Source organism: Sturnira hondurensis, unplaced genomic scaffold, assembly GCF_014824575.4.
Source record: "Sturnira hondurensis isolate 20B ecotype Veracruz unplaced genomic scaffold, ASM1482457v3 Scaffold0024822, whole genome shotgun sequence".
Classification (NCBI taxonomy): Eukaryota; Metazoa; Chordata; class Mammalia; order Chiroptera; family Phyllostomidae; genus Sturnira; species Sturnira hondurensis.
The window spans coordinates 625923-696699 of NW_028097453.1; the positions used below are offsets into that span (position 1 = coordinate 625923).

At 52.9% G+C, this 70777-nt stretch overlaps 1 protein-coding gene across 1 annotated transcript; it reads right to left on the reverse strand.

The window, feature by feature from the left end:
• Window positions 1-16861: 16861 nt before the first annotated feature.
• On the reverse strand, window positions 16862-24029 carry KCNA2 (potassium voltage-gated channel subfamily A member 2). Its single transcript, XM_037038901.1, has 3 exons — window positions 23948-24029; window positions 22117-22376; window positions 16862-21692 (listed from the first exon to the last, which is right to left on the reverse strand). The coding sequence occupies exon 3, from the start codon at window positions 21533-21535 to the stop codon at window positions 20033-20035; it is 1503 nt and encodes a 500-aa protein (XP_036894796.1). The 5' UTR covers window positions 21536-21692; window positions 22117-22376; window positions 23948-24029; the 3' UTR covers window positions 16862-20032.
• Window positions 24030-70777: the final 46748 nt, after the last annotated feature.

Below are 70777 nucleotides of genomic sequence, written 5' to 3' on the forward strand. Positions count from 1 at the left end.
TTAAATTCATGAATCGGCTTCTTTGCCTGGAACAAGTCAGCTTAAAATACATGCAAATGGCACTAAGTATAGCTATTCTCTTGCTGAAGAGGCAGCCTGGCATAGTTACATACTTCGAAATTGGCTGCTGCATGCTCAGGGGGACGGGGTGGGGGGGCAGCGCAGGCTTAGAGGTTGCTCAGCAGCAGCTACCTCTTAATATTAGCAAGTGGGGTCCCGGACCTTTCCCAGCCAGAGTCCTGAGGCCTGTTGTTAGCAGGGAAGGGCAGGGAGCCGCTCAATACTGCAGCCAGGATAGGCCAGGGTCCAGCTGGGCTCTTGTTCTCTGTTACCTTATTTCATCCTCACAGCAGCCCTTGAAAAGTTATTGTCATCGTGCCCACTGAACCAGGGAGCAAACCAAGGGCTGTAGCTTGCCCAGGGTCGCACAGAGAGGAAACGCTGGGGTTAGAACCCCGGTCTGGCTGCCTCCAGAATCCCTGCCCTCTCTCCCGCACTGGGCCAGCAGGGCCTCCCCTGCAGTCCACCCCCCACCCCCGGCAGCAGGATCACGGCACCAGAGCTAAGCCTTCTTCATTTATTCCCTCTGTCAGTAAGTGACCAGAGCACCTACTGTGTGCCAAGCTGCTCTCCAGGGATCCTGAGCAGAGACAGAATTCTAAACGAGACAGACATGATCTCAGTCTTCCAGGAGCTTACACGCTCATGGGAGAGCCAGGAGCTGAACAGGGGGATGAGGAAACAAAACGAATTGTAGAGTGTGGTCATACCCAGAGGAAAACAGAGAGCAGACACGGAGAACACCCGGGGGCCCTGAGACAGTGTCGCCCAAACCGAGAGCAGACTGGGCCAGTGACACCGGCCGACCAGTGGGTTCCTGTCCCCGAGCTTCTTACCTGTGTTACCAAGACCAAGCCACGCCCTCTTTCTGAGCGTCAGGCTCCTCCCTGGTGAAAGAGTAAGGATGCTCCCGGGACGAGGTGGCTCTGAGGACCATAAACTGCCTATAATGCATATAGCCCAGTGCCTACTGCATGAAACTCACCCTCTGTTATCGCTCCTGTCACTGTACTTTGTGATCTGTGTTTCCCTCGGCAGTGAGGCTGCACAGGCGACCCCTGTGGCGGACCCCAAGGACCACCGAGCTTAGGGCAAAAGCAGGTACCAGGCCAAGAACTGGGGTTCTGGACCGAGTCCCAGCTCTTCCACCTGCTGCTGGGAGACCGTGGCAGGTCAGGGAACACCAGGGGTCTCGATGGGTTAGTTTCCCACCCGCCTCCCAGGACAGCTGTGACCACCAGGTGTAAAAATGCTCTGAGTCGCTCTGTGTCTGTCCCGTTCTCTGTCCAACCAGCTGCAAGATCTCAGCAAGTTTCTTTGCCTCTGGGCTCAGTTTCCTTTTCTGCCAAAGATGACTAACAAGAGCCACCTTGCCGTCACCATCAGGCACAGGTGAGGGTTAGGAGGTGAGAGCTGCCAGCGGGGTGTAAAGGGGAGGTCACCACGCTCGGGCCAGCTGTCCCTGCCTCCTGCCAGCTGGCAGAGGGCTAGCACAGCTTGCTTCCTGAGCACCTGCGGGGACACCAGGGCCCAGAGAGAAGATGCGCTGGCCGTGGGCTAACCCTGGAGCGGCTGTCCTGTGGGGATGTGTACCGAGTCTCATGAGGGAGCTCTGCATAGACGTGCTCAATGGAGCGTGTGACTGGGTGACGTCAGTATCTGCACTGTCCACCCAGAGGGAAACCAGACACTGGTTTGTACCTGTCTCTGGACAAACCAGAGGTCTCAGGGCTCTGCTCTGTGCCCGTGAACCCTCACCCCAGCCTTTCCCAGAGAAGATGATGCAGTTTCAGAGAGGTTAAGCAGCTTGCCCAGGATTGCACAGCTTGTAAGTGAATTTGAACCTCGGTCTGTCGGACTCCCGAAGGCGGGTCCTGTTTCCTTGATCTTGGAGGGGCCATCTGCTTCCCTGTCTCTAGATCGGGGTAGGTGCTTCCGGAGCCCTACCCTGCGGCTCGGTCAGCCTCCCAGGAGTCAAGTCCGTTATTGATGGTCCATCTCCTTCTCCTTTGATGGTCCATCTCCTTGGCCCGTTTAAGCGCCAGCAGGCTGTCCCCCAAATCCTCTGACCTGGGTCGACTCTGAACCAGCCTGTTCTCAGACTCCAGGTGGCCAGTGGCAGGGCCGGCCAGGCCCAATGGGTGGGACCCCGGGCGGAGGGAGTAGGGCTAACTCTCTGACCAGCCCAGGAGCTGTACCCCGGAGACACTCCTGCTGTCCGATCAGTCTCACTGAAATCGGGGCCAGGCCTGGAGGAGCGTCTGGGCTCTGGCTGTGCCTGGGTTCTGGTCCTTGGCTCCCACAGCTGGACAGGGTTTGCTTCTGAGAAGGCAGAAGGTTTATGGCTGGGTGGGGTGGGACAGGGCGGCACCTCATGACAGGGGCTACCTTAATTCTGTGGATGGCTAAGAAACGTCCCCTCAGGTGTGCTCAGGTGCCTACATCTAGGACTGTGGGGAGGCAACAAGGTGAGGCTCCTTAGATGAACCCCTTGGGGGAGGGAGGTCGATTCTGTTTTTATCCTCACCGAAGACACGCTCACTGGCCTTAGAGAGGGAGGAAGAGACATAGAGAGAGGAGAGAAACTCAATGTGAGAGAGATACAACTGATTGGTTGCCTTTTGTACGCACCCCATCTGGAGACTGAACCTGCAATACAGGCCTGTGACCCTTCAATGTACAGGACGATACTCCAAGCAACTGAGCCAGACCAGCCAGGACAGTAAGTGGCCTCCTGATCAGCTGGTACAAATGGCTCTATGGCGAGAAACGGCAGCCTCGTCCTGCCAGATGTTCAGGCAAAAACCGTGGGGTCACCCCAGCCGTCTTTATTTTTTCTCCCATCGCACATCAGTCCACCAGCAAATCCTTTGACCTCCACCTGCGGACACAGATTCCAACTACATCCAACCGACTTCTCTGCTGCCACCACCATCCATGCCGCCGTGCCTTCTCACCTGCAGTGGCCTTCTGGCCGGTCCCCTGTTGCCATCCTTACTCACTACAATCTACTCTAAACAGCAGCTGGTATGGTCCCGGGAAAAAAAGTCCCATCAATTTTATCTTCTGCTGTAAAGCCCCCCATGGCTTCCCACCTTACCCAGGGTAGAATCAGGAGTCCTGTCCCTCGCCTACGAGGTCCTGCACGGTTTGCATGCTCCCTCCCTCTTCCGAATTCCCATCCTGAGGCCTCCCTGCCTACCCATTCTGCTCCGGCAGGACTGGCCTCAGAGGAGCACGCTCCCCTGCCACGAGCCCTCTACCTCTGCTGTTCCTCCAGTCTGGGATGCTTGTCCCGCCTCAGTCTGCATGGCCTCCTCCCTGGCTTCCCTAAAGCCTCTGCTTAGATGCCGCTCCATCTGAGAGACCCTCCCTGCCTGTCCTACATGAAAGAGTCCCCCAGCTTCATCTCTTTAACCTCCTTGAGCACAGGGGCCCTGCTTGCTCTGCTTACTCCTGTCTATTCCCAGACTAGCCAGGAGGGGGTCCGGTTCTTTGCACACAACCAAGGGAGCTGCTGCAACGTGATAGGGGCTTAATTCGTGCCACCTGACGTCCCGTGCCTCTCCCTCGCCGGAGGCTGTGGCTCTCGACATCTGCTCAAGAACAGCATGGTGCCCTGGGTTTGGCTGGCAGTTGGCAGACTGAATTCCAGTTACCAGCGTGCTGTGTAGCCTTAAGCAAGTCAATGTCCCTCTCTGGGCTTCAATCTTCTTACCTATAAATGAAGCAACTGGTCTAATTGGTCCTGGAGACCATTTCCAGATCGGACAATCCAGGATTCTATTGCCCTCCACCTCCCCACCCCCTTTCACTGTGGAGGGGCAGTTGTGCTGACAACAGACCTGAGTTCTTTTTCTTTTGTTTGTTTCCTTCTCGAATCCTTACGGTTCTCACAATGCCTTGGTTTCCTCCTCGACAGCGGACTGGGATATTAATGGCTGCCTGGTCGGCTGCCACGGAGATGTACTATGAGGCTCAATGGATGACATATCGCTTCGGCGTCTGGGTCATGATTGAGAGGGAGGGTTAGCAGCGTGGGCTGTGGAGCCAGATGGCCTGGGTTCAAATCCTGGCACTGCAAGTTATGGAAGCCCATGCCTCAGTTCCCTTGTGTGTAAAACGGGGATAGTTAGCATCTACCAGAGGGTAGTCGTAAGGACTAAATTAACTAATCTAGGTAAGGTGCTCAGAACAGGGCCCGGCACAGGGTAGCTACCGTACAAGCATCTTTAAAGATTATTTTTCCTTCCTGGAACCACGCATCCATCCCGCAATCACTGAGCAAGAGCTTATTCACGAGCTCAGGGTTATTATTACTTATTACTGGCTCAGGGTTCACATCCTCCCTACTCCTGGCTTAACTTCCCGCCACCTTGCTCTCCCGAGGGAGGGGCCGTCTCATCAGGTGGGGTTTTGACATCTCCTTTAGCTCTGATCCCCAGAGTGGACACAGGGCCAGGCCCGCACAGCTGGCCCGCACAGCTGGCCTGCAAATGTTCACTGAGTGAAAGCATAAGCGGTGTGGGGCCCCAGCACTGGGCAGCGCTTCTTAGAGACTGGTCACCTGTCAGGCTCCCCGAGGGGTGTTGTGTGTAAGGTTCCTCTTCCCACAACTCCGCGAGGTGGGAGGTAGCTCCCACTTGTATGGACGAGGACGCTGGGGTCCAGCGAACTCAACCATCCAGACGGAAGACCAGAGCTGGGATTCGGAGCAGAGCTGAAGGTGCTGTTTACTGAGCACTTACTGTGTGCCGAGCACGTGCCAGGCATTTCCCTCTCACGGCTGCCTGTGAAAGGCACTTATCCTGACACCTGTCCCTGCTTTATAAATGAGGAGACTGGGGCAGGCCGCCTAAGGGAGGAGGAGGAGGACCGGATAGCGGGCACCCCCTCCCCAGGTCCCTGGACTCTGAAAAGGCACTTGGAGGACAGGAAGGCTGGGGGAGGGGTGCAGAAGCCCCAGGTCCCCTCCCTTTCTCTCTCCGAGGAGTTGAGGCCCAAGGGACCCGCTTTTTCAGGAACTTTTAATAGAGAGATTGCTCATCCACACCCTGCAGCCTGTGAATCCCATTGACAAAAATACCCTGGGAGGACGATCCAATTCCGCTGCTCCTCATAATCTCTAGACGTCCTGACTCTTCCCTAGGGTGCTCCCCCCCGCTATTTTCCTGGAGGCCCCCAGAGACCACAGCTGGGGGTCAGGGTTGGAAATCTTGGCGATTTTCACTGCAGTGTCTCTGTGAGACTCTGGTTGGAGGTGGCCGCCAGGCCGCTGAGGTGTGTGGCAAGGGCACTAGACTCGGCTCTGATGGCTTCCGGCCATCTCGGCTCTGAGTCCTGTGTTTGCCCTGTCAGGAGCTGTGAGGACCGGGTCATTGCTGTGCCTCTGAGCTTCGGTTTCCTCATCTGAACACTGAGAGGTGCTCTGACTAAAGGGCTGCGAGGATTAACTGAGGGGAGACAGGCACGCGGCCCCGCACAGTCCCTGCAGGTGGCGGTGTTCCTTCCGTCCTGGGAACGTTTGACTCGTCTACCCAGCCAATCCCTTTCCTGAAAATCCACTTTGCACGAGGAATCCTTCTCTCCTTTGGCTTTGATAGTTTTCCAGGGGCAAGGCCTGCGGTCAGGCTAAGAATGATGAGAGCAGGTTCCGGGACTTTGTGAGGACTTCTCCAGCAATGTGTGTGCCATATGTGTACACATGTGTCTACCTGTCCCCACGTGGTCCTGTCCCAACCTCGCCCTTTGAAGGGAGAGGAGGAGAATCCATCCAGCAGCCACAGCCACCACCTGAGGCAGCTCGGGTGGGCAGGGCAGCGGGGCCGGGTAGAGAAGGGATGGGGCGCCGGCGAGACAGTGTTGCCGGGAGGTCCGGCCCCAGCTACAGCAAGGACGCTGGGCCCACCTCGGCCTGATGGGTGGGCCTGGTGCCTGATGCCTTGGACACTGAGATGACTGAGGGCTGATGTGGGGAGGGAGACGGTTCTTCCTGTGGTTGGTGCTTTCCCACCAGTCCACAAGGCTCTGATGCCGTTTCCCAGGGCTCAGTATGACTGGGCTAAGAGAGAAGATGGGGCTATTCCAGCCTTGCTCACCCAGGCCAGGAGGAAGTGGACTGCTTCGATTGTATCAAAGCTCCCTCGGGCAGACGAGCTTTTCTTGCTTGTCTTCTCACAAGACATATCTATGTGCCCTCAGCTGCATGGGGGGAGGAGGTGGTGGTGGAGGAAGGACCAACACCTACCGATCGGCACACTTGGTGAGGTGTGGGCTATGGCCACACAAGGGCTCTGCCAGGCTTGAGCTGTGTGACCTTGGGCTAGTTACTTGGCCTGTCTGAGTCTTGGTTTCCTCATTTGTAAAATATAGATAACAACGCCCACCTCACAGTGCTGTTGTGGTAACTGAATGACATCATGGGTGTCAGCACTTAACAGAGTGTCCCATGCAAAGTCAGCCTTTGCCACATACTAGGTAATATGTATATTTTACATATATTACATATAAAATATAAATATAATATATAACACATATTATATATATTTTAACATATTATAGGATATATACAATATAACATGTGAAAAACAGGGTCCAGGATAAACGATGTCCCTTTGTTGTTATAAAATCTTTGACTACAAAGTCATAAGCATGTCATTCTGTGACATAACAATATCATACTCAGGACATTTTAGTGACATGTTCAAATTAAAACTATAAATCGTTACGCCCATGTTATTACCCTACCAACCACACTCAAGCAGACCTTACTTCTGCCAGGCCCTATAATTCAGTATATTAAATATATGAAAACATAAAATATATAAGTATATAAATTTAAAAAAATCTTCACGACAACCCTGTGAGGCAGGCATTTTAATCTCAAGACAGAAAACAGAAGCTGAGAAACGCTGCCTTCCTTGTTAGGGCCACGAGGGTAACACGGTTGACTGTGCGGTACATCCAGGAACGACTCAAGGCCCAGCATCTTCTAAGGCACCGAGACCTCCCCGGCCTTGAAATTTGGGGGCCTGTAGGAACCCGTTAGAGCTCCAGTCACTTGGGATATGGGAAGGGCTTGGCCCTGGGCAGGTGTGGGTTGGGCAGGCTTGGGAGGGTACCTTCCCTGGCACCTATGGGATGCATGCTGGGGATAGGGTCCTAGATGTCACTTCGACATCTGACTCAGGTGACTCGGAGCATCTGCACCTAAAGGCCACTCTGACCTCAGAAAATGGAGATCAGAGATCTCTCACTGGGCCAGAGAGAGATACAGGGGTCATGGGGTCCCAAGGACTTGGCCATCGCTTTGCGGTCCCAGTGACCTGGACCTCTTGGCCGCCATTGTGACTTCCAATGTAGATGCTCATTCATTCTGCGGGTGTTCATGGCGCTGGGCACTGTGCTGGGGGCTGGGACGGCAGAGGTGGACTCTTTTAAATGCCTGGCTTAGTCTGGGAGAGACGGGGGCCCCACCAGCCACCAAAACAGACGGGTGTGGTTTTACTCGTACAGCTGTGGGTGGTCCTCCAAGCGATCAGTGGAAACTGTGCCAATTTCCCCTTGGAACCGGGAGGAGGCAGGTTTTCCTTGATTCAGGGACCCACGTGGCTGGGTGCTTTTCCTCCTAACCTCAGTACGACCATGAAGCGTGGCACCCTGGCTAGTGTTCGGGTTGCCATAGGTAAGGGCCGCAGAGCCATGACCTTCCCTTGACCAGCCCATGATCTGTGGGTGTGCTGCCTACTGCCCTGAGTGAGGGGCGGGGTTGAGGGGGTGGTCTCTGGGGAACAAAGCAGGAGAGGATCATCAGAGCTGACAGCCATCTCCAGAAATGCCCCAGTCCTGGGGTCAAGGAGATGTCAACTCCCTCATTTGCATAACATTTAAATAGCGCCAATTTCACAGCGGAGTCTGTGGTCCTTTCCCTACTGCAGGGTTAGCCACCCCCCGGGGAAACCTCAGGCCTGGACCCTGAGGCCAGGCCCAGCACAGCGGACGGTTAATGGGAAGATATGTCCTGGGAGCAGGGGCCAGTCTAGCTGTCGGCCACCATTTGCTGCAGGCGGGTTTTTGTCTTTCCCTGGAAGACCCACGGGGGCAGAATATCCTAAGCAGCAAGCACCGGAATATTTTGGGAGTAAGTACTTTTTTTTAAAACAGATGACAGTGACTCCAGGACAATCCCTTTTCCTTCCTGGACACCGGGGAGAAGGTGACAGGGTCTCAGTTTGACTGGCAGTTTTGATTGCTGGGGATGGGGACGGGGAAACTCTTCACGGAGAGGCAGCCATCCCACCCAACGATGTGTGTGATTTCAGGAGTCTCGGGACCCTCCGAGGTTCAGTCTTGTCCCTCAGATCAGGAACCCCTGGACCAGAACAGGCTGAAAATCCTCCAACTGTTAAATTTTTAGAGAGTGGGGAAGGAAGGGGGAAAGAGAAGGGGAGAAACAAGGATGTGAGAGGGAAACCGATTGGTTGCCTCCTCTGTGGGCTCCGACTAAGGACTGAACCTGCAGCCCAGGCATGGGCCCTGGCAGGGAAGTGAATGGGCGACCTTTCGCTTTGCAGGACGACACCCAACCCACTGAGCCGCACCAGTTGAGCATAAAATCCTCCAACTTTTACTTCTCAGATTCCTGAGTTTCCTGGTCCACTTGCATCTCTCGGGCGTGAGAAGCCAGGAGAGAGGATGCCAGCACCATTTTGATCGGGCTCCTACTATGCGCCAGGTGTTCATTTAATCTCCATAAGACAAGGTAGGTATTGTGCTTCCTTTTGTGGGGACGAGACACCGGAGGCCCAGGGTCACAGAGCTGGTGAGTGACAGAGCAGAGGTTCCTTAGGGTCAGATTTGTTCCTCAGCTGTTCCAATCCGGCCTCGCCCTACCTGCTCTCCCCACAGGTCCCAAAATGGGTGGGCTCACCCCCTCGCACCCACCCCATCAGGCCCCTGTCCTCATTGGGAGAAGCTGGCCGGGCGAAGCCCAGCATCCCAGCCTTTGTAGTGGAGAACACATGGGGCGGGAGCCCCAGACCCGGCGGTGGGGGGGCTCCAGTGGGCTTGGGTGGCATGGGTGGTCTGCACTTGAACTGAATCCCCCACTGCCCCAAAGTGAAGAACAGTATGGGGACCTTGATGCTGTGGCTCCCACACATCCCAGCCTCTTTCATTGTTCCCCTGGATGTATTTACATAGAAAAATCCACTCTGTCAGGGCCAGGCCTACCCTCCGCAGCACCCAGCCCTCAGCTCCTTGGAGGCAGGGGCTGTGTGTCCAGCAGGGGCAACATGCAGGATGGACCTGGCCTTGGGGGCCGGGCTCAGTTTCCCATTTGGGGAGACCCTACTCCAGTAATCAGCTCGTGTGGCTCTGACGACGTCAGAGCTCTTTGGGCGCTGCCTGGTCCCTCTGCATGTGACCTGCCTCACCCGGTGGGCTCCCCAGGGGCTGAGTGTGGCAGCCTGTGGAGGGGCGTACCTGCAGATCAAGAACGGGGGATGTGGAGGTGGAATGCGCTTGCGGGTGGCTGGGGACAAGGGCTTGTCACAGCCCACACCATGGCCACTTTGGAACCATCGGCTGGCCGGGGGATCCAGCTTCGAACTAGATTAGCCCTCGGAGGGAACCGGATGGAAGTGCCTCAGTGGTGTGAGTGTGTGCATGTCTCTGTGTGTACGTGTGTGCGTGGGAACCTCCCCCAAGGAGGTGCTGCTGCGTCGCTGAGTGGCCAGAGACCCAGGCGCCTCCCCCAGGAGGGCGAAGGGAGACAGGCTGCTCTCTGAAAGCTGAGGCTGGTTGACCCCGACTCCTGGGCACCGGTGGGCACAGGCGGAAGTGGGGGTGGCTGACAACATGGAGGCAAAGGCGGTGCAGTTGGAATTAATGACTCCTGGGGGTCTACCTGCCTTTGGGTAGTCTGGGTCTCCCTCCACACACATCCCCCAGCTCCACAGAAAACCAGGAAGCCCCCTATGGCGTGGGCAGGGGTCTCCAACCCACCTGCCCACCCTCCTGCCCACAGCTCTGCTTTGGGTGCACAGTGCCCAGGAAGGCCTGCGAGGCACCTGGGCGAGCTGCCTCCCACCCCAGGGCCGGGCCCTTGCAGCGGCAGACCCCGGAGTGACGGTGGGGAAGTCCCACGTGTGTGACTGTCGGGACAGCAGCTGAATCAGGAGAGAAAGAAGGTGAAAACACCCTGCGTCTGTCAAAAATTTTATTTTATTTTTGTTTCACACAGAATGATGTTAAAATAAATCCTCAGTAATATATATTTATACACTTATTTACTCATGTGGATATTTACAAAAGACTGCAGTGCTCTGTGAAGTCTATGTACACCCGTGATCCGGTGGACAGGCAATGCGCACTGAGGCACGTATGTACACATACATGTGTAACCTATGTACAAGTATCAGACCCAACTGACACAGGAGCTGTGGAAGTCCCGGGCGGGGCAGTGTCGCTGGGGCTGAAAGCTTCCGGAACACGTCAGCGAGAATGATAATAGCTATACATCCTGTGCAATGCAGTTACAGCTGGTGTCTACATTGTCGTGAAGCAAATGGTTAAATGACTCCCCACACCCCGAGTCTTCCCCGCAGGCCCTGCTCCGCCTCGGGCTCCCATTGGTCCCCAGCCTCTTATCACCATGGAGACCCCGGTTCCCTTTCGGCATCATCCTTTACGAAGCTTTACCATCAGCTTTGGCATTCCTTCTCCTATTGATCCCAGGGAGGTTTATTTATCCGCCTCTCCTCTTTGGCTTTTCAGCAATTATTAGAGACAGGGTGCGGGAGAGCAGCTACGCAGCCGTGCTTGAGCGAGCGGAAAGGAAGCTGGCGCGAACCCGAATTAGATTCTGGGCTGCGTGAGCCTACGCGAGCGGCCATTTCCACCTTTCCCATCTACGTGTGTGCGATACATAAGCCCGCACAGGCAGCCTGTATAAGCACGAAGGCGCAAGGGACTAGACAAGGACACAGCCCCCTGCACTCCCGAGCCTTACCTCTGGGCCCCTGGAGAAAGGAGAGAGCCCTTCTGACTGCTGGCAGTGTTAATCCTCACTGCTCCAAGAGTGCCCTTGGAGCGGGGAGGGGTGCAGGGACGCAGAACCCTAGGTCAAGGCCAATTTGGCTGGGGCGTTGTGTGCTCAGCAGGCTGGAGCGCGATCACGGGGCTCTCCAGCTTCCTGGGGCCCTTCAAATGCAGGGCTCATCCAAGCACCGCAGCCGAAGGAAACTGGGTCGCCGGATCCCACGTGAAGGCGGAACTGGGACAAGCACAGAGCATGTTCAGACCCTCTGCAGCCGCCGCGCCAAGCCAGCCTGGCCGCTTCCTGACTTTTTCCCTCACTGCTCAAGGCTGAGGCTGCCTGCTGACCCCCCAGCCCTGGAAGGTCCCTGCCCTAGGCTTGCACTTCGCAGGCTTGAAAGGCAATCGTGTCAGCAGCTGACATGGCAATTGTTTGGCGGCCAAGCAAGCTCCTGAATGTTCTCTTCCTCCTGGCTCCTCCTCTGGCTTCTCCTAGCTGCCCAGAGTGTGGCTGCGCTCAGACAAACGAGGCAGCTGGTGTCCAGGGAATCGTTTTCAAGAAGCAGGGCTTGGAGGCCTCTCACGAGGACCGAGAAGAAAGACAGGACTGAGTCCTCTGGGCAGCGGCTGCAGCATGCTCCATTACCTCGATGTTGCTGCAGCTGGCCACACAGTTATGTAATCACACCTGCCCTGGTGCATCCGTCAGTGCAAGGATGCAAACTCATCTGGAACATATCTGCCTGTTTTAGTGCGGCAGAGGAGCACGGAAAGTTACGTCTGTTTCCAGGCCCAGATTCACGCCACGGAAGAAGCGACCACGCAGACAGGTGACCTCAACAGCCCCCGTTTACCAGCAGGTCACACACAGTCTGGGTTATGGACTTCTCTGTCTGATCATGGCCAGCTTGGCCAGCTTGGTGGGCTGCTGGGGGTGTTGGGAGTTGGCAGGGCCCCCTGCACCACCTCCATTGCCCCAGGTACCAGTGAGGGATCCCCCTGCCCCCGTCTAGGGGGCATGCACACAGCGACATGAGGTGGAAGTGTCTCCCCGGGGTCTGAGATGCTGCCAGGCAAGGTGGAGAATGAGAACATGCTTCAGCTCGGACCCAGCTGTTTCTCCAAAGAGGCAACTAAGTCATAGCTGTTCTACCGCCCACGTCCACCACCTAGACTTGGTCAAAATCGACAACAGGGTGGGTGGGTGTGTTCCATTAATTGCTACACATCTCACCTTCCATGGGGCAGGCACATCTGTTAGAATGAGGTTACTTTCAGATTTCACGCAAGTCAAGCCTCGGTCACGCCACCAAATGGCAAAGACAAAGCTATGACAGATCAGTCCATTGCCAGGTCTTCCAGCCCCCCCTACTCCCCTGAGCTACAAAGTTTGCCCTCACTTTTCTGGGCCTCAGCAATGAGGTCACAGCCAAGCAGGGCGCCCGGCACAAAGGGCGAGCCCTGGCCCTTAGCTTGGCCTCCCTGTATCCCTGAGTCAGGCGGCCACTTGGGAGGGAAGGGAAAGATCACGGAGCCACATCTTTTGTTACAAAAGAACCGTCTTCTGAAGAGGTCTCTGCGCGGAAGGAAAAGCTGACCTGGAGAACTGGGAAGGATGCAAAAGGAAGGTCATTTGCAAAATTCAAATAAATTCGGTTTATTTCTTGGATTGACAAATGTATTCCACATGAGCGAGGCGAAGGGGATCAGTTACTGTGTAGTCTAATTTTTAAATAATGGTATACATATATACATATACTATACATATATACACAGATATATGTATATAAGGAGAACCTCTGATAACTCAGGACCCGTGAGCCAACACCTCAGTTAATGAGGACTCTGTTTTCTGACCATACTTTCAGCAGAAAGAGGCCAAGGATGGCGAGGGCATCTGCTGAGCCCCCGTGTGCCCAGGTGGCCTGCTTCCAGCGGCGGGTGGCTGCCAGCTCGCAGGCGGCCTGTTCCTTTGGTCTTGTCCACTCACACTTCTGGACAGTGAGCCCCGAGATTCACAGGGTTGACCCTGAGCAACGCCAGGTCATCTGTCGTCTTTGAACACTTGTTACTAAGGCAGGAGAGTTTCTACTAACCTACTTGGGAAATGTCTTTTTTTTTTAAATTTTCAGTAACAAAGGGTTGACCAAAACACATCCCCCACTCCCATGCAAACAACCAGAGCTGTAAAGGGAGCAGGACGGACCCTTCCCTGAGGATTTCGCCATCTGTCAAACTGGGGTTTCGCTGGACACGGGTGGAGAGAGCGAGGCAGACTGAGAAGGGCTGGAGCGGGCTGCGGGGGTCGCTGCCGTTCTCTGGTTGTCCTGTCAGGATGGGTCTCTTCACAGGTTTTCTTCGGGAAAGCGGCCTCTTCTGAAGCCCCTCGTGGTGTGTGCAAATATTTGTGCAGCTGCACATTGTTGCCGTGGGCGGGGGGTCTCCGTGTCACGAACGTGACATCCCGACCCCCCGAATTTCTATCCCTAACCACCTCCACCCACAGTAACCCGTTTCCCTCCATAGCTCTCATGGAGTCCCTTTGGGTAATCAAGGTGGCTGATCTTGAAGGTCAGCCAGAGGGTGATTTCCCAAACCTGCTGGGGCTGCCGATCCCAGGTGCAAACCTCCAGGCCACATTCCCCCAGCATCCATTTCTGGGGGGGGAGGGGAGGAAAGGGAAGAAATGGATCAAGTAATGGCTTTTACTGCGAGAACGACCTTCTGTAATGGCTCAGGATGCTGTATTCTTATTATTCTTCTCTACCGTGAGTGCTTTCCTGCAGGCTTTCATCACAACTTCCAGACTGACTGAAAGTCCAGGAGATGGGCTGACGGGAGGTCACTTGGACCCAAGGCTCCAGTGCCTAGAGGTTGTGAGAACGACGAGGGAGGGAGGGCAGAAAGGGGAGGAGGCCCTGAGAGACAGAGGACAGAGGCGGACGCACTTAGAGATGGGGAGAGGCGCACGCAGAAAGGGGACCCTGGACGAAGAGAGCCTTCTCCCGGACCTCCCCTCTCCTTTGTGCACACACTGAGCGCCCCCCCCCCCAACAGGTTCACATTCCAGAAGGAGGGTCAGGGCCTCAGGACAAGAGGCATGTGAACTCGGGGCAACTAGAGGGAACTGCGGAGACAATGAACTAACAGCTGGAAGCCAAGGGCATTGCCTCCTAATCCAAGTACTATCACTTTTCAGTCCTGAGAACAAGATTTTTGAAAGAGCTATTGCTAAAGAAAACAGTCACTATTGATTTTATTGCACTTTTCCTCTTTAAAAATATTCAAACACAAACTATGAGAGACGGAGCTGAGCTTTGGTGGGAAGGGAAGCAAAAAAAGAAGAGAAATGTGAATGCGATTCCTCTGAGGGAGAGACCCATCCCTGCCGGGAGGGGATCGCCACCTCCATCGGCCAGTCCCCACTTGCTGCTGTGATGGGGGACAGGGCTGTCTCCACAAGGGCCAAGTCTGAGGGTGTACCTGGTGGTCCCAGCAGCCACCGAGACACCTCCCTGCAATCCGTGCCCTGCTCGTTGGCTCAGATGGCTTATGATCTTTATAAGGTTAGGGTTCTGGGGTTAAACCTAGCAGTGGCCACTCTGCCAAGGCCAGGGGAGCCCTCCATTGTGCTGCCAAGGAGCGCATTACAGCCCACGTGGACCTGCCCCCTTAGAGCAGGCGGGGACCCCAGAGGGAGGCTCATGGCAATGGCCCCCAGGGGAGCCAGAACAGGAGTGGGGCTCCCCGTCTCCACTCCTGGGTTAATAATTCAAAGCACTGTGTTCTTCCTGCCCAACGTGGGGGGTACAGTGTCACCTCCTGTGGCATTTGCTCAGTGTCCTATAGTTTCCTTCGCAGAAAGTCAGCTCCCACCTCTCTTCTCTATTACCGTGGGCAGCGCTGAACCCCCTAGCCTGAGACTTCTCCACATGGCGTGGCCCCGGTATTTATGGCGGACCATGAGGAGGTCAGTTGGCTAAAGACCTCACTATGGTGGTGTGACAGGACAGGACAAGCAAGTCCTTCGGCGCTCCCCATACAGGGCCTCCGGGCTGGGGACTCCAGCCAGCTCTGCTGTCATGGAACGCCTTTCCACATCAGCTGATGGCGTCTGGAGACATCTCCCCTGGTGCCCCCTTTAAAAGGCTAAATTCCTGGTGATACTCCTACTCCATCATCCTCAGAAACTCAGGTGAGAGGGGCAGGGGGAGGCAGCAGAGAAGAGGGAAGAGAGAGCGTCAAACACCACGGAAGCACCAAGGCTTAACTCTGTCCTTCATTAAATTTTGGCTCCTGAAGAGCCTACTCTGAAAGCGGACCAGCTCAGTCACCCTCTCTTCCTGACGACCTGCCCACCTTTCCTGAACCTCCTTCTCTTCAGCCTCCTGAGAATTCCAACCTTCTTGAAAGGTTGACCCTGTGGAAGCACTGCTGAAGCTAAAGGGAAGATGGCTGTCTTGGCCTGTGGAAGTACTTGAAAGGCCAGGATGGTGCACTAAACGAGCAAATCTGGACCCACACCCCTGGCCCCCGCTGCTTTCCTCCGTGGAGACCCGGAGCTGCGACTGCGGAGAGAAGGCTGGGACACGCCTACAGGAGTCCAGACCGTGATGCCTGATCTGACAGCTGACTTCAAACCCCAACTTCCATATGAGGGGAAGCCTTTGCCAAAACGCACCCAGAGCCCAGCCAGTCCTCCTGGTGGGAGGGCCCGGCTCCTTGGGCACCCAAAACAGTGAGTCATCTTCCAAAGCATTTAAACCAGGCCTTAGACGATAGGATCAAAATCAGACCCTTTCAAACACTGGCATTTGCTTGCGTAGCATTAGGTTCATGTCTTGAACCACATTTTACTTAAGCTGGGCTGGTGTGCATTTCCTCAAGGTGCGACGACTGGATGGGAGGCAGGGCACCCGGATGGAGCCCAGTGAGGGGGAGGGGCATGCATGGGATGGAACACTCCCCAGAGGGAACTCGGGAGTTGACCCCAGGGGGCTCATGCCCATGAACAACTGAGACACCACAAGCAAGGGAAGGGGGCTCATTTTAAGAGATAAATCTGTATATGTGGTGAGACTTTCTAACTGGGTCCCTCAAAGCCACGGAGCTGAAGGGGCAATAAGGTCTGTGGACTGAGAACATGTTGGGGCATCTCCACTGCGGTTCTGGGCCCAGGACTCTGCAGTTTCTTGAACTATCGCTGCTTTTAACAGAATGGAATTGAGAGATCCCAGGGGCTGGGAGCTGGGGAGCCGGAGCTACTGGGCCCTCCGTGGGGACTGGCTTTGAAGGCAAGTGGATGGCGAGGAGGTGTGTGAATAGGCCACTAGCTGTCCCAGGTCCTTCCACGCACTGAAGCCAGGTTTCTGGTGGGAGGAAGGTGAATAAGTAGAGATCCCATGAGATTCCCAGTTTTAATCAGAGATCTTCTTGATAATGGGTGGCCTTTCTGCTTTAAATCTTGGGGAATGATTTAAGTGATTTAAATTTGTGAAAACCAGGGGTGCATGGGAGAGAAGAGACTAGAAAAAGAAATTTCTTGAAGGATACTGGGTATAGAAGCAGGCTAGGGAAAGATGATTAAATCTGATCTTCTGCCCTGGCTGGTGTGGCTCAGTGGATTGAGAGCCAGCCTGCAAACCAAAGGGTCACTGGTTCGATTCCCAGTCAGGACACATACCCAGGTTGCAGGCCAGGTCCCCAGTACAGGGCATGGGAGAGGCAACCACACATTGATGTTTCTCTCCCTCTCTTCCCCTCTCTCTAAAAATGAATAAAATCTTGAAAAAATAAATCTGATCTTCTGTTTGTGCCTATTCATTTATAGGTCTGGGGGCAGAGCCGTGGATCTGAGTGTGTGTACACATCCCGTGTGTATTGTGGTATTGTGTGTCCTCGGTTGTGCATGCTGCATCTTGTGTGCCTCGTATGAGTAAATGTGATGTGTGTTTAAACTGAGTTTGTGTGTATTTTGCATGCAGAAGCAAGAGCAAGTTGCCCTTTCTGTATTCTGGAGGCAGACTCATTGCATTCCTGTAGTTTGTATTTGCTGCGTCTGGGTTGCAGGTCATGCCTTTGACTTGGTGTGTGTAGGCCTTTGTCTATGTTCTGTATTAGTGAGTCCACTCTGTGTCCGCGCCGGGTACCCATAACTTGGACATGGGTGTGACCACGTATGTTCTGGGTATGCCCTTTTCATTAATTTGGTCTCTCTGTATTGTGCATATGTGTTGCGTGCTTTGTCTCTGCGTATGTGGCAATGGTGTAGCTCTTTGTGGGGGGTGTGCATGCAGGTGTGCCTGTGAGTGTGAACACTTTAGAGTGGTGAGCCAAGGACGTGGGGATAGAGTCTCTACCCTTGACCTAGGCCTTAGGTAGGAGTTGGGTCCCTCCCGCCCCATGTCTTGGCAATTCAGCACCGCCTCCCATGAGGAGAGGAAGAGAAGCACAGAGGCTTTGCACTGGGCCTGGGACACCCTGCAGACACCTGGGGATGTGGGTGACCAGGAACTAATGAGCACCCTGGGCCTAGCACCCTGAACTGGTGCCCCACTCCCAAGGTAACTGTAGGTGCTAAACAGCAGACAGTGAGGCTGGGGCCAGGGCCACGGCTGGGCAACCCGACCACACAGCTCCCTGTGTCTGGGGAACTTCAGCTGTTATACTGAAAGGCAAAGAAGCCTGGGCTGAGCGGTGGACCTCCGCACCTCATTCTTTCTGGGGCCAGCCTGCACGCAGCCTGCGGGCCGTGCGGGGCTCAGCCACTCCCAACCTGGGGACGGTCTCTCCACCCATCCTCTGGTTTACCCAAAGCGGCGCTGGTTGCCAATTTAGTAGGGAGCGAGTCTGGGCCTGTCCATTAAAATGACGCCTGCGGCTCATCCAGGGACTCTGCCCCACTGGTCCTGGGCTTTGGAAGTTCCCCAGTAGGGGAGGACCCCTTCAAGTCCAGACCTGTGGGATCGGGTGCCCGGAAGCCCTCCTCGTTGGTGTCCTTGGTTTCAAGGCAGGTGATCCACTCTAGCCCTCTGGGGGAAGGTTCATGACAGTGACTGATGCGGAGCCAGTGACAATGAAAACCGAGTGGGGTGGGGACAGAAGAGGAGGGAGATGGTTGTTACCACGAGGGACTGGAGGGGAGGCCTGGGGCGGGGCTGGCCCAGGCCAGCAGGAGCCGCGAGGGCCGGGGGGGGGGCCCCCCGGTGCGCTCCGTAAGACAAGCCTCAGCCACAGGGACCGAAGCTGCAGCACATGGAGGGCAGAAGACAATTCTAACGTCTAAGAGTCCGTGGAGACTGGAGCGTCTGAGGCGACAGCAGCAAGCCCAGGCCCGGGGGGTCACCGATGAGATCGATGAACCCGGGAGGCCTCTTAGACAACCAGCCCACTAAGCAGTGGATCTGCTCCGGAACCCGAACTCCAGTGAGTGAAGATACATGTGAGTGTGTGTGCATATAAATGTACACACACGTATGTATACATGTACATATGCATACACACACGGTAGTGCACATAGTCCGGCACATGCATCAATTGCCCTGTGTCAAAAATATTGCATCAGCTTATACAAGGTTTGAATGCAATTGTTTCTAGAGCTTGCTGGGTAGAGGAGCTTGGGAAGGAGACACTTGATGTATATTTATATATAGATATATATAGGTATAGATAGATATATACATCGGATCCGCAGATCCGCCTTCCTCGGGACCAGACGCCCTGGTCGGCTGCACAGTCACGCCTGCGGCTCAGTTAACTCCTAAGGGGCAGTGAGGTGTTTAGGCACTGCCTTCCCCGCCCACTCTCCTGGCTTTGCAGAGGTCTGTGCCCCCCTCTGGAAGGACAGGTATGGGGAGGGCCAGAAGGCCAGAAGTTTTGGGTCCCCCTTCCCAATAGCCTCTTTTTTCTCCTGACTGAGGGCTTTTATCTTCTGATGGGGAAAAACCCTAGTCTGACGCCATCCCAAGGCTTTAATACTCCACATGTGAATACTGTATAGGCTACTAAGAAAATGGGTTATCTCCTGTGTTTTAAATATTGAGAGTCATGCAGCAAACACCCATGCAGCTGGATTGCATCACTGGAAAATGTCACTGCAGTGTCAGTGTGCCTGGCCCACAGCGCTGGGCAAGCCGACGTCTGCAAACAAACCCCCGTGTCACGCGGAGACGGGAGGTGCTTCTGTGACCCTGAAGCCTGCAACAGTGGTGAGATCTGAAGTGGAGAGGTCCCTGGGTTGGTCAGCTTCTCCCCACAGGCCTCCGGGAGCAAATGTGAAACTTGACGACTCATAGTCGGTCACACTAATTGTCCCTCCCCCCGGGCTTCCCTCTCACCGACACTGCAGAGAAACAAAAAAAAAATCAAATGCAGCATTTTCCGTTATGAAACACGAGCCTCTGGGGCATATACTCAGCAGCTGCAGTTTGCAGACCCCAGCCTGTGACGGAGACAGGAATTCCGACACACGGGACCATGCGCTCTTTTCAACGCAGCATGGGGATGACCTCTCCAGTAATTACCAGAGCTTTAAAGCTAAGCTACGGTGGTTCTCCTCTGTGCAGGTGGGCTCGGATGGGTGGGGGCGGGGGCGGGGGTGCACCTGCTGGGCACTGTGCTGCGTGCATCGAATCAGGAAGGGTGGATCTCACGTGGCAGGTGACGTATGTGCTATGAGGTGGCCTCAAATCCTGGCTCCGTTGGTGACTCCCCATCTTTGGAAACCCCTCAACTGGTGATGAAGGTTCATGTGAGAGCCATGGATAGCTACTCTGTGTTCTAAACCCCCCAAATCAAAAGTTCAAAAGTCACTCGCAGGACTACGGCTCTCCATGCAGAACCAGAGACACGGTGGGACGGACTGACTACGACGCAGGCTCGTACGCGGTGTCTGCATTTAGTTCCACTGAGCTGCGAGCGTGTGCCTAGGCTGCGATCAGACATCGGTTAGCATTTTGGTGATGTTCACATAGTTTGTGTTGGCCAGAGTGCAGTTGGCCGTTTTCAAGGTTTCCTCTCTAAAGTCCTCGTTACTGTTGTTGACCCCCTCCTGGATCTCCATGTAGTCGGACTTACTAATGGTAGAGGCACTTCTACTTTTCTTTAGGTCAGGGGAGGACGGGATCTTTGGACAGCTGGTCACTTGCAAGTACTGGGCCTGCTCCTCTCCCTCGGTCTCCCGGTGGTAGAAGTAGTTGAAATTGGACACTATGACGGGGACTGGTAAGGCAATGGTTAACACACCTGCAATGGCACACAGGGAACCCACTATCTTTCCCCCAATGGTCGTCGGGACCATGTCTCCATAGCCTACAGTTGTCATGGAGACGACTGCCCACCAGAAGGCATCTGGGATGCTGGGGAACTGGGAGTCTCGTTCATCGGCCTCAGCGAAATAGACAGCACTAGAGAAAAGAATGACCCCGATGAAGAGGAAGAAGATCAGGAGGCCCAGCTCTCTCATGCTGGCTTTGAGGGTCTGCCCTAGGATCTGGAGCCCTTTCGAGTGGCGGGACAGCTTGAAAATCCTAAAGACTCTTACCAGCCGGATGACACGGAGGATGGCCAGCGACATGGCCTGCTGGCCCTGCTGGGCATCCTCTGGCTTCTCGGCCAGCTCCGTCCCCAGGGTGATGAAGTAGGGGATGATGGCCACGATGTCGATGATGTTCATGATGTTGGTGAAGAAGCCGGCTTTGCTGGGACAGGCGAAGAACCGCACCAGGAACTCGAAGGAGAACCAGATGATGCAGAGGGTCTCCACGATGAAGAAGGGGTCGGTGAAGGAGGTTGACTGCTGGTACCCGAGGGTGCTGTTGGAGTAGGTGTGGAAGGCCACCCCGCCGCCGCCGGGCACGTCTTCATTCTCGTCCCGGAATATGGGTAGCGTCTCCAGGCAGAAGCTGACGATGGAGATCAAGATCACCATGACCGACACGATAGCTATAATCCGGGCGGGTCCTGAGCTCTCCGGGTATTCGAAGAGAAGCCACACCTGTCTCTGAAACTCATTCTCCGGCAGGGGCCGCTCCTCCTCCTTGATGTAGCCTTCATCCTCCCGAAACATCTCCATCGCCTCCTCCCCCAGCTCGTAAAACCGAATTTCTTCTGAGAATATGTCTAGGGGCACATTCACGGGCCGCCTCAGCCGGCCCCCCGACTGGTAGTAGTAAAGGATGGCATCGAAGCTAGGGCGGTTCCGGTCGAAGAAGTACTCGTTTCGTAGGGGGTCGAAGTACCGCATCCGCTTCTTCGGGTCCCCTAAGAGGGTCTCCGGGAACTGCGCTAAGGTCTTCAGCTGGGTCTCAAACCGCAGCCCCGAGATGTTGATCACCACCCTCTCGCAGCACTCGTGGTCGGCCTCTGGGTCGTAGGTGTCCTGCGGGTGCCCAGGGAGGGCAGCAGCCTCGTCCGCTGGGTCTCCGGTGGCCACTGTCATAGTTGGGGCTGAGAGAAGCGCCTCACGCTACGCCTTCCAGCTGCCTGGTGGCAGGGAGCTCAAGGTGCGGCTGATGGTCCCAGGACACACTGGAGCATGGGCCTGGCTCCTGCCGGAGAGCCCCGAGGGCTCCCTGAGGGCCAGCGGCACAGCTTGGCTGAAAGACAGAGGCAGTTAAAGACATGAGACCACTCGGCACTGGCAGCCCGGCTGGGGTTGCCGGTGAGTGCCCTCACCCCTGTCTCTCAGACAAGAGTTCAGAAGCATGACTGCCACCACTGACAAGCACAATTGAATTTCACCTCGCACCCTGGCTGGGGCTCACAGGGGAGGAGCAGGTGGAAGTCTCCTCAAGAATGCTTTGGGATGCCCTGCCCTGGGGGAAGGGGGCAGTACCGGCCCCTCTGCACCCACCACATGCAGACACCCAGTCCAATTCTGGAGGCTGGAAGAGAGCCATCCAGCGGGCGCTGAAGTGATGCCTTTCAGATCCCTGCAGCCTGGGAAGTGTTCGCAGTGGCAGGGCTTGGACCTGGGTCCATAACTACACGTGGCTGCTATTAAATAACAGACCAATTTACCTGGCAAGGCAGGGGTCTCTGGAGCTCTCTCCCGTGCAGAGCTGATTAGATGGTGAGGGAATCCTAGCTACACAAACAGGCAGCCTGACTCCCCATCACGTCTCCACGCTCGAGCTAGAAATAATGGTGAGTCATTCTGGGCAGGAGGGCAGGCTCCAGGTCCTGGAGGTGAGCTCAGGGTCTGGGTGGGCTGCAGGGGCGGTGGGGTGCCTGGTCAGGGGCACGTGGGATTCCAGGAGAGCTGCGCTTGGGTCTGGAACCTTTGGAAGGAAGGAGGCGAGATGCAAGTGTCAGCAAAAGCCGGAGTCCTCCTGGCTGTCCTCAGGAGGTGCAACACTGCTTGGAAAAACAGCAGCCAGGCGGAACCGGAGCTCTCGGGCAGCCGCTGCCAAGCGCTAGGAGGGCTCTGGCAGCCTCCCTTCCATGTGCCTTCCATTCCCGCTGGAGTCACACCTGAGGCTACCCCTCAGCCTTCCAGCCCTGTCTGGGCAGCCTTCCATCAGCTGGAAGCCTTTTCTCCCAGGAACAAGCCTCCCGGCTTGGCTGGGCCTGCCTCTCCAGGGGCCTCCCTGGGCTGAGCCAGATCCCCTGTTGGTCCTCGGCAGCCAGCAAGAGGGACTCTGGCCAAAGCCCTCCCAGCCCTAGGTCAGGACACAGCGTCTGGAAGAGGCAGAGCCTCCTCCACTGCAGCCTACTACAAGCTCTGACCTCCGCAAGGTGCTGGAGGGAGGACAGTCCCCACAGACGCCCAACACACTCCTTCAGAGCTCATCCAGGGAGACTCCTCACACAGAAAGGTCGCCTCTGCAAAGCTGGCTGGCTGGGGCCCAGGGCTGAATCGCCCTCGGGTATTCCTAGGCTGCAGGCCTCCCTCCGTGGGAGCTCGGTATGTGAAAGGGCAGGCGCTGGACCACGGATTTCTCCCCAACAGAAAAATCCCTCCCATCTCCTGGGCAGGGCGGGCAGAACGGATGCTCAGCCAGCCTGGTTGTCAGGCTTGGCAGCAAGAGGAGAGCCTGGAGGAGGCTGGCTGCCGAGCTGGCCCTGCCGGTCCGGGGGCGGGCAGGGGTCTAGGCCCTCTCCCCATCGCCCGGGGCTGCAGCTGGGATTCTGCCGCGCGCGCTCCTCACCCCGCTGCGCGCTGGCGGCCCAGACCCACCGGCTGCCCGTGGCATCCAGAGCCACCTTAACCCCCTCCTGCCCGGTCCGTGTGTGTGTGTGTGTGTGTGTGTGTGTGTGTATGGGGGGGTCTTGTTGCTGGACGAGCGCACCCCGGCTCTTTCGCCCTCAGAGCTCCAGCCGAGGGACCACCGAACCTCCATCACCATCGCAAACAAGGAAGCCTGAACTCTGGGGGCGCGGAGCAGGCGGCCGCCCCAGATCTGAGCCTCCCCGGAGCGCGGGGTCTCCGCGGCAGCCCGCCGCCCCGGGGAAGCGGAAAAGCCCTGCTTGGCCGCAAAGCCGTGTTGGTTCCGAGTCGGAGAGGAGCCTGCAGCCCACCGTCCCAAGCGATTCGGGTCCCACCACCCGGCGCTATTTACCAGACGCAGCCGTGCGGTGGCTGCACTTCCCATCCTCCGCCAGCGCCGAGCTGCACCCTCCGCCCCGCGCCGCGCGCAGCCCGGAGGGTCCCCGAGCCGGTTCCGTGCCGTCTCCTCCCGCAGGGCGCCAGCCCCCTGGTCCTCCCCGGCCCAGCCGTGGCTCACCAGCCCAGGACTCAGCCCCAGCCCACTGCGCTGCAGGTTGCGCCCGGCGCCCCGCAGCGCCTCCGGACGCCGCAGCCCAGGCAGCGGAGCGGCACGCGCAGCCCAACGCCCTGACACCGATTTACCCTTCGGGACGGGCACCCGGCGCCTCCATGTTCCTGGGCGACCGCGAGCGCCGGCGGAACCGCGGTGGCGGCTGCAGGCGGGTGCGGGCGGCCAGCCGGGAGCCGGCTCTGCAGTCCGGCGGGCGGCGCGTACGGAGCGCCCGGCCGCCGCCCGCAGCCGCACCGCGCCGCACCGCGCCACGCAGCGCCGCACCTGGCCGGCTGCGAACTCCGCTTAAAGGGGCCGGCGGGGCCCGGGGCCGGCGAAGCGCGCGCCTACCGCCTCCCCCTGCGCGGTCCCGCCGGCTGAGTCCCGGGGTCGACCCCTACCCCCCCAGGAAAATACCCCCTTCTTTGGCAGTGGCCGGCTTACTAACCGGAACCTCGTGGAGAACTCCGCTGGGGCCGGGGAGCCGGGGGAGAAGTTGAGGAGCGGTCAGGAGGGGCTCCTGCCAACACAATGAGGCAGACAGGGGGGAAACAATGGAAAGCCGCCACCCCCCGGCCCGTGGAGGGAACCAGTCCCCGGGACAGGTGTCATGCTCACGACGATGCTGCCAGGCCGAAGACCCTCTCGTAGCCCCCTCCTCCAGCTCTGCCTCTCCAGTTCCCTCTTACCCAGCCATAGCTTTGGCTTCCCTAGGAACGCAGCAGGTGCGGCCGCAGCGTGGCAGAAACTTGCTGCTGCGTGGGCCCCCGCCGGGAGGAGCCGCAGGGACCCGCAGGATTGCAGAGCCGGTCCTCCAGACCCCTCCCCCCAGGCACGGGGCAGGGAAGGCTGGGGGACCTGCATGGGCCCTGGAGAGGGGTCGGCTACTCACCCACTCACAGACCAGATCCCTCAGAGACCGTACAAAGCCAGCTGGAGCTCGGCTCCGAATTGGCCAGGGCAGGTCCTGTGCCCTGGACCAGAGAGGATGCCTTTAGCTCCTGGAAGAGTATGTGCGGAAAGCGCAGCCTGCCCTCTGCTCAGATCCGGGACCTGAGGAGGTGCAGGGTGCTTGCTCTTGGGAGCTTCCCCACAGCCACAGGCCCCTGCGAGTCCTGTTCTCTAGGTCCCTGAGACAAACAGTGGTCCCCTGAGCCCAGACTGCAATGCAGAGGCCTGGGAAGGCGTCTGCTGGGCCCCCCTTGCTCAGACAAGCTCCTCTCCAGGCCTGTAGCTTGTGATGGAAGCTCGGAGAGGCCAGAAGGTCCAGCTCTGTGGGATGCTGCCGGTTCATCTGGGTAGTCCACTAGAGCTGTGGGGGGCAGGGGGGACGGTCTGGGAGGGCAGTGACCTCAGTGAGCTCTGGGATGACAGATGATTTACAAGGCAGAGTTTCCAGCTCCTTGGAGCGGGGCTGTCACTGTCCCAGCCAGAGTGTGGCCTGGGTAGTTCAGAACCAGGAAGGCTGAGACCCAAATCCCTGCCCACTCACTAGGCGGGTTAAGGCCCATCTCTGGACCTTGGTGTTCTCATCTGCCACACCCAGGTACCTCTGGGGCTGCTGTAAGGGTGACATTATCTGTGGGACGACTGTGGCACCCAGCCTGCACAGACGATGGCCCTTCCACTCTGCCTCACTACGACACTGCCCACCTAAGGCTTGCCTCCAGCTCAGCTTTCAGCTGTTTCTCCTTGTGCCCAGTCACTGGGGTTTGTTGTCCCATCCTCTCTGCTCATGAGCTTGCCCCACCCCTCACTTTCCCTGAAGTCTCCGTCTTTCCCACCTGTCACCAACCTGTCCCCAGAACCTGCCTGACACTCCCAGAAGCCTCCCCACAACAGCCCCCACCCCCGACCTGTGCCGTTTCTTTCTTGGCTCATTTGGTCCTCACGTTGATGAAAGCCCAATGGCCTTATGCATTTGACCACGTCTGTCTATTTCTTTACCTTCCTCCATCAAAACAAAAGCTGTGGACAAAACAAAACAACACAACAACTCTAGAGGGAGGATTACCAATCAAGCTAATTGGTGACCTGTGCTTGTCACCCATTGGATGCTGCTAAGCACCCCCAGCCCTATGGGACGCTGACTCCTCGTTGCTCTAGTGGTTTCTACACCATTTCAGGGAGAGGAGACCGAGGCAGAGAGAGGTGAGGCAAGATGCCCAAGTCACCAAGTGGTGGCTCCAGGACTCGACTGGAGACTTTGAGGCTCTAGGACTCACACCTTCAGCCCCCACACTTCACTGCTCACAGAGAATGAGCTGCCCTTGGAGTTCGTGTCCCTCCTTGGGATATTGCTCTGAGCCCCGTTCCATCCAGTGGCCTCAGGGGCATGTCATCCTGCCTCCCCCTTTAATGCCTAAGTTTGAACGACAACAAAGAAGGAATTAACCAAAGGAGGAAATGTAAAAAACGAGCCATAACAACAGTTGTTTAGGAGTGTAGGGTGCAGGGGCGTCCTGAAAATCCCCTCAATTGGGCACTGCTGTGTGAGAAAAATGCACCCAAGTCCCAGCTCTGACACCTGCTCGCCGTGTGAACTTGAGCACGTTCTCGGAACTCTCTGGGCCTCGGTTTCCTCATTTGTTGAGCAGGACAGCAAAGCCGCTCCCCAGGGTGGCAGGGCAGCTCGTGTGACCTGGGTGCCAATCACTGTCGGCTTACTTCCAGGCGTCCTTTCTTGTCTCTGGCTCCAAAAGAACAGCTGGAGTGACCCTTGATCCCTTCCTGGGATGGTCACACCCCAACCCCTCCCTTCCCCTTCAGTCTGTCCCCTGCTTGGGGACCGTGCCCTGGCTTCAGCAGAGGGAAGGACTGGTGACAGCTGCAGTGTGTGAGCTGCTGCCGCCCATGGAAGCTGTTGGTTCCTGTGCTTCTGTCCCTCGTGAGGCGGGGGGACAACAGTGTGCCCACGCCCACCCCACCAGCCACCACAGTGGCCCATCGCATCTGCGAGCACAGAGGCTCCATGAGCTTCCTTCTCAGGCGACACCCCCAGAGGACCAGTGGGCTTCCTTGCTTGACCGCCACGTCTGCTGAGGCTCCTCCCCCGGCCCCCGCCTGCCAGCTGGGCTGGGGCGCACAGCCATCTCTGGCCCATGGGGAGCCGCGCTGGGAAGTGTGGGATTCAAGCCCAGGCACTGGACAGACAGCTTCCCATAAGTCCTTTGATTTAATCCTTGCAACACCCTCTGGGAAGGACGCCATTGTCTCCACGTGAAGGTTGATACTGAAGCTCAAAGAAGACAAGTCGCTGTCCAGGGTGATTTAGTGGTGTGGCCAGGACAGAATAAGTCCGTCTGACTCCACAAATCTCCTGCCCTCTTGCGCCCGCTGCCCCGGGGCTCAGGTCCCGGTCTCGGGAACTTGGATCCAGTCCGGAGAACACACAGATGCTTGGGGGCACTCGTCCACACGGCCGGTGGCTGGGGTTGTCCCGCTCGACAGGAGGTCTGTTTTGGAAGGGGGTTGGTGCTGGTGGTGATGAACTGTTCACACCTCGGGAAGCGAGGCAATAGGGCAAAATCTAGGAGCCGAGGGCTCCGCTCTGTGCACTTTCCTGGAGCAGGTTTCTCGATGCTTCTCCCATCCCCAGGGCCAGGGCCCAGCGTCCCTCACTCCAGTGGCACAGGGCTTATGAGGAAGAGCGTCTGACCGGCATTGCAGCCTGGGTTTGAGTCTCAGCAAGCAGAGCTCTGTGACCCAAAGTCGCTTGCTTGACCTTCCCGTGCTGTGGTTTCCTTGTGAAATAGGAAGGAGAGCATTCTCCACCCCTCCACCCCCTTGCTTCATAGGGGCTTTGCTTTGAAGAGAGGAAGGATGGAAGGAAGTAGAGAAGGAAGGAAGCAAGCAAGCAAACATTTACCGTTAGTGTGCATCAAATTCTCATTTGTGAGGACCAGAGAGGAGGAGACATGCGAACACGCCGGGCAACGTGGAGGCTGGCTGGTGTAGAATAGCATGCCATTCTTCTGATGGTCCTTCCTGCGGTCTTGGGGGCGCCCTGTCAGTGTGCACCATGCCTGGTCCCCGAGGACTTTGCCAGGAAGTGAAATGAGCTGCCACTCCAGCTTCCTAGTTGCCTAAGGGCTTCCTCCTCCAAGAAGCCTTCTGAGATTAGCTCCAGCTGCCTCTAAGGAACTCCTGTGTGGAGGCCTGGGCCTCTGGGCCTTGCCCGGCATGCTAATCCCGCTCTACCCCAAGCCTTGGCCCAATGACATAGTGGGTAGAAGACGGCTAAGGGTGGATGTTCCCTCGCATCTGGGGGCTGCTGCTCTGTGTCAGGCACTGTGCTGGTTGCCTCACCGTCAGACTCCTGCTGTTAATACCCAAGGGCAGAAAACAGCACGGTTCAAGTTCAACCAGCCAGTCTAGGGCCCCGTCCCAGGCCTGCCCTGCTGTAGCTCTGTGACTCAGTCCGTGCCTGTGAATTGTTACCGCATAAAGCACTCAGAACAGAGCCCACCCCAAAGTGAGTGTTAGCTGTGGACACGTCGTCAGCGCTGCGCTGCCACCAAGAGGGACTCTCAGCTGGTGGAAGAGGGAGAGGTTTGTGATGGGTGTGATAACAGACACCCTTTGTGTTCTGGGCCACCTCCCTGGACCAGCTGAGATGTCAGCTGCCTGAGGAGGTCTGTCCCTGTGCATGCTGGCGGTGTCCTCTCTCAGCTGCTGTGTCCCTCTGCTTTTCTGACTCAGGACTCTTTCCGAGGCCACCCTGTGGCTTGCTCAGGTTGCCCAGGGTGGCCTGGATGTCTGGGGAGGAAACTCCGAATGGCCCCAGCTCCCCTCTGTAAGAGGGACAGTTCCTGTCCTATGCTGGCACCTCTGCTGGCGCCCACCCGCACGGAGCCCCGATGGCTCACGTGGTGACCAGCTCAATCCCGGGAGCCAGCTGGCCTGGGTCAGCTCACAGCCAGAGCAGAGGCTGCTGGGCCCGGCTCCCCCGCCCTGCCCGCGGCTGGCTCCCTGGGTGCTCTGTCTTCAGCCCAGGCTTGTCTCCAGAGCAGCAGACCCATCAGCCCCACTTCCAGGGCCTGCTTCTCCCTCACAGTCCCTCTGCTGGGAGAAACGCCGCTTTTCACCCTATTGCCCAAATCAGAAATGGACCCAGTGTCCTCGTCAGCTTCTCACCCCGACACCCCCACATCCTGTCACTCACTTGGCCTTGGCATCAGCTCACTTCTCTTGGATTCCCTGTTCCTCCCCTGCCACCTTGCTGTAAAGCCACCAGGAGGCGTGGTCTGGACCGCTGCGACTGTTCGGTTCCCCGCAGTCAGACCAGCCCCCTCCCACCCCCACCCCGTCTCTTCTCCTCACAGCAGTCCTCCTAAAGTGCAAGTCCCACCACCTCACTTACCTCTGAACTCCTCACTGGCTCCGGGCTGCTATGATACATCCAACTTGTCCTAAAAGGCAAGCAAAGCCCTTTATGATCAGATGCTTCCCCCGCTGCGCACCCCCCCGTCCCATCCTATGGCTTCAAACTAAGCTGCCTTGAAGGCTCACTGGTTTAAACAGGTGGGTTAGGTTAAGACCCGAACTCAGATAGGCCTGGGGTTGAGTCCTGGCTCTTTATGTGACCTCGGGCGGCTGCTTTGTCTGGGCCCGGTTGTTACTATAGCCACATGTCCTTCCCTGTCCCCTTTACTGCCTCTGGCCCACAGAGAAGGGAACAGAGCAGAGGAGAAGCGAACTGATATTATGGAAAAGACTGGCAGTCTGGCAGTTCCAGGCCCAGTTCTGCTACTATCTGGCTGACCTTGGGGTGGATGACCTTGGGTAAGACCCTTCTCCTCTTTGGGCCTCAGCTTCCACATCTGTGAAATGGGGAAGCTGGACCACATAATACATCTGACCCGTTCTTGTTCTACAACTATTTCTTTGATTTCCCCCTGGCTGGGGAATGAGACCATTAGTATCATAAAGATTCCTGTTACAACTATTTTACTGAGGGGACACTGAGGCTCAGGGAGGTCATGTGACCTGCTCAAGGTCGTGTTGCTCTAGGAAGTGGCGAGCCTCTTTCAGGCCCAGGCTGGCAGGGCCCCCAGGGCGTCTCGCTTTGTAAAAAGAGAGGCAGGAGCTTCACAGATGCCCCATCCCTGTGGAGACGGGTCCTGCTAAAATTCAGCTCATCACTGGGCTGACACCCAGCGCATCTCAATGATGTTCTCGGAGTCCAAGAAGGGCCATTTCAAAGGGAGCTCAGTGTGGGGCCTTCTGTTCTGGGGCCTCTGGAGAGAAAATGGAATCAAACTGCAGGGAGGGGCGTCAGTTGGATGTGGGGGAACGTGGCAGACTCCATGGGACATTCGATGGACTAAGGGAACAGAAGGTGATCGTTAAGAGCGGCCTGACTTACCCATGGGCTTCCCCGAATGCTAAGGAAGTAGAACCAGAGAATTGGATAGGAAAGCATCAGGTAACAAATACGTGCTTGCTGGCCCGAATGAGCCCTGGTCTGGGCAGGCAGCAGGACCTTGTCCAGGGACCTCAGGTCTGGGGTTCTGGATGACTCAGCGTCTCTGGCTGGCTTTGAAGAAGGGGAGGCTACATGGGGATGGAGGAGACAGAGCCATTGTGGCACTCCCCGTTGTTGCAGAGCTGAGACATACCTGGAAAAGTGAAAACTATCTGGAAAAGGATGAGGCCTAGGGGCAGAGAGGAAGGCCAGGAGGGGAAACGGGGAGTGAACCTGTGGTCTCCCTGCCCCTCCACACTCTGAGCCCAGTGGGTGAGCGAGTCACCTGAAATTCCAGGGTCATCCAACACTGCCACCCAGTGGCCATGTGGGGAAGGTACAGGGAGGAGCCCAGGGAAGCAGAGAAAACTCAAGCTTCTTCCTGCCTTGAGAGTAGGGTGCCTGGCACCAGACGGGTCTCTGGGCTGGGCGTGCTCTGTAAGGGTCCTGCCTGACCTCAAAACTCCCTCTCTTCTCTGAACTTTGGCCAGGGATTCCCTAACCATTAGATCCCCAACATCCCCTGGGTGTGGACCTGAAAGGGCAGGCAATCTCTGCCCCTCCCCAGGCATTCCTTCCTGGGATGTGAGGGGCAGAGGCTGCAGCTGCCAGCTGGCCCTCCTGCCAAGTTCATCTGATCATGGTCAAGGTCATGGTTGCCCTAAGGTCAGCACAGTGGGGTCTGGGGGCAGCAGTGGAAGGAGCTGGCAGTCACAATGGACTGTAAAACACTCCCTATCCAAGGCCCATGAGCTTCGGGAAATAATAGTAGTTTCTCTTGTAAAGAAGGTGAAGTCCCCGAGTGGGTCCCCGAGGGTGCCGTGGTGCCGTGGTGCCCGAGGCAAACACAGGTGGACCTGGAGACAGGGGCTCCTTGCAATTCTTCTCTCCAGTCCATGCGATAAGGACGACACCTAACAAAGGTGGGCACTGTTTTCATTCCTGTTCTACAAATACGGAAACTGAAGCTTCTGGAGGTGGTGTAACTTGCCAGGGGCCACCACATAGCCAGCAGCCGGGTGCCAGAGGCAGGAGCAGAGCCGTGGGCCGCCCGCCTCGCCGGCCCCGCTCTCCACCAGGCACGAGCCAAGTACTGTGGGGGACAGCAGAGCTCGGAAGACACCAACTGCCCAGAAAATACTGGTTGGATCTGTAGACCCTTCCCTAGAGCTGGGGAGGGAAGCAGAGTTGTCAGCAATGAACTCGCACCCGAGGCAGATGAACTGGCTTACACTGGGGACGAAAATACCAAAGTGTCTAAGAAAAGGTAAGCCTTTGTAAAAGGTGGGGCAGTGGACAGGTGTCTTCAAGGGGAAGGTCCAAAGGTCCCGGCAGGGGTGTTGTGTTGGGAACCTCTCTGCCTGGGTTCAGGAATTGTAACTACCCCCCATGGCTAAGGATGAGTGAGTGACCTCCGGAATGCAAGCCACAGGAGACAAAGCTTGTCTCTGGTAGCAAATGCTGCCTCAGCTTCCTCCCTTGCCCCCAGAGCATGGTCAATGTCCATGAGGGTAAGACCCCTCACAGTGAGGGGCAACCTAAGCTAGACTCAATCGCTTGGGAGGCCATCATGGAAGGACTCCGGGGGCTGCGACAAAGAGGGAGCAATGGACACTTGCCCCCTGGCTATTCTGACATAGTTGGAGCCCCCATATCCTCTGGGAGAAGCATTTCCTGGCTCTAATCCACTTAAGCCTGAATACCTGATGGGGAGGGGTGCAGCTCCTTGCCTTGCTGGAGGGTGTCCTGGGCAAAAATCTGGCATCACAAAGACTTCCTGATAAACCTGTGAAACCTGCTTTGCTAAGAGTGCTTTCATTCATATGATAAAGGTCCCAGCAGGAAATGAGTATGTCTCCCAAAGTTTCTGCAACCCCTTTACCTGACAGACACGGACTCAGACTAAGCCCTCAGATTTCTTTGAAATGTTATTTACTGTTTGATCTTTACCGCCTGTATCCCTGTGTATTCCAACCCAATAAAAGCCCCTGGAGGAAGGGACTCCTGGCCTTTTTCCCCTGAGAAACTGGCCACCTCTGCTCCCTAAGCAGATCATGTCTTAGTAGTGTTCACTTTCATCCGTGGCAGATGGGGGGACTTGAGGGCAGAGTCACCCCCCCCCAGTGTTGAGGCACAGGGTGGGCTTTCTGCCGGAGATCTGCACCCCTCCAGCTGCTTCATTCATTCACTCGCTGTGGCAGAGAGCCTCCAGGGACAGCTTGTTTCGAGCAGCAGCCCCAGCCCTCTGCGCCTCATCATGCTCTTTCTCACCTGAGTATTTGTCTCTGCCGGTCCGTTTGCCAGGTCTGAGGACTAGCTCTCCCCTGTACCCCCAGCACCTGGGACGCTGTGGGTGCTCAGCAGATACTCGTAACATAAAAGCCCAAGTGGGCGAGTAAAATCCAGGACGAGAGGATGATAGGGGCGGACACAGAAGCCGTGTCACTTGTCCCGGAACACCATGTCATACAGTAAGACTGGGCGAGCAGCAGGGAAGGACACAGTGAGCCAGGGAGGATCAAGGGGGAAGAACACGAAGACTTTGAGTGTCGGGCTGAGGAGTTTGCTTTACTGTGTCCTGTGGCCAAGGGGGAGCCACCGGGGTGTTCCGGAGCACAGTGGCAGGGTCCCAGCTAGGCTCGAGAGAGATCGGTCAGAAATGGGATGTAATTTGTAGGGAACCTGCTGATGATGACACAGTGTCAGGGGGCAGAGCAGGAAACCGGTGAGGAGGAGGCTGCTTCCTCTGCTGAGAGGGGACAGGGAGGGAGGGGAGGAGCAGCTGAGAGGGGAGGAAACAGGGAGCCACTGCAGGGGGTACGGTGGGATTCAGGGTCAGTGCGATGGGAGTGGAGGTGCAGTGTGGGGGAGCCTTTGACCAAGCAAGGGACTCAGAGGGGTGTGTGTGCCTGTGGGCATCTGTGTTGTGTTGTGTTGTGTGGTGTGAGCTCCAGTTTGTGTTGGGGGTTGGAGCTCACGGCAGGGACTGGGGGACAGTTCTGCAGACATGGAGGTTCATGGGCCCGCTTTGACTGGCCTGCCCAGGGGCAACCAGGGCGATAGCAAACCGGCCTGAGGCTCAGGAGAGAGGCAAGGGGTTGGGGAGGAGAGTGGACAGTTGTCATCGTGGAGAGGCATTTGAAGAGAGGCACAGAGGGAGTGAAAAGAGAAGAGGACAGACAGACGTCCTTGGAGCACCCACATTTTGGGGCAAACAAAGGGGGGGATGGGGGGTGCTAGTGGAGTCATGCTCAGAGGGGCAGGACGAGGACCCAAGAGCTGTTACCCAGACAGCCACCTCCGGGACAGGGCCTCGTGACATACTCACCCCATCTGGGTCCCGTGGGACCTGGCAGGCTCCCCTACCACTGGGTCTCCATTCAGGGCCAATGTTGGTACTGTGTCCGGGTCAGGGCCTCTACTTAAGGCAGGAAGACATAATTTTTTAGCTAAGGACAACACTTCAAGAAACTGGCAAAGTCTCGTTAGAGGTTTATCCAAAGCAGCCTTGTCCTTCCCATCCACCCATTTGGAAGCGTGGACCAGGTACCCAGACGGGGCCCGAGGGAGGGCAGCCGGGGCAGATTTGAGCAGGGCTTTCACGGTGGGAAGAGCTGAGCTGGCAGAGGGCCTGGCCGGGCACGGTGTTGGCAAGGGGACGTCATGGCTGCCTCCCTCTCGGGCGGGGCTCACTGAGCTGCAGGAGAGTTGGATCTTCAGGTGTCAGGTGATGGGTGCTGGGGTGCACAGGAGCCCGCCTCACTCTGCCAGGTGGCTGTCGGGGTGGAGGCACAGGGGGCACCCAGGAAGTAGCCCAGAAAGGCAGGGGCACCCCACTCCCTGCTGGGGGCACAGGACCCTGAATCCCCACAGCAGGAAGGGCCCAGCCGCAGGGAGAGCAGCCTGTGTGACAAATGATTGTTCCCGGCTTTTAACTCTGCTCCGGAGAGTCCGAGGAGCCTGGGTCCCCGCCCCCGCTCTGCCTTGTCCTTCTGTGGAGGTCTGGGCCTGGAAGGTCACCGAGTCCTCGCTCTTCTGTCAGGGTCATTGCTCTGGGGGGCTTTCACTGCGGAGGGCAGCTGGGGGTGGCGCGGCCCTACAATGATGGAGACCTGGGAGGGTTATGGAAAAACACAAGGAAGCGTGAGCTGAATAAGAGAAGCTGGCGCAGATGCACTTCACGTCGCTGCCCAGACTTCTAATAGGGCGGCCTGAACTTGGCAAACGGAATTCTCCTCCCCCTCCCCCATGCTCCACACCTGACACTACTCCCGCCCCATCTTTAAGAAGCCCAACTGCTGAGGCCCAGCCCCCCGAGACAGCCTTTGTCATGGACTCCTATTGTACTCTGCCCGGGATGTCTAGTCGCCTCCAAGAAGCCACCCAGGCCCTGGACACGCTCATCTCTCCCCTTGGCTCCTACCCGAGCCCCACGCAGAAGCCGGAGGGATTCGTTAGCAGCATGAATACAACGGTTGTTCATCGCCCTTAGAACGGACTCCGTCCTTCCGTGGCCTAGAAGGCGCTGTACCATCTGTGCCCTGGGTACCGTTTTGACCTCATTTCCAACCCCCCTCCCTCTTTCCCTCGCCAGGCCAGCTGTCTCCTTGCCGGTCGGCCCTCAAACCCAGGACGCACATCCCTGTGGCAGGGCCTGCGTGTCATTCACTGTCCCCATGCCCTGGAAGAAAGACCCTTTCCCTGAACGTTCTCATAGCTCCCTCCCTCCCTGTGTACACAGGAATCTCTAGGACATGGCTGGCATATATCAGGGGGGTACAGTGGATGAATGAATGATAACACCGTACCGACTGTGTTCCCGGCACAACGGACAGCCTTAATAACCAGCAAGGAACGACAGTCTAAGCTCTCCGGTCTTGGCTGTGAGATGTGCCCCTGTTTCAGAGGGCAGTCCCACTGGGCCGCCACAGAGCAGCCCTGCAGAAAGGGCCAGACGCAGGCGCTGCCCGTGGCCACCAGGGGGCGCCAGACGCACCGGCATCTGCACCGCCATCCGCACCGACTTGGAAGCCTGGAGCCCTCCTCCCCGTGCGGGAGAGAGGGGAACCGGTTACCCGCAGCCCAGGGTTTCCCAACCAGCACCTGGCTCCCAGTGCGCCCGCTAGTCCCGGTCCTGGGGGCTCTTAAAAAACAGCGGGTGAAAATTTGAGCTAAAAGTGGTTTCTCCTTCCTACTGGTTAAGCTCCAAACCCCAGCGCCCCCAGTCACTTGAGGTCAGGTCTCTAACAACGATCCCTTACCCCATTCTCCAAACACCCGAACCCAGAAGCGGGGCGTTCGTGAGGTTCAGGAACACAAGCCTCTCTAAGCACCGCTCCTCCTGGGACGGCATTCTCAGCCTCGCAGGGCTGGTGCTTGGGGAGGCCCGGCCACATGTGCACTTCTGACTAGCAATGTCGCCGTGAGCAGTGCTCGTGCGAGCTCCCCGCGCTGACACCCGTGTAGTGGAGACAGAACGGGGGTTGGGGAGGAGGAAGAGATGAGGCACTAACTTGGCGAGGGTGTCCTGCCAGGAGGCTCCCACCAGCCTCCTCAGCCCCCGACCACGTTGGACATCTCCAGCACCAGGCTCGCCCCCTGTCCAGACGCACCCTTGTTTCTCCTGCAGACCCTCCCTCTTCTCCTTCGGGGGAGCCCTGTGTGGCCTTCAGTCCTGGACAGCGCCTTGGAGGTCACCCTGCCTTGACCTGGGAGCGTCCAGTGTGCCCATGACCCCACCGCCATTGCAGGTCCTCAGGTTGGGGTCTAGCCCCCTGGGATGATCCTCGGCAGGTCTTCCTGGTGAAGAGCAAGCTCCATCTCCCAGGCATGGCTGTCCGCGGTCTTGCGGTGATTCCTGCTGTCCCCTCGCAGGGGCTGAGACTGCCCGAGGCTCAACTCCGGCAGCGCAGAGCAGGGCAGGGAGTGAGGGGGCACTGCCGGCCTAGCCCACCACGTGGGAGGTGAGGATGTGAGTGGGGGTGGGGATGAGTTCAAGGGTCAGGTCCTGGCAGCATCTGGCGTCAGTCTCCCGAACACTCGCGTTTCCACACAGCTCCTGCTCTGCGGGGCATTCCCACCGAAAGCTCCTTTTAAACCGCGCTCCCCAGCCTCCCTGACTCTATGGGGAGCGCGTCTACCCACTGTTACTGTGGACATTTGTGGCGGCCAGAGCTACGCTGTGGGGCGGAGGACCGCCTCACTCAAGCATGAGAATCCAGCCCCGGGTAGTCACTTGACATTCTGCTGGGCTTGGGAAGTCTTGTTGCAAGTAAAGGTGTGACTTTTCCTCAGCTCTGACATCCTAAAATAACTAGAGCCAGTCAGGGTCACCCCCCCGGGGGGCACTCCGTGTCTGGACCTTCCTGGATTCGGAGGGGGGGAAGCCTCATTCTTTAAGATGCCATTCTTTGCTGGGTGAATGAGTGTCTGTTAGCTAAATTTTTACAAGTTTCCATAAAAAATGCACAATAAATGTTTATTGATTAAGTCTGAAGAAAGAGAGTAGGGAAGGAAGAAAAATAAACTACATTAAAACAAAAGACCTCTAAAGGCTAATTTAACTGTAGAACGTGGTAGTGTCGGGCTTGGGTTGGGGAGGAAGTGAGAGAGGCCAAAACTCCTGCGAAGCGAACAGGAAGTGAAATTCCCGTGAAAGGAAGAGAAAAGAGGGTATTGAAAGTATTTAGTGGGTCATTCTTGGGCAATATTGAGCTTCCCTCTTCTTGAGTTCAGCAGGATGTGTTGATTGAAATGAGATTTTTTTTTTTAAAGCTACTGCTAGTTCCCAAATGCCTGAACCAGTGAAAGCTTGTTTGGAGGGGGTGGTGGGCGAAAGGGCTTTCACCTGGCCGCAGGCTGACGGTGCCCTGAGCGGGGAGGTGGCATGAAGCCAGGAGTATGAGTGGGCATGCGTCACGCAAGGGCCATCCCCAACTCCGTCCTCCACACTCCATGTCCCGATTGGGAGCCGGCATCTCGATGTTGATCCATGGACTTAAAATAAAAAGAGGAAGAAATGGGAGAAATGTAGCAAACTAGGCAGGGTGTGAAAGTTCTTTTCTTACGTGTTCGCTCTCTGAAATCCCACCCGTCTTCCCAGGTTTGCGGAAAATCCTTGTGGGTGTCGGGGGCCCCCCCAGCCTTTCTCTGTGTGTCTACGGCACTGCATCCCCTTGGGGGTGGATTCACCCCAAGCTGTTTCGAATGGGCAGGATGAGAGAGGAGGGAGACTCCACTCAGCCTGGCCAGGGGGCCCCTGGAGAGCAGGGGTCCATCTTACCGGTCTCTGTACTGCCTCGGGGAACCTCATCCAGTGCCTGGCACGTGGCACCGGGCATGTAACAGGGGCCCCGAACATTTTGGTCGGTCGAGGTCTCTCTGTAGAGGACTGGACGAGAGGAGATGACTTGAAAGGGCGCAGGAGGCCAGACCAGATGCTCCGCTGCAGTCGCATCTCACCACCCATGACACGGGTCTGTCACGTATGTTTAGACCTGTCTCCCCCCACCACATCCGCCAGAGCCCAGACGGACGGGCTTGTGCTCCAAGGCAGCGGGACTGCCCGTGGAGAGAGGGGACACCGCTTCATGCTGCTGTCGACGGACGCAGAGCCCAGCACAGCCGATTCCTCTGGGAGCCCGGCTTTGCCCTTCAAACCAGGAGCAGGTCCCTGGCTGCAGGGCCTCCACGTTCTCCTCCAGCTCGGGCTGGGCTCCGGTCCTCTCCCAGGCCGGCGCCATGGGCATCTCCAAGAGTGGCTCCCCAACGCAGCTGCTCATTCGAGTCTCTTGGGGCAGCTTTTAAAGTTCCTGGTAACCAGATCACATTTCAGGTCAATTAAATCAGAATGTCTGGGGTGAGAGCTGTCAGTGATTTTTAAAAGATCCCTACGTGTTCCCCGGGGGACAGCCAAGTTTGGGGACCACTTGTTTGGGAACCGCATGATTGGTATTGACATTGAAAAGTCTCAACAAACCAGAAAATCAAGTCAACAAGGACACCGATGCCTCTGGCCCAAGCCCAGTGGAGGTGACACTGTAGAATGATCACCAAGGAGCAAAGGGCCTGGTGTGCTGGCCCAGTGGCCAAGGTGTTGCACACGTTTGCAGCTGCCCCCACGCAGGGGGCTCAGGGCGGTGCCTCCCCCCTGAGCACGATCGCTCTGCCTTTCCTCTGTGTTTTTTTTTTTTTTTCAGAATTGGGTTATTTATTGTCATGCTTTTCTCCTCACTAGACTGTGACCAACTTAGGAGCAGTTGGTCACTGCTCCTAATCTCTCTCCTCTGCCGTATCTCCATAAACACTCCAAGTGTCTGAAATGCGATGGATGTGTGACGCACGTTTGTGACATAAATGTGTCCGTTAGTTCATTCATGCATTCATTCAACAAATGAGGATAATGGCCGACAGAAAGGTGCGACATCGGCAGAGGAGAGAAGTTAATCAGGAAGAGAGAAGACAGAGTCGATCCCTGGAGGAGACAGAATCAAAAGTGGGGGCGTGAAAGCCGAGAGATAAGGGGAGAGCAATCATTTTGCTACGGTGGAGGCGGGCGGTGCTCAGGCTAAAAGAGGCGAATGTCTGTCTGCATGCGAAGGACTCAACAGTTAGTTAACACCTGTGGGCCCCCTGCACTTTCCCCACCCCGGGGTCTCCATGACAGTTAAAGCCCTGGGATTACTCTGGTGTTGTCTGCATAATGACTCTTTCCTCTCCAGGTGACCAGTCTCGGAAGGCAGACCCTCCCTGTGACATTCTCTTCCGGTCCCCAGTGCTCGGCACAGTGCCACACAATTGGGAAGAATAAATGCTAAGTGACTCAGTGGATTGCTCACATCCTCAGCTTCCCTTTTTATTGAAAAAGTCATAACGCATTCATCTTAGGGTTGCTATGAGGAAAATTCAGATAATACATGTAAAACCCGGTGCATGTTAATTCATTATTATTATTAAGAAGGCAACAGATACCAAGTGCCTGCCCTAAGCTAAGTGGTGGACAAAGAACGTGCAAAAAAATTGTACCTCGTAGAAACAGTAAGGATTTGTGGACCCCAGTGGCACCTCCAGGCCTTCACCCAACAAAGGGCTTCAGCAAACCCACCCACAATGCGCTCCCTGGCCACGCCCCCAGCAGCAAGTCCTGGAACTACTGAAATTGGTCTTCTATTCCTTCACCGCCAGATGGCAGCACAAAGCCTGCAGATTCCTGGGCCAACGACTGGCCAGGGATACCTCAGTCGGGGTGCAGGGTCGTGATCTGAAAGTGGGGAGAAAGGGGGCCCCACCTCTACCCCTCTGGGATTGATGCGCTGTTTGCAAGTTACAATCGGTGCTCTGCGATCGACCCCTTCTTTCCATCGCCAGCCCCCAGGCTGGAAGGACACCGCAGCCTCCTTGTTCAGAATCCTTCCCAGAGCCCCCTTCCTTCATCTCCATTCCCCACAGGACCCACATTGCTGCTTCTGAAAGCCCAGAATTCCGTGTCTGGCCCAGAGATGCCTCCCCAAGGAAGCTCAGCTCCTCTGGCCTGGCCGGCGATGCAGCTCCTGTTCCCGCTCTCTTCGCTCACATCATCCCTTGTCCGTTTAATGCCCACATGTCCAGGCTCATGCCTACTGGCCCTCCGCCTCTCTCACCTGCTGGAAAACCCGGCTGAAAGCTCACCTCTAGGGAGCCTTCTGGGCAGACACGGGCGGGGGGTGGGGGTGGAGCAGAAACTGTCCTCGGTGCCCCATTGACATTTCCTTTCTTGGTAAGCCGTCCCTGGCGTTCAGGTTTGTGCTGACCTGGTTGCATGATGCTTTATCAGCGATCTTTAGATGTTTCCTGTCATCTGCGAAGGCAAGGCAAGGACAGGTCTTTCTCTTAAAAGAGAAACAAGTCTTTTTTCACTCCTCTGGCTCATGGCCCTACCTCCACCAGGGCCTTAACAGTCACCCATGGCTGGAGCGAGGAAGAAGGAGATCTGTGAGGGAAGAATGGGACTGAGGGGGAGAGAGGCTGAATGTGAAATAATTTGTGTCCTTCCTGTCCCCGAGGCTCCTTGGTGACCAGGATAGGAAGGAGGACACTATAAAAGCCAAACTTCCCAGAGACGTTGGATTTTTATTGTTCTCGGAAATCCAGTGCCTTCTTGGGCTCACTGAGAAGACTCAGTCTCTCCATCCATCCATCCAGCCATCCATTCATTCATAACAATGTGTTGAGCGCTGTCTGGCCTGTAGGTACTGGGAACGCACAGGTGAGGCTCAGAGCTTATTCTCGGAGCCCCTGAAGCCGAGGAGGGACACAGGTTAGAGCTCAGACAATTGCTGCAGAGCAGGAGGAGGACCAGGAGAGAGGAGAGCTGTGGGAGCAAAGCCAGGGGTGGTGGGGGGGTCGATGCTGGGGTGGCCGTGGAGGCCTCCAGAAACGGTGGCTAGAGGTGGAGCACTGAGGGCCAGCAGGAATCAGTTAGCCACGAAGAGTGGGTAGCTGGGGCCAGACGTCCTAGCCTGCCCAGAAGGCTCTGCTAAGGCTATTTGGACTTTGTTCTGGAGGTCGGGAGCCTGAAGGGGTTTTAAGTGAAAGGGTGGTAGGACTGGGTGCCGCTGCTGCGGAAGATCACCCTGGTGTGGGGGCATGGACCTCAGGGAGCAGTGCGGGCGGTGGCCAGGCCAGGTGGACAGTTGTAGGAAGGTCCGGGCAGTGGTGGTATGGGTGTGAACTGGCAGGAGATGCTGTCTAGGCACCTTGTGGTCTTTGCAGGGCGTCCAAGGTACCCGAGTGCGGACCCAGTCAGGTTTGGATGGGCCTGGCCTGCCTTCCCAAGGAGATCGGGGTCTCCCCTGATGAGATGACCCTGGTAGAAGAGAGGAGAGGGAAGCAGGGACCTTTACAGACCTGGAGGAGAAGGAGGAGCTACAAAGGGTGTGGCCAGAGATACAGAAGAAAAACTGGGGCAGAGAGAAGCTTTGGACACAGGCGGCTGGGAGGTCTCAGGAAAGTGCAGAGGTCAGGCGGGGTGACACCAAACCTCGCATCTAAGTCGGCAACCAGGAGGGTGCAGCTGCCGAGAGCACATGTAGGGCGGAGGCCGAGCCTGTGGTGGGAACGGGGAGGTATGAAAGGACTCGAAGACACCCTTTGAGGAAATTTGACCTTACAGGAAATAATAAAAGTGGGTGGGGGTAGAGCGGAGTGTTAGATTAAAGAAGTGTCCTGTAGGCAGTCTTTTTTGTTTGTTTTTAGAGGGAGAAATTTATGGGGGGAAGTAGGTGTAGCATGAGTAGCTGAGGATGCGGAAAAAATAAGGAGACAGATCCCTAGAGGGGGGCACACCGGGGAGACCCAGAGCATGGGTGGACCTCGGAGGCCTGTCTGACGAGAGAGAGAAAGAGAGAGAGAGAGAGAGAGAGAGAAAGAGCCAAGCTGGGACTGACCTGGGCTGGGAGCGCCGGGCTGGATGCGGCCGGGGACTTGGGCCTGGAATGGAAGGGCGTTCACGGAGGGAGGCTCAGTGGGCACTGTCCAGGGCCTGGTGGGAAGGAAGGACGGAACCCTTCCAANATTAAAGAAGTGTCATGTAGGCAATCGTTTTTGTTTGTTTTTAGAGGGAGAAATTTATGGGGGGAAGTAGGTGTAGCATGAGTAGCTGAGGATGCGGGAAAAATAAGGAGACAGATCCCTAGAGGGGGGCACACCGGGGAGACCCAGAGCATGGGTGGACCTGGGAGGCCTGTCTGACGAGAGAGAGAAAGAGAGAGAGAGAGAGAGAGAGAGAAAGAGCCAAGCTGGGACTGACCTGGGCTGGGAGCGCCGGGCTGGATGCGGCCGGGGACTTGGGCCTGGAATGGAAGGGCGTTCACGGAGGGAGGCTCAGTGGGCACTGTCCAGGGCCTGGTGGGAAGGAAGGACGGAACCCTTCCAACCCTCGTGAATGTGATTGTCCCCATCAGGACCCTGGAGTCCGGGTAAAGCAGTGAGGAGCCAGGACGGTCTCGACCCGGACCGTGTGCAACCCTGCTGGGGAGGGAGAGGGACAGCTGGAAAACTCCGGGTCTGGGAGCAGAAAAGCCAGCAAGAAAGTACTGCAAGCAGCGTTCCAGGGCTCTGAGCTCCCTGTTGGCAGGAGCGAAGACAGGAGGAGGCTGAGAGGTTGGGAGGAAGGAGAGGGATCCAGGCTGGAGGACGACCTAAGTTGCCAGAGACAAGGCAGAGCAGGATTCAGGGAGTGGGAGATTGCAGGCTGGGGTGAAAGTGGGGTGTGTGAGCTTCAGAGGCATTCCCAAAGGACAGCAGGAAGCAGCAGACCTCAGCAACATCCGGACGTGGCCTGGGCTGGGGTGCCCAAGTGGAGTCAGGGTGTGGGATCCTGGAAGGGCTAAGGTCAGGGCGCTGAAGGGTGGTGCGCAGGAGCCTGGACGTTGGGGTGATGCCTGGACTTGAGGGGAAGCCTGGGAGCCAGGTGCCAAGGCTGCTTCTGACGCCTGGCCATGGGGAGACTGGGGTGTGGGCAGATGGCGAACGAAGGAAGGGAAGCTGGTCCTGCAGCCGGGGCCCAGGAGCCAGGTGGGAGCAGGGAAAGGGTAGTGGCTCTGGGGAGGAGGGGCTGGGGACGCTAATCTGCTGCCATTTGGAAGGGCTGCAGACTAAGTCCTGGGGGGGCAAGGGGAGGCTTCCTCAAGGTCAGGAGTGTGGGCAGCACCAGGCACACAGTGAGGGCCCAGGTGTGGCAGGGACCCCTTCAGGAGAGAGCAGAGCGTAGGGTGTGGAGACAGGGCGTCCTGAGCAGCGTGAGGAGAGGACGAGGAGCAGACCCGGTCGCAGGTGGGAGGCTCCGGGGGCCGCCCCCTCCCAGGACCTTGGTGCCCTCCGTTAGCCTCTGCTCCTCTTTGATCTCCACGCCCACAGTCCAAACAAGGCGTGTCTCTGTGGCTGCCCACAGGAGAGACTCAGGGGCCCTGCTGGCCTGACTCCCACGCAGCCCTCCAGAGACCCTCACCCCACCCCCGCCTGGTGGGCAGGCCCTTTTGTCTGGGTCCCGGTTCCCTGCTCACCCTCAGGAGGCCCAGTCATTTTCTAGATACTGATGTTTCGACAGGAGGGGCCCCTGGATCTGTGCTCGATCCCGGGAGGCTGAGACGGGGTGGCTTGCTGGGGCCAGCCAGAAAGCGCCTGGGACAGAATTGGAGTCAGCCTGTGTGTGGTCCCTTATTTGTCCCGCCCGCACGGAGCTGCCCATTCGTGAGCACGTTCTGGCTCACCGAACGCTTGGTTTACAAGCCCTTTCATTCTGCTGAACTTGTGATGCATAGTCATTATGTAACCTTGGCAATGCATGTCCTGTTCTATGGGCCTCCCGTTCCCCTGTGGCAGTGAATCAGGGGAAGAGGCCCAGTGGCCCCCTGAGGGATGGGGGAGGGGGTCTGAGTGGGGAGGGTTCCACCTGAGCAGCTATCCTCGGACCCAGCTGACTGCCGAGGTTCCGCAGGGGCTTCGTCTGGAAAGAGGGTTCTGCTGTCTGAACACTGGTCTCATGGGCCCTGGCCCTTGCACGGGCCTGCGGCTGGGGGGTGCCCAAGGGGTGTCCTTGGTGGCCAGTGCTTGTCGTTTGAATGCTCAGCACTCAGAGGGCTCATGGGCAGCCCCTTGCGCCACATGCCGTGATAAGCTGGTGGTCACGATACTCCCACTGGGTGGTTATGCTGGGCCGAGGGCTGGGCGCGTCACAGTCACCTTGATGACAAATGACATCCTGAGCCTAGCATGCGGGACAGACAGGTCCGGTTGCCAAGGGACAGGATCAGACCTGGCCTTCATCCGCCGGCACCAGCTGGGACCCCTTGTTGCAGGGATGGCAGCTGGGAGGGATCACTGGCCACCAGGAAACCTTCTCAGCTGAGACCTTCCTGAGAGTCTGTGCCAGAGAAGCCACATCTGACATCTGTCAGGGGAAAACCCAGCTGCTTGGCTCAGTCCCACCCCAGCGGCTGGTGGGGCCGGGGAGGCAGGGGACCGGAGGCAGAGCGAGAGGCGAAGATGGGCTGCTTTGCCTTTTTTCAGTTTCCACTGCAGTGTGTCACATTTGCGTTTCCCCGTTTCACAGGGAAGTTCGGTGGTGGGACTGAAACCAGAAGAGGCCCCATTTGGTGGCAGATGGCAGAGCCCACGGCGGACAAGTGCGGGGGTTTCTGCTGAGCCATCTGCCTCGTTCCTCTGACCCTCTCGGGTCTCACCTTGGATACATCACCCCTGGCCTCCGACCTGAGGGTGGCTGTCGCCAGACTTTCAGTTGGCACGTGGTACGAAGTGGCCAGTGGCTATCAGGGAACAGGGTGAATCTTAGGGAGGTGTGATGAATGATGGAGAAATGCCCCGAACACTGGGAGACAGGCCAGGGAAGGGGGGGAGGATTGCTTCACAGTGAGACGGAGGGGCTCCTGGTGCCATGGGCTGTTGGCTCTGAAGGGACACTCGGCCAGGGGTGCCATGGGTGTCAGGGGGCTGGCCCTGGGGCAGGCCTGCGGGGACTGGGATGAGGAAGCTAGCCGCTGGGGATGTCACTCCCCTCAACCGTGACCTTCACTGTGGAGACAGCGAAAGCCCTGCTGGGGGAGGGGCTGGGATCTCTCCACTTAACCTGGGGCTGGGATCTCTCCACTTAACCTGAAGCCAATCCTCCGCTGCGAGGGAAGCCCAGGGATGCGCATTCCATTCTGCACTTATCTCAGTGTGTGTGTGTGTGTAGGGGTGTGGGGGTGGGGCGGGGATCCTACTTGGCCTGCTTCCCTCTGCCCGGCAGCGGGTGGCCTTTGAGAGTCCCGTGAGCAGCAGGCAGGGGTGAGCCTGGCGTCCTCGCGGGGCAGCATGCAGAGACCTCACCGCCCAAACTGAGGGGCAACACTTCTGGGGGTCTGGACGTTTAGTTTAGGGAACGGGGCAGGAGGAGAGTGTGCTTCAATCCCTGCTTCTCCAGATGTGGCACGGAGGCCAAAAGACGGAAACAGGAAGAAAAAGTGCGATTCTCCAGCGACGGACCCATCTGGTCGTTCGAGGGCAGGGAAGCTCTCAGTGGTTGACACCCCGAGCTCCAGAGTCCGGTTACCATGGGCACCGGCAGGAGTTTGCTCCTAGATGCAGTTCTGAGCCCTGCTAAACGGTGGCCTGCACTGTGATTGAAGGAGATTTCACCGGTAACCCCTGCAAATGGTGAGATCGTGCTTATGAATCTGTATCTATGAGCTCTCTTGAAAAATCTGGAGGCCTGACCNGACGGACCCATCTGGTCGTTCGAGGGCAGGGAAGCTCTCAGTGGTTGATACCCCGCACTCCAGAGTCCGGTTACCATGGGCACCGGCAGGAGTTTGCTCCTAGACGCAGTTCTGAGCCCTGCTAAACGGTGGCCTGCACTGTGATTGAAGGAGATTTCACCGGTAACCCCTGCAAATGGTGAGATCGTGCTTATGAATCTGTATCTATGAGCTCTCTTGAAAAATCTGGAGGCCTGACCACTCAGGTTCCCACCATTCCGCAGAACAATAAGTGGGACCCAAGTGACAGCCGCCTCCTCAGAATGAGGCCATTGCACCCCAGTTCCTCACACGTGCCACCACCCTCCCCCTGTGCCGGGTCACCAACGCCCAGGCACCCCGTCCCTCTAGCTGTAGTTTGTAACCCATTTCTAGGTAAGAGCTCAGGGTGTGAATCCTGGTTTTGCCGCCTTCGAGCTACTGTGACCTCAGACAAGGGAGTCTGCCCCCGTGAGCCGCAGCCTCTTTGCCCGGTGATAGGAATCAGAATAACTTGTGCCCAGTAGAGTGAGAGGACGCATGGGAGGGGGCAGCCCAGGGGTCGGCCCAGATGTGGGGGGGCTGTGCAGCAGGCAGCGCACCCTCTCCCAAAGCTGTGGCTCCGTGGACAACACCTGGGCCACAGAGGCTGCAGGTCCCGGCAGAAAGCAGGGCATACAGAGGGGCAGTGGCCAGCAAGAGCCTCCGAAATAAATGGACTTGCCCCAGTTCTTCCCCGCCCTTCCCAATGACCAAGCCAGAGTGTTGGTTTAGGGCTGCTCTTGGCACTCATTAAAATCGGATTTAATTTGGAAGGCAATTGGAGGCGGAGGGAAGAATGAGTCACCCGGAGTGACTTGCACCCCCTGGGAGGCTGCAGCATGCTCAGAGTGAGGAGGGGTTCCAGCGCGCGCCGCCCGGGGTGGGACCATCCCCCCACTTCCGTTTCTGCTGCAGGGTCACGTTGTGCTCAGGGGCAGCATTTCCTCCCGTGGCAACTGGCTTAGGCTCTTCATTCAGCTCTGTGAGCCAAGCAGCCCCCGGGGCAGCCAAACCCACCACCTCCCTGGGCACTGTGATGCAGCATTTAGCCCAACGGGCCCCACCTGGGCCCCGCCTGGCCTGGGTGGTAGGGGTGCCCTGCAGCTGGTCTGGGCCCAGCCTGATGTAAGGGACTTCGGTGGCTGGTTCCTAATGAGCCCTGAGACGTGCCCTGGTGGAGCAACCTGCAGTGACCGAGAGAGGCAGTTCTGCATTCTCAGTCTTCATGTATTTTCTGACTCTTAGAGCTGAGCCTGCTTTAGGTACTCGGGATGCTGAGCCGAGAGTGGATACATCTTTACTCAGGGAGGCCCCTGAGGAGAGAAGACAGGGGAGCTATAGGCTGTGGGCTCCCCATTGCAAAGGAAGAAGTTTCCTGTATACCAGACGTGCCTGGGCAGAAGACCAGGAGAGAGGGGAGGGATTGCCAGATCTGGAGGCCACAGGGAGGCAGCCTGCTGGGATCGGAGCTGAGCAGCAGGAGGCTGATCCTGGTCGGGGCTCTGGCCTCCTTAGAAATCACCAGGCCAGGCCCTGACCGGCAGCCTGACTTATTCAGATGTCAGGGCTCAGGCTTGGGTTCCTGGGCTTGAGCTACTTGGTCTCTTCGGGGAAGCTTTGTAGACTCTGACTTCTGGGTACCTGTCCCTGGGAAGTGGCCCTTCCATCAGGCTTGGCCTTTGTGCTAGGCCTCTAAAGCTGCCGAGATGGCATCCCAAGCCTTGTCTGATGGCCTCTGACTTGGATTTGGGAAGCTGTTCAGACTGTAGCATCTAAACTCAATATTAGATCCGAGAGGACTTCACATACTTCATGTTTCAATCATTTCTGCTTTCTCACAACTCTTCTAGGAGTTTTGTGGTTTTAGGCCTTACATTCAAGTCATTGATCCATTTAGAGTTAATGTTTGTGTGTGGTAAAGGATAATGGTCCAGTTTCATTCTTTTGCATGTGGTTGTCCAATTTTCCCAACATTGTTTATTGTGTAAACTGTCCTTTCCCCATTGTATGTATTCTTGGCTCCTTTGTCATAAATACATTGACCATATAGGCATGGGTTTATTTCTGGGCTCTCTATTCTGTTTCGTCAATCTATGTGTCTGTTCTTATGCCAATACCACACTGTTTTGATCACTGTAACTTTGTAATATATTTTAAAAACCAGGTAACATGAATCTCCAGCCTTGTTCTTCTCTTTTCAAGATTATTTTGGCTATGCAGGGTCTTTGTGGTTCTGTACACATTTTAGGATTGCTTGCTCTATTTCTGTGAATGAAACATTTATTCTTAAGGAAAACTATTGAGACAATATCAAATACATTGGCAGTGTTGGTTTGGCAAAAAGGTAGGCAGTTCATGTTTCTCCAGCTCTGCCATTTATGACCACTGTGACTTTCTTTGAGCTCCTGACTGCTCTGTGTCTCTGACTCACATCTGTTTAATAAGGATGGTGACGCTTCCCAAAGTTGTTGCCTAGTGGGGACTGTGTGAAATATTCAGGAATCTGAACGCATGGGAGTTATTATCCCAGTGCCTTGCAGATGGTAAGTAGATGCTCATTAAATATTGCTTGTCCTTGCTGCAAGCTTTTCTTGGCTGTCTGTTAGTGTCGTTTTGGAGGGAGCAGTTTGGTGGCTGGGGCCCTGGGCTTTTGCTGGAAACGCTAGCACCAGACAGTTCAATGCAGCTGACATACAAGTGGAAGATTCCGTGTGAATGGAGAAAAGAGAAAAAGGAAGAGAAACTGGGGGTTTGGGAAATAACAGAAGAACAGGTGTGAGTGTGTGTGTGTGTGTGTAGAAAATAACAGAACCAGGGAAAAGGCGGCACTTTACGTCTGATAGAAATGGGTTCCACTCCACCGTTGCGTGGTTGACTCAAGCACAGGAAACGCAGCAAGCTGCGGCTTCACAATTTGCAGTCATGAATATTGATGCTCCTCACCAACTCCCCAGCCAAACCTGCAAACATAGAGTCCAAAGCTACACATTTCTCTCACTTTGACTTTGCAGCAACGTCACCCGAGTCCACGACTGTCTGTCCTGCCCACATCACCCCCTCCCTCAAGAAATGAGGACACTGAGGGTGTCAGAGGGAAAGAGTTGCTGCATGGTTCAAATTCATGGTCCATCTTCAGCCACGATGTCACTATTCTTGAGCCCTGCCTTGTGTGCATGAGGTGTGAGCAGTGTGGAGGCAGCCAGGGCAAATACTGGGCCCCAGATGTACACGTGTGGCCCGCTGCTCTGCGAGGGGACCTGTGGATTATCTGGGGCCAGTTTGTAAAACCAGACTGCTATTTCTTTCAGAGGATGTGTGTGTGTGTGTGTGTGTGTGTATGGTGCTGTGGGACGGGGGTAACAATGTAGTCTCATTTAAAAACTATCTCAGACATCTGCTAGTGGCCTCCACTATAATACATTTTATGCACTACCGAATCTTAAGGATGACTTTGGATAATTTTGTGTCTCTCCAGCGTTGCTCCCCTTTGTTAGTATAAGTGGTATAGAGCTTCTTATATTCACATGAACACCCCTCTCTTTACACACACACACACACACACACACGAATCCCCCAACATGAAGCGCTAACTAACAGGAACAGTGCACCGCTCTGGCTGTCACAAAGTGAGCTGAAGACAGACTGATAATGACGTACACCATCAGCCTGAATTCCACCCTTTGGGAGAGATGAGACGTTCTCGCATACAGGAGAGTTTAAGTCTTTGTTTCAGCCCAAGGTGCACTCCGAGTCGCACAGGTTACTGCAGGGTTGGGTGGTCCCGGGCTGCTGGGGCTGCCGCATGCGTCACATGAGAGAATGTGCAAGCATTTTGCAGCCTGTGGGCGCTGAATAAGGCTTATGCTTTCATCTAGTTTCCCTGCCTGATGGTTTCTGGATTTGTTATATGTGAGATCATGTGTGAGTGGAGTTCCAGGTAGTCTTGATCTTGCTTGGTCTGCCTAGAGGCAATCAACAATCCTGGAGTGAGGGGTGGGTGTGAGGAATGGTGATTCCAGATCAATATCTTGAAATATACCGAGGTCATGGGGGACGGTTCCAGGAGGATGTCAGGGGATGCTCATTTATCACCACGTCATTTGTCGAGGGCCACGCTGTTCGGGAGCTTCTGTGACTGAGGCACTCAGTAAATCTGATGACAGAGTTTACCTTTGCCAGGCTCCCCACTCTTCGAGGAGAATCCCCCCTGAGACCCGCCCTCTGCTTCCCAGTTCATCAGCAGCTCCCCTCTCCGGAGCTGTCTCATTCCGTTGTGCTCACGTGGCATCCAGACGTCCTCTATTTCCTTTCCTTTATTTACTATGCCTTAGTCTTCCCCATTCTTTGAAAACTGAGGGGGGGTTGGGTTGCCATGGCAACCCCCTACCCCCACCTTTTTTCCTGTTCCTCCACAATTTTTCTGTATTTTAATAAGATCACTATTCATAGTGCATAAGTCTTCATCCCCCTCCACTGCGGCACTGCGAAGGAGGTTTCCTGTCTGCCCAGAATGCTAATGACTCCAGGGAGGCAGCGAGCAAGGAGCAGGCACTTGGGCAGACTCGTGTGTTCAGGGCCTGGGTTGGACTCCTATATATATGGAGAAGCACCATTGACAGGGCTGAAAACCCAGCTTTCTACCATGTAACATGCTGTGTACACACAACATATACATGTTGGATATGGCTGGATGGGGGGAGGTGTGGAGGGAGGCGTTCTTACCTTTGTTACGGCAACAGAGGAAATTGGCCTTCTGGGCTCTAACTTACCAGGCGGGGACGTCAGAGCCAGGCTATTAGGCGCCGCTGGGACTTGCAGTAGCAGAGGTGGCTGGAAGGCGTGGAGTCCTGGGGGCTTCGTCAAGCCTAGGAGACCTTGTGGCTCTCCGCTGCTCACTACCTACCTTGTGGGGACACTGTGAGGGACAGAGATGCTGCAGCCTGGGCATGGGGCGGTTATACAGCCTCAGAACAAAGCAGCTGGGTTCTGGGATAAGCTTCAGACCCCGGCTCTGCCACTGTCTAGTTTTATGACTTGAGAGAAGTTACCTAACCCCTCCAGTGCATCAGTTTCCCCGTCTCTAAAATGGGGATGATAATGACAGAATTCGTCTTTTAGGATCGCTTTGAGGGTTCAGTAAATTAATAGAGGTCAAGACTCAGGACAGTGCCTGGGAAAACTCTTACCATTGCTGGGTGTCCTTGTTTGAGGGATGAGAACTGTAACGGTGCCAGTTTCCATAACGACCAGTCCCAGCCTGGGGACTGTTACAGCTGTGGAGGGATCGGCTCAGTGGGGGGGTTCGGTGGGGTCCCTGTGCTATCAAATGGAGCATCTACACTACCCTGAGAAGTAGAAGCTGATCCCAAATAGAAAAATGTAGTGACTTTTCATTTCTCTGTGTTCCCTAATGAAAGCGGCCATTTTCGTTATGTTGTCCTTGGACTTTATGAAAACAAACTCAGACGGAAGCAAGGTGGGTTATGTCAGCTTGAGTCTAACTTGGACGGAAGATTTTGTTTCTCCAACCCGATGACTCACAGCTGGAAGCTCTCCGCGCGAGACTTTGCGGTGCAGCAGAACTCTGGCGGTAACGTTTCTTCGACCTCCCTGTGCCTATGAACCACTCAGGGATTTTATTAAAATTCAGATCCGAGTTCAGTCCATGTGGGGCGGAGCCTGTGGTTCTGCATTTCTAACAAGCTGTTGGGTGATGCTGACCCTGCTGGTCCCTGGGAACACTAAGGAGCAAGAGTTATTCCCAAAGATGCCTGTAAGGGGAGGTGAGGGTTTAGAGGAGGGGGTTGCTCCCATTTCCTGTTCAGATACACAGCTGGAATTACTCAATATTCATAGAACCGATCCTTCGTGAGGGAAGGAGATTAAGAATGGCCATTGGAAGCTAGAAACCTTTTTTTTTTTTTTAATGAGGTCTTTTTGACAAAGGAAACCGTGTACAATTGGTTGGATTTTTGCCCAAAAGCTCAGTGGTGTCTGCCCGTGTTAGAGAAGAGCTTTCTTCTTGCTTTATTCTGTTTTGTTCTGGAAGTGTTTTCAGGACCCAGCCAAGCTCATCCTTTTTAGAATGTTTTTGGCATTGATTTATTCAGAATATTTTATAGAGATGGTTGTTGGACCAAACTCCAAGTGAAATGGAGCCAAATAAAGCTAAAATTATTAAAACGTTAACTTGNCATTGGAAGCTAGAAACCTTTTTTTTTTAATGAGGTCTTTTTGACAAAGGAAACCGTGTATAATTGGTTGGATTTTTGCCCAAAAGCTCAGTGGTGTCTGCCCGTGTTAGAGAAGAGCTTTCTTCTTGCTTTCTTCTGTTTTGTTCTGGAAGTGTTTTCAGGACCCAGCCAAGCTCATCCTTTTTAGAATGTTTTTGGCATTGATTTATTCAGAATATTTTATAGAGATGGTTGTTGGACCAAACTCCAAGTGAAATGGAGCCAAATAAAGCTAAAATTATTAAAACGTTAACTTGAAATTTTGACTCATTTGAAAGCATTGCTTCCCTACTATAAATCTCTGGCAATCTCTTATTCTTGTCTCAGCTTTGTTAAGGAAACAAACAAAGCTCAAAACAAAAAAGTCTTGACATGTTTTTTTAACAACGGAGAATAATGGCTATCTAGGCAGCTGCAAGTTCACTTCCGAATTACTGGCGCAGGAATTAAAGGTTGGCGTCACATAAGGAGACGAGAGGTTTAGCTACTGTACAAGATGAATCAGCCTGTGACTCACAATGACACGTTGCGTGACTTGAAAATTCCAGTAGCTGTGCGCTTCTCTTTGGAGCATGGACAATGCTGGCAGGAACATGTGATAGTAGAGAAAGAAATGTGGAGTGTACTTCTTTAAATTCTAGACTGACCATGGCTTGAAAGAGCTGGTAGAATGACGTATGCACATTTCATCAGAAAGGTCATCACAGCTGGATTTAGGTGTCTCACCACGCAGTCCGCCCCCTGTAGGATAAGGCAAAACTGGATCTACCCTAGTTCAGACGAGTGATCCCATTCGGTTATTAGGCAAGGTCAGCATCGTCTCTCGGAGAGGCCCACAGAGCAAGACGTGCGGAGGCCAGCTAAGGGGATTTCTTGTTCATGGCACCTTTAACGCTCACGGATGCCTACTCAGCTAGTGACAACTCAGAGGACAGATGGCAAATGACAGAGGTGGACGAAATGTAGATTTATTTTGTTAATTAAATTTATCGGGGTGACATTGGTTAATAAAATTATATAGATTTCAAATGTACAGTTCTATAATACATCATCTACATCTTGTGTGCTCATCACCCAAAGTCACGTCTCTTTCTGTCACCATTTATTTCCCCTTTGCCCTCTTCTACCCCCCCCCCCGCCTCGGCTTTCCTCTTGTAATCGCCACACTGTTGGCTGTGTCTGTGGGCTTGTTTTGCTTAATCCCTTCAGGTTTTTCACTCGGCCCTCCAACTCCCCTCCCCCCTGACAGCTGTCGGTCTGTTTTTGTTATCTAAGAGTCTGTTTCTATTTTTGTTTATCTCGTTCATCATAGTCTACATATAAGCAAAATCACATGGTATTTGTCTCTGACTGGATTATTTCACTTAGCATAACGCTGTCTAGATTCACCCATGCTGCCTCGAAAGGTAAGATTCCCTTCTTTTTTATGGTTGAGTAGTATTCCATTGTGTAAATGTCCCTCAGCTTTTCATCCACTCGTCCACGGATGGGAAAATTGGGCTGCTTCCAAATCTTGGCTATTGTACAATGAACAGAGGGATGCATATATTCTCTCCAATTAGGGTTTCACATTGCTTTGGATATAATCCCACAAGTGGAATCACTGGATCATAAGGCAATTCCATTTTTAATTTTTAAAAACAATTATATTTATTTATTTTTAGAGAGAGGGGAAGGGAGGGAGAAAGAGAGGGAGAGAAACATCAATGTGTGGTTGCCTCTCATGTGGCCCCCACTGGGGACCTGGCCTGCAACCCAGGCATGTGCCCGACCAGGAATCAAACTGGTGACCCTTTGGCTTGCAGCCTGTCCTCAATCCACTGAGCCACACCGGCCAGGCCCCATTTTTAATTTTTTGAGAAAACTCCATACTGTTTTCCACAGTGGCTGCACCAATCTGCATTCCCACCAACAGTTTGTGAGGGTTCCCTTTTCTCCACATCCTCTCCAATATTTGTTGCTTGTTGATTTAGTAATGATAGTCATTCTTACAGGTGTGAGGTGATTTGTGGTTTTAACCGGCATCTCTCTGATGACCAGTGACATTGAGCATCTTTTCATGTGGCTGTGGGCCCTCTGTATGTTCTCCTTGTTGAAGTGTCTATTCAGATCCTTTGCCCATTTTTAAATTAGATCATTTGTTTCTTTAGTGTTGAGCTGTTTAAGTTCTTTATAAATTCTGGATATTAATCCCTTATCAGATGTATCATTGGAGAATATGTTCTCCCATTTAGTGCGTTGTCTTTTTATTTTGTTGATGGTTTCCTATTTTTGTCGATAGTAGTTCGCTGTGCAAACACTTTTTAGTTTGATGTAATCCCATTTGTTTATTTTTTTCTTTTGTTTCCCTAAGGGGTTATATTAAAAAATATTGCTACGAGAAATGTTAGAGATTTTACTGCCTATGTTTTCCTCTAGGATTTTTTATGGGTTTGAGTCTTACATGTAAGTCTTTAATCCATTTTGAGTTTATTCTTGTGTCTGGTGTAAAAAGGTGGTCTAGTTTCATTTTTTGCATGTATTTGTCCAATTTTCCCCAACACCATTTATTGAATAGACTGTCTTTACCCCGTTGTATGTTCTCGCCTCCTTTGTCAAATCCAAGTTGACCATAGAGACATGGGTTTATTTCTGGGTTCTCTATTTTGTTCCATTGATCTACATGTCTGTTATTTTTTAAACCAGTACCATGCTGTTTTGACTACTATGTTCTTGTAGCATAGTCTGTTATCAGGTAGCATGATTTCTCCAATTTTGGTCTTTCTCCAAATTGCTGTGGCTATTCTGGGTCTTTTGTGGTTCCATATAAATTTTTGGAATATTTGTTCTAGTTCAGTGAAATATGCCATTGGTATCTTGATAGGAATTGTGTTAAATCTATAGATTGCGTTGGGTAGTATGGACACTTTAATGATGCTAATTTTTCCTCTCCATGAACACAATATATGCTTCTACTTATTTGTATCTTCTCCAGTTCTTCCCTTCGATGTCTTATAACTTTCTGAGTACAGGTCTTTTACCTCCTTGGTTAAATGTATTTCTAGGTATTTTATTTACTTCTTTTTGCTGCAGTTGTAAATGTGATTGTTTTCTTATTTCCCCTTTCTGAAAGTTCAATATTTGGTGTACAAAAATGCAACTTATTTCTGGATACTTATTTTGTATTGTGCTACTGTACTGAATTCATCCATCAGTTCTGGTAAGTCATGTAGATTTCAAAACACAAAGCTTTTCTGTGGCATTAAATGTTAAAAGCCTTTTCCAAGGGAGACTACACAAAAGGATTCCAGATTGAAGTCTCCTCAGCTGGCAGAGAATCATCCGGGGAAAGACGAAACGAGATTTATCGGAGAATGGCTATTATGACCCATCCTTAGAACAAAAGAGCTTTGTTCCTTCCAAGCTAGCGGGAACCTGTTACGGAGGAAGCCTTATAATTTGTCTCTGAATAATCACCGAGTTCCATTAATTATATCTTACTCTTTGTCTCCTTAAATTCCTCTTTAATAGACCTGAAGGAGTCGCAGTGAATAGCATGGATCGGGGCCCATCCGCAGCCTTTAGAGTTAGTATTTTACTTTCCAGTAAATCTATGTGTGGTGTTTTTTTGGTACATTTTCACAAGTAGGAAGATACTTATTTTCAGTTTCGTTAAGAAGTTTGCTTAGAATGATCAGTAACTGAATTCTTACTGTAAGTTAGTCGGCAGTTCTTGACGATATGGATCTGAAGTTTGGGAAATCTACGCAATCTCCTTTGAGTAGATTTCACAAAAATGAGAATGTGTGCATCCATTTGAACTAAGAGTCACTTTGGCTGAGGGTTTCCTAGAGATACCAACAGACGAATCCTGTGTAGTTTAAAGCCAAGTGCTCTCGTCTGAGTTGACTACTTCAAAGGACTGGAGATCGCAGTAGCCCTCTGATGAAGTCTAGCAACTACTGGGAATGTTTAAATAGTGCAGTTAATAGTACCCTTGAGATAGAATCTGATTTCCTGTTTCTGAGTCTAAAAGCTTACATTAAGGACCCTAAAGGTTCCTGGAATAACAAACAGATCTTCTGAAACAGCAACTAGATGAGGTAAGTGTGTTGATTTGGAAGTACAGATTAATGTCCTCAACACTCATGGGTTTCAAAAGAGATGGAAACGTTCCAAGAGAGCCATACTTTGAGTTTTAGCGAATCCAAAATATTTTTAAGTGCTGCCATAGTTTGAGATTTTTTGCAAAAAACGAGAAAAGGTTTTGCAAAACCTAAAAAAGGTTTTGCACTGCTAAGGAAACTGTCTAGTTTCCTTGGCAAGGATAAGTTTTCTGTGTGAAGTGTTGCGAGCCTCCGCACAAAGGCACCACAATTCACAGCAGCCTTTGCAACTTGTGACAGAGAACTAGACCGGCCCTGGCAGCAAGGAACTGAAAACCAGTCGCCTCCTCATGGGCCTCTCTCAGTTCTTTCTTCTTACTTGTCAAACCTAAACTCCTGCCTTATTTCCGGAAGGCCCCTGACTGAGCTCATTGTCCTTCCCTTCTTGCTCATCGTATCCTGAGCCTGTCTGGTGTAGAACTTGTCACCACGCCATACTCGTAGGCTTTTTCATTTTCTACTACTTCTGTGAAGTCTTTGAGGGCAGACGTTACATCTTTTGAGCTTCCCGTGTGTTCCACAAAAGTTTATTGAGCATCCCCTCTATGCCAGGCACCGTAAACGCAAAGATGCCTGGGACACAGAATCAACGCTCATGTGGCTCACTTTTTAGAAGGAGATGAGGAAGTCGGCAGTTGGATTTTGCGTTAAGTTCTTTGACAGAGGGCTATTGAGAGCCCTTCAAAGGGATACATAACTGGGGTCTTCCTAGAGGAGATGCCACCTAGAGTAAGTCCTGAGAGAGAAGTGGCTGTCACCCAGATGAGGAGGACAGTGTGGATGGGGGGGGTGGTGGGCAGAGAGAGGTGTGGGCAGAGGGAGCAGCGCACGTGAAGAGGCAGAGAAGAGAGCATATTATGTTCAAGGAGTTCCCACCCACTCAGGGTGACAAAAGCAGGGAGAGTGCCTGCTGGAGGGTGATAAGGGAGGAAGAGATGAATTATGGAGGGCTTTTGATGTTATGCTAGAAAGGTTGGCCTTTATTCTAAAAGGATAAAGGAGGGGTCATTGAAATATTTTAGCATTAGCATATTCATTAGCATATTTATAGTTTATGAAGGTCACTCTGGCTGTAGTATGACCCATTGTGAGGCAACATAGGCAAGAAATAACAAGATACAAAAACAATTCAGAGGCGGCGTGGGAAGGCAGTTGCATCAAGAATTTATTGGCCGTGAAGCAGGAGTGAGTGAGAAGAAATCTAAGATTAGAATATTTTAGATTTCCAAACAGTAGCATCAGGAGCAGTGGTCCTATCTCCTAATGTGGGAGCACAGTGACAGTGGCACGTGGTGCGGAGAGCAGGAAATGAGTCACTCTTGGTTGGCCCTGTCGAGTTTGAGGGACCTCGAAGCGTCTAGAGACCAGCCAATAAGACATTACTGGCAAGGAGATTGGTATTCAAAAGGCAAATTGTCCACAGCGCTCAGGAAACTGCATAAAATTAGCTAACAAAATCCAGGCTTGCTAGAAGGTTGTCAGAGAGTCTCATAGAACACCAGAGCAGCAGGTGGCGTTGGGCTTCTATACACTGGAAATTTGTCTGTAGCTCCCTTCCATCTTTCAGGGGGGCCACGTGATCATTCTGCTTTGTATCTGCTTCTTCTCTGCTAGGCTTCAGCAGCACACGGGTTTAGGGTTGTCAAGAGGCTGACCTCGGTTCAACTCCAATTGACTTAGATCTTGCCTAATCACTCCAGTCCCCTAAGTCTCCAAGTCTCAATAACAGAGGGAATCTAATTGGCTCCATTTGGGTCAGGTGACCACTTGTGGGCAGAGAATGGGCCTGCTTGGTTTCTAGGGCTGTCACTTCTAGGCTGTGGGTTGGCAGGTTTTCTAAGATTGGGATGTGGGCAGGAAGGAAATGATTGGCTGAGTTAAAAACTGGCCCCTGGAGTACAATAATAGTGGTATTTAGAGTATCGATCTGGCTGGAGACAGGGGCTTCGAAAAGTAGTTAAAATGAAGACATGGGGATGCGTGACCTGAGGAGAGTTGAGACCCTGAAGAAAAGGGTCTGACCCAGAGGTCAGAGCCGAGATCGGAATGGTGGGAAGCAGCAGCATTTTAGAAGTAAAAAGAGGAAGACAAGTCAGTGGAAGTGACCGAGAAGAGCTGGAAAGAAAAAAAAAGGGGTCATGTCCGAAAAATCAGGAAGGAGGGATGGGCCAACTGCGTCGAATTGTACAGAGATTGAGCAAGACAAGATCCAAAGGACGGCGAGCAAACCAGCAGTGAGGAGACACTCAGTGAAGAGGTGGAATCGGGGCCTGGATTGTGGTGAGATGAGATGATAGCAGAACGTCAGATGAGGGGTAAGAAACTAGGGACGACTTTAAACAGCTTTTATTTTATTAAACTGAGTGTATTGAGGTGACATTGGTTAGTAAGAGTATCCAGTTCTATGACACTCATCTGTCTATTGCATGGTGTGCCCCCGCCTAAAGTCAAATCGTCTTCCGTCACCATATATATGGCCGCCTTCACTGTCCACTACCCCCTACTCCCCTTTCCCTCTGGTGTCCACTATACTGTTGTCCGTGTCGATGGATTTGGTTCCTTTTTTGTTCATTTGTTGCTTTCGGCTTTATATCTCACGTGTGAGTGACTGAGATCATATGGTTCTCAACTTTTCTGTCTGACTTATTTCACTTAGCATGATCTTCTCAAGGTCCATCCACGCTGTTCTAAGTGGCAGTGATACATAGGTACAACGGAATACTACTTAGCTGTAAGAGAAGAAACCTCTTTTTAAAAAGTTTGACTTCGAAGGGAAGGGGGCAAATAGAATTGAAGGTGGTTTATGGTCAAGTGAACGCATATGCACCAACGAATCCAAAATTCTGCGTTGGGAAGATACTGGGTATAAAGGCCAAGACAGGCGGTATGTGAGGAAGTCAAGTTTGAGAGGTGCTTGAACCGGATGGACCAGAGCTTTAGATTTGGGACTTCTTCACTGACAGAGAAGGAGAAATGGCATGTAAGAGGTACCCATAAATATTTCTGACTAGTGAATAGACCCCTATTTCTTTGGGGGGGTTTACTTTAAGGTGAGGGGGCTGGGTCTTGAGGGTGTGCCAGGCAAGATTGGGCCTGCCACCTTGGACGTGGTGTAGGACAATTACAGTGGGCAGGCCTGTCTTCTGGGCTTCTTCCAGACACCCTGCTGATAACTCCCTCAGTTGCCTCACTTCCCAGGGAAGCCAGCATTTGAGACAGCAGGGTGCTGCGGGTGGGGAGTGCAGCTGTGCACACAGAACCTCGGATCAGGAATCCGAAAACCTTGCGTTCTAGTCGTTCTCTGAAATTGACTGCCCACGTCCCCCTTAGACAAATCGCACAATGATGCACCCAGTATATTGGTGCACTTTTTACACTCATTTGTAAAATGCGTGTGGTATTAGCTCCTCTGAGTATCCGACAGGTCGCAGATTGCTTTTCACTCTCTATATTCTTAAAGTATCATAAACTTTGTAAGGTATAGTTCAGCTGGAGGGCCCGGCTCATGGACACCCCAGGCATCCTGGAAATGCCGGTTGCCCGTGCAGTATCTCTGGGGAGCTGTCCAATCCTGTCTAACTAGATGCTCGTGTACCGCTCAGCCCCGGAGCGGTGTCTGCCAGCTCCCTTCCCTGCTCCTGCACGTGCTGAGAGCTTGGCCTGACGGAGAGGGGATTCCCACCGGCGTACCACATCCTTGGAGGGGGAAGCATGTCCCAATCAAAAGCTCATTATTTACTCAAGACCAGGACACAGATAGTTCAATCAGCTTCATAAACTGCCTCCTGAAATTATGAGACAAACATAAACTCTGCTGCAAAAATTCGCACCCACGTTGTGAAGGCCACTTCCCCCTTCTCCCCTAATTATTTCCACCCCCATTGCCACAGATGAGGGGGCAGCATAGCGTTTCACTCTGCAGAGTTCCGCAGCTTCTCTCCGGAGACAAAGGAAACCGAGGACATCAGGTATGCTTGTCATCTTCTAGCCGAGCTTCCACACTGCGTAGGCCCACTGGCTTTCATCATGCCCTGTCTGATGGCTCGGAGACTCCGGGGACGTGGAAATAGCTGTTTGCTTTCGTGGCCGGAGTAATGGATATAAATTGGCCTGGTAATACCTGGTATCCACCTCCCGCCGACACTGTCAAAGTTAACGAGGTGGTGCCTATGAGTCAATTTGCGTTCTTCCTCTTCATTCAGAAGCAGTCATCAGGCCAAATTGGACCAGACGTGGTGAGGGACTGGGCCATGCAGACACAGTTCCTCGTCAACTGCGTGTTTTGAAATCAGATTTCTGGATCGTTTGCTTTGTTCCTTGTCTTGTGGCTGCATTTCCAAAACAATGACTTCACTGACCTTAAATTTGAGAGGACAGTGTTGTCCCCAGAGGAATCTGTTCTCCTTTTGGCTTCCTCTGCTGCCGCATGACGCACGTTCTCAGGTATTACGGGGAGTGAACAAAGGATTAAACAAAAACAAGCATGTAACCTGTGTGGGCTGTGAGGGATGGAACTGATAAGTACATGATTAAGGGACCCGCAGGAGAGAAAAGCACAACATTGATAAAGGTTATAATTGAAAAGGAAACACAAGGAGGACTGGCCGGGCCCTACGCCTCCGGAGACACGCAGCAGCCCTCACGCACTGGTTTGTGTTTGCGGAGGTCCAGCGGAAAGGTGTGCGTGAGCTCCAAAGGAGGTGAGGCTCCAAGAGGATGTCTCGGATGCCTTGGAAACAAACTGCGTTGCTTACTTCGCTCCGTACATATGTCAAAGGACTTAGAAGATATGGTTTCTTAAAATGAAATGCAAATTATGGCTCACGGAGTCCACTGCCAAAGTTGCAGGACCAGGAAGCTTAAACACAGTGATTTCTTCTTTCAACTGGAGGCTTGGAAAAATGTGTTTGTTCTTTTCTCTAATAGCTAATTGCTACATGGACAAAGCAGCCCAACTCTGTACTTATTTTTTTTAAGATAAAGTAAAACCCCAGATGGAAACAAGCGGGCCTCTGTTTTGGCAGTGTGACCATTTGTTGACGTTCCAAAGCCAAGACACGTTGGAGTAACTAGCTGCTATTAGGAAAAAGACTCAGGGTCAACACTGCTGAGCCCCAAATAAGAACAGTGGGTATGTAGAGGCTGATAATAAGGAATCAGAGTCTATGGCGGTACAGAAGTATTGGAGATAGGTAGAGACCACATATGGAAGACAAAGGTTAGTCCTATGTAACCTTGGACTAAGTCCGAATGATGAGGATTCTAACCTGCAAGCTCAGGAGTATAAATACATCACCGACTGGACCCTAAGTCCTCCGACAGCTGGGTTGCCTTCATCTGCCCACAGGGCTTTGCACGGGGCGGCACACACATTTGGTGCTCAATTCATACTTTGGATGACATAACGTATATTTGCCTTGCCACAATTTTCTTGTATAGCTGGCACAAGTACAAAGGCACAGACTTTTGACGAATAAGGGTTTTTTCCCTCGATACTTTTCTGGGCTCTCAGCAAGGTAGGGCGTGGTAGAGGAAACCTAGTGAACGGTGGCATCCAAAAGGCTAATTAAGGGCAAAGCAGGGAGGTTTCCCCACAGTCACGTGAGGGAGCATGTGACAGTTTGCAGAGTGGGTCCGAAGGCGCTGATGCTTTGGCTGTTGACAACTGCCCAGCTTTTGATGTCCCCTCTTCTGCAAAATCAAAACAAGAGGGGGAAAGAAAGGCAGAGAAAGGAAAGAAAGGGAGAAGGAGAAGGAGAGAGGGAGAAGGAGAGAGAGAGAAAGAGAGGGAAAGGAGGAGGGAAAGAAATAAAAGAATCTGGAACTAATTATTAACAGGAGTAACAAGATTTTTTTTCCTGGCATTTTATTGAATTCTGCACATAACATCTGCAATAAAAACACTGTAAACCCAACGACAAAATTTTAAAAAATGGATCAGATGAAAATATCACATAACCAACCCACAGGTGTTTGCTGACATTTACTTAACGGAAGGCCCACCGTTATCATGACAAGAACAGGAGAGAACATGGTGTAAGACCTTATTTTAACTTTACATTAATATGTGATAAATAAAAAACTTCAATGCCAAAAGAAGACAAGATAGAAACAAGTATAAAATGTGTCTGATTATTTTACATTTCATTCAGGATTCCCACATTGGGTACGCTGCCATTGTTTAGGAACAGTCCTTATTTCAGTCCCTACACAATGACACTTGTTTGACTTCTGTTGGATGAGAACAAAATAAATGTGAGGTTAGAACATTTTAAATCCTGACAGAACACAGCATCAGTCCCATTTGTGTGGTCACGGTCCCCCTGCGTGGCCGCCACGCAGGCCTGACCGCACCGCAGACCGCTGACCAATCAGGAAAGGCGGAGCCCGTGTTGCTGCGACGTTTGAAAAAAAGAATGCACGTGCAGCATTACATCATGGGCGAACGCTGCACCTGCCCCGTATTCATACTGAGCTGCCACCAGCTTTTGATTTTATCTGGGAAATTACTAAGTGGATCAAAAACTATGTAGATAAAACTTGACCATACAGTCGAACCATTGGCCAAATGTTAATGCTGTTACCTAATACTCAATAACCACTTCTTTTGAATGAGTTTTCTTTAAAAATAAAGGCAGTTTTCCTGCCCCCCCTCCTTCCCTGTCCTTCCTTACCCTACAGCTTTAAAAATAAAGGCAGTTTTCCTGCCCCCCCTCCTTCCCTGTCCTTCCTTACCCTACAGTACGTGGGGTGGCCAGCAACAGGCTGAAAATTGTCTTTCTGGTGGGTCTGACTCAGAACGGCGGCAGTTTCTTGGGTTGATTATTGCTTCTTTCAACGGTTCAGCAGTTGGTCATTAAGATGGATTTTTACCAAAGGAAATCAGAAGACGAACGGAGAAGACCGTTTTCTCAGTCCAGATCCTGACATCACTGGGACCGATTATCCGTGGTCAGGGCACGTGTGAGGGCTGAGGACCCGATGTCATCCGATGGGAAATGTCAGGCTATCACCCTGCGCAAGGACCGCATTTCGGAAGGCGCTAACAAGCAAGCTATGACATTAACAGCAACGTTGCCCTGTAGATAAAATCTGAAATGTCCCGGTGTACATACGGAATTGAGGTGAGGTGAAGAAACTGCGGTGACAGGGGAAAATGACAGACGGTGAACAGTGTCGAGTACACGGGACTCAGCCACCTGCTGGCTGTGCGACCTCGGGAAGGTCACCTGACCTTTCTGAAGACCTTGGCTGTTCAATCTCTAAACTTTAGATGGCCTTGCGATTTCAAATAGATACTTTAGAGACTAAATAAAATACGTAAAAATAAAACATTAAACAATCTTTGCAAAGTATGAGAAAATAAATGTTAGACCTCACTACGAAAAAATTCAAGTGTGTTTGTTATTCTGACATCCGCATAATGACTCTCTATTTGTAAAAATGGATTTTTATTGCATGGAGCATAGTACGTAGAAACATGAGACACACTGTTTGTTTTCCCTTGTATACATATGTCGAAACTTCGAAATGAAAATGATACCATATTATGAGGCAGTTCTAAAAATGGTCTATACAGTTACCTTGAAATTGAGCATAAAAAAGAGAATATTCCTATTTGGTTTATAATCATACACTTTTATGGTGCTCAGGAGAAACACTTTGACAGTTTTAAGTAAACGAAATACTGAAGCTCCCCACCCCAAACGCAGCATTGAGAGGCCACAGCATGGAAACAATTTACTGAAAGGGGCACTACTATGGTTTTGCTCAGTGTGGTCAGTTCACACGTTGTTGGAAGACGAAGCATGAACACCACAGGCTAGAATCACCACTTACTGAATTTCATCAACTTTAAAAAAAATGGGTGAAATTACCTTTCACAAAGGTCACTAACACCGAGACACAAGAGATGCAATTAATTATACCTAAAGTGAAAATTCAGAGTCACAAAACCGCAATGATCAGCCGAAATGGTGTAGAGAATTGCTCCGCTAGTCAAAATACTCGTTTCCTATTCTGCCTGAGGCCTTGGAGGACGGCCCCCTTCTCTGAATGGGAGGGCGTGAGACTACACCGGGCCATCGCAATGTGACGAAATGCTTCTGCACTGGGTAACGCAGAGGCGATGGTCATGGACGGCTACCATTTTATTACCGATTTCCTCAGTGCCGTAATTTAACACCTTTCTATTCCCATCTCTACCACAAAACCAGCAACCAGAATATACGCTTGTCTTTTGGATGGGCATCATTATCTCTTACCTACGTGGTACAAAACCTACATCCCTTCCTTCTTCAACGGGCCGTTGAAGCCAAACAGAAGCACTTGGGTTTTCCCTGAATTTGATTTCTCACTCCTGCGCACAATGAATTGTAACATGGCTCTCTCGGGCCTCATTTGTCTGCACACACATTGGCAACATTTGTGAATATTATTTTAAATTGTAGCCATTGCTTCTAGGGCCAAAAGGGTATTAAGTTTGTAATGTGACAGAAATGTACCTTGCAATCGGCCACGGGTCACTGGCAGGCATCATATATTTAATTCTGACTTGCTAAGTGTTTACTACAAAGCAAAAGTGTAAATAGAAGGTTCACTTGAATGGACAGTTTGCTTAGATAATTAACGTTCACAGATGAAAAGGCTCAGTCATAAGAAACAAGGAAAAGTGAGGTTCCCCATTTTTTACATCTTGCTGAGGTCAGTGGGCAGTACTGGGAACAGGAATGTGGCTTGCAGGCCGTTCGGTCACGCCAGCAGCGGTGGTGGCATTTGGTGACTGCAGGGGAGCGGTGTGGGCCTGCACGCCCGTGTACTCACAATCTGAAAATGCTCAGAATTGTCAAAGAGGCACAGAAACACCCCGATGACTAAACGTAAACTGTTCACTGTGCGGATAAGGAGACTGGGGCTTGGGGAGGGCAAAGGGGCTTTCCGAGGGCCCAGGAGAATCAGCGGCAGACGTGTGCTGCATACCAAACTGCTTCGTGTGCAAAAAGAGTCCAGAGACCTTCAGGCAACACTCCTACCCGCCAGCCTCCCCCACCTGCCCCCGCTCCCGGGATTACCAGGCTGCGTGCCCGGCAGAGCTCTGGTCCTGTGTTTGCATCCCGCATGCGGTTTCAGTCAGCTTCACATCTGATTAAGTTGAACAGATAACCTCCCCTCCTTCCCAGCGCTGCCATTCACCTGTTCCTATTCTGCAGCGTGCTTTGTCTACTTTTCCACGATCCCATTACAGACCCGTGACAATTCTTACAGGAGAAGAAAAAATCCTATTTCCTCTTCTCACCATCAATCTGAAGAATGACACGACACGTTCAAGGCTAAGTCTAATTTCCATTTTTTCTCTTTCAGAAATGCATCAGAAAGTCTGAGCACGTAAGTATCCAAAGCCTTTTCAAATGAACGTCATGAGGATCTGCCGGCTGGGCAGGGGCTTTGGGCTTATTCAAGCCAGCACACCCATTAGGCAATGCAGGGGACATAAGCCTCACCATGGTGACTGTCCTAGGGTGCCCCACAAGGGGAACGTGGTTAACAATTCTGGTCTCCTCATATCTAGACTGATACTATTCTTACTACCCATTCAGTGAATCATATCAGATATGGCAGCTTATTCATCTGGTTTCATTCTGTGTTTTAGCAAAAGTCCCGGCTTCGTCTTTAGTTGAAAGTGTAGGCTGTATTTTAACAATGCAGAAATGATACTAAATATAGCGCCATGCTTGAAGTTGTCATTGGTGTTTGAGGAAGGTAGTGTTGGCGCTGATTTCTGTAACACCTACAGGTCCTTATGAAAACATCTGCATGTCTAAGAACCGCCCGTAGGACAGGTGATTGGCATGTGTCAATCATCCTGACAGCTGACGTGAATCACTTCCCTGCAGACCGTCCGTTATGAGTACCCCAGTGGCTGCGATGGATGGACCGTTCTCTGGGCTGGTGTCTCTACTACACGGGCCAACCCAAGAAGAAAAGTGTGGCGGTGGCTACATTTTTACTTCAGTTACAAATCGACCAGATTGGAGGTTCGTACGGCTCAAAAGGGAGACGGTCACCACTCTTTGGCTTCAATTTTTTCCTCGAGTGCTCTGGTCTCCTAGTTTTGACCACAGAGAAATTACCAGCAAACTGTGTAAAACTCTGTGTAGACCTTGCCTCCAAAGAAAGTTACCCGGATCGTCTCTTGGATTCATCTGTTTTACTGCTGATATAAGTGTGTGTCAGTAACTGATTCTTATATGTTAACAACGGAACTCATCACCTGTATTTCCTTCCACAGGGCATCAGAAAGTATTATAATCTTGGCTTTGCTACCAAAACATCTGGAGAGTAATTAAAATTCTACAAGTGCTCTTATTGCAACCTAGCATTGTCGTGCATTTGCGTAACAGGACACTGGTTGTTGACGCGTGTGCTCAGGCATATTTTGAAAATAAAATATGGACATGAGAAAAAGTCTTCTTTACACTAAAGGTTCACAGTTTGACTTTCCATAAGGCTTATTAAACAATATGAGAACAGCTACCGTTCTGCTGAAGTGTCACAGTCTGGACATTAGTCATGGCACAGTAGTGGAATGTCCCCAAATGGGACATCACCTTCACAGCCTCCTCAATCTCTTCCCCAACTGAGACTTTGCTTTGTGTACTGAAAAAAACTTTCCTTCTAAAAGAATATAAAAATAGAAAATGAATCAAGAAATCTTTCCCCTATATAATTGTGACAGGAATTCTACAAACATTAGACGAAATACTGTATATATATTCAAGAATGTGCTTTGTCCTGCCTCACCAAACACAGGATGAAAACTGAATTGAATGAGTCTATTATGCATAAACTGTTAAAAAGTGTAACTCATTGTTAAATTTTAGCTAACCAAGACAACTTAAACATATCGTAAGCACTCATAACCTTTTTTAAAAGTTAAACTCAGCTAACACCTGCCTACGAGATTAATTTGTAAATCTATTCTTTTTAATTAAAAAATAAAAGAATGTTTAATCAAGCAAGGCACATTTCTTTTAGGCAAGTCTGTCTTTCACGTTGTTTACCTGGGCACAGTGTAGACTTCACTTATTCACGTGTAAATGCACTAATTTAGGTAGGAGAGCCTTTGGTACAAAACACAGCATCACAAATACAGTAGCACGTAACCCAGAACATAGAAGGTGACGTGAACGTATCTCGTGATGCAACAGAGTCCGGCCATTGGCTGAAAGGAGGAAAACAATGGTAGAGGGCTGGTAGGAAGCAAACATTTAGGGTTTCTTTCTCAGCAATACTGATTCATTTTCGGATCATTGGGTCTCATCAAAACGTCCAAAGGCTGAAAGGATGCCCTCATCGTTTTCACATTCTTGATCTCTTGATGAATAGCTTTCATAGCGCAAACAACTTGAAGGAAATCTCCAGAGCTATTTCCTTCACAAAAAGCATTTGTTAGAGACACGTTGTTGAATGTCAACTGAGACAAAAGACTCTGGCAGACAGACCGCTCCCGTCGGCCACGGACCCACTACGGCATCCTTGAGTGAGGCAGTGAGAAAGTGGGCGTCCCACTGGTCAGTGCAGCATGGCCTTGCTTTACCTGCAGCTCTTCAGGTACCTGTTGGGCGGAGTAGACACAATAATTTACTGTCTATTCATTGTTTTCAAAATTAGAGACCTTATGCCAATATGAAATATTCTATCCATTATACTTTAGAGAGAGGGAGAGAAACATCAATGTGAGATAGAAATATCAGCTGCTTTCTGTAGGTGCCCCAAGTGGGGATTGAACCTGCAACCCAGGCATGTGCCCTGATGGGGAATTGAACCAGTAATCTTTCAGTTTGCGGGATGACGTCCAACCAACTGAGCCACACTGGCCAGGGCTATCCCTCACACTTTTTAAAACGTTGTTTTCTTTTTTTTTAACTGTTATCCTGAAAAGTTCAAGCAATTAAATTTTCTAAACTTATGAACCACATATTGGATGCTTTTTATTTGTAAGTTAGAAAAAGTTTCGGAGTATTCTGAAACTATGAACCTCCCGCCCTTTAGTAACGACCTCCAAATGAAGTCCAAACCAATGTGATTGCTTTTTGAACAGAAAAATTGATCTTCTTTAAAGTCATATGAAAGGTCTGAGTGCCTATGTTTTTTTTAAAGATTTTATTTATTTATATTTAGAGGGGAAGGGAAGGAGAGAAATATCAATGTATGGTTGCCTCTCGTGAGTCCCCTGCTGGGAACTGGCCTGCAACCCAGGCATGTGCCCTGACTGGGAATCGAACTGCGATCGTGTGGTTCGCAGGCCTGCGCTCAATCCACTGAGCTATGCCAGCCACGGCTGCCTATGTTTTAACTTAATCTTCTCAATGTTACAGAGAGAGAGAGAGAGAGATAAACAGTCTCAACATGAGGACGGCGGGAACCACACACCAGGTGCTGGGGATGACCTTCCTCTGATTTATCCCGTCCCTGCAAATAACTCTAAAATCTGCTCCTCCTCTAAAATATGGGCTCTGCAGTTACGCACCACTTTGAGAAATCGCAAATTAAGACAGCAATAACCACTTGACCAAGGTCTGTAGAGAACAAAGAACTAAAAGTTCAAGGTTTGGTGCTTTCCTCTCAGCTACCAAAAAAAAATTTAGAAATGTAGACAGTAAAGTAGTTCTTAAAAATGGCACGAGGCAGCGTGAGTGCCTGTACATTGCTACCTCCAGATTCTACGATGGTGCCCGGTCCATAGTAGGCACTTTATGTGTTGAATGAATGAATCCCTACCACTTCACACAGTGTGAAGCCCACAGAACATCCTCAGTGAACATATGTTGAATGAGTAAACAGACAAAAATTAGGTTTATGTACTCTAGAGATGTACTAACTATGTAATCTGTAAAGAATGCTTATACAGACAAAAATAGAAAATGCTCAGTCCAGCTCCAGGTTTCAGAATGTAAATATTATCCTTCATCATACTTAAGAGGATACTGTTCTACACATGTCTTCCTGGTTTTAGCAGGTGTCCCAGGCCCATGGCGACTGCCTGACCACGGTGCTCTGGAACGTGAGTGTGCTTTTTACGGAAGAATTGCTCGCTCACTGAGCTGAACGGTGTATGTCTGCCGTGTGCTGGACCACCAGCCGGCAGAAAGTTCCCCTCCTTCGCCCGGATTACACTTGGTCATCTTCCATGGGAGTTCTTACCGCTAATCTTTGTTGCAAAGGCAAGAGTATATTCTTGCATTGCAGTATATTTAATTTTCATTATGAGAGCTTGAACATTATAACGGTCTAAAAGTTATTAATGACTACTGATTACAAGGAATTACAAGGAACACGAATGATTTTATGTCCTCAGTGCCCAGCTTATGCTCAGGGCTGCCGCGGCTCTGGTTATTTTGAGATGACTCTGTGCAGCAATTGTGGTCTTGCTTCTGTGACATCCTCTCAATGGAAGAAGGGCCTTTTCAAAACCTCACCTGTCAACCTGTCCCAACGCCCTGGGGATTACTGAAAGAGTAGGGTGGAAGGGCTTGCAATTGTAATAAAAACAAACAATAAATGCGGTATTTGGACAGTCATCATAATGTTTACACTCGTGGCTCAGGAATGGGTTGAAGGGCTGGGAAGAAGGAACACTGCCTTTAGTATCAAAATCTACTCTCCAAAGACAGAGAAAGGAAGTACACTAGAAAATGGAGCCCTATAATGGAAGATATGTGACTGAATAAGTGTTCTAAAATATAAGTCAAGAAAAGAAGATCAGAACAGTCAAATTTCTGAAATTACCAAGTTTGTGAAGAACAAATGAATACCTCTCACAAGGCTTAAATGGAAGAGGTACAGCTCACGCGATTGTGGGCCTTTCCAACTTGTACGCGATGGCAAGGGAAAGGCTGAATCTTCCACAACACGGAGTTTACGGGAACTTTGTTTTCTGTGTCTATACTCTGACATCTGTTAAATAGCATACAGTCGCTGCACAGCGCCAAGTCCTACAAACCCTACCAACTAAATGGTAATGAATTAGCCCCAAGGACTAGAGCGACTCCTTACTCAATTATGTATAAATCTCCGATTGGCCTCCTGGATATTGTGTACACATGGCAAGCCGAAAAAAAATTAAACTCAGTCATTCAAGTTGGTGATGTGCCAAGATGTGGGCTTTGTCAAAAATCTGGGAAGGGGCGGGAAAATGAGCTGTGAGGTGCAGTCAACACTACTCGGAGCAGCATTTAGGTCCACTAATAATAAACACCCTCAATTCACACAGTTACCCAGAAAAAAATCAATTGACCTTTTGAGAACAGTTTCAAAGAGTTGCAGGTAAAGATGCACAGAACCTAGGTATAAAGCAATTCAAGCACAGTTCTTACTTGAGGGGTAGGATGTCTCGCTGTGGCTTTCCGTTGCTCACTGCACTTTGAAATCTGACATGCAGTCACTTTTGTTTCACCTGGTCTTTGTTACAACTTCTTATAAAGGTAATGTAATAGTGGACACCTGGTATTTTTTGCTCTGCAGCCATACACGAGATAAACGGACAAGGTGATGACATGCAGTGCAACGTGTGAGGCTCCTTCTCAGGGATCTGAAGCCTCTACTGGACCAGGTTAGAATACAGAATCCCATAAAACCCAAATTTAGTTCAAAAACACAAGTTAAGATTCATCAATTGTGCCCCAAAATATTATTATGTGTCTTGCTGAAGTGAGCACAGAAAAAGACAAAAATAATAAACAAAAATGATTTATTTCAACTCTCT

What these genes read in the sequence shown, in the direction of transcription:
- KCNA2 (XM_037038901.1), bottom strand. Translation starts at nt 21,535, where the DNA reads ATGACAGTGGCCACCGGAGACCCAGCGGACGAGGCTGCTGCCCTCCCT.